Below are 60,948 nucleotides of genomic sequence, written 5' to 3'. Positions count from 1 at the left end.
TGTCCGTTTGTCCATGGCTGGTGATGCTAATTCACTTACTTGGCTGAGTTGGTGTCTGCCAGGTCTCTCTATAGCAAATCTACTATTTTTTCTCATCACAATTAATAAATATATTATGAGGAGATATTTTGAGGCTATGTAGCTATCTGATTCCTCTCCCATTGGTTTTATCATCGATTGATAATTCTTGCCTAATTCAATTATTATAAATTTGTTAAATGGTGATTTTCTAACTTCATATTTTTTCTACATTCATTATTTGTCCTTACAAGGACTCTTCCTTCTTTGCTGTATATTTTTTGAGTGATGCTTGGTAAATAACCACGTCCCTGAGCCCCCTAAATGCACTCCTTCTCTGAGATCCTCACAGATCCTTATCTGTCCATCCAAAAAATAGACTAATTAAGAGCAGCTGAACTTCTGGTTCAGTGGTCTTCAGTCTTGGGTGCATACTGGAAACACCTGCAGAGGTTCATCATTTACTAATGCCTGGACGCTGCCCCCATCACCCAGGTGACTCCTATATATGGTCAAGGTTGCGAGCCACTGTGGCAGTGGAGTTGTGGAGTTGGAGAGCTTTCTTGCTCAGTCTCAGCTAAGTATAGCAGGAATTTAAATGTGATGAGAATTCGACAAACAGGAATAAGAAACTAAGTTATCAATTACATGAAGGAGAGAGACACAGGCAGAGGAAGGAGGAAGAGATAGGAGGAAGAAAAACAGAAGAGATGGAAAGAGAAGAGAGAGAGAGGGAGAGAGAAATGGGGCAAAGTAAAAATGGATAAAGCTAGTTAAAGAGCACATGGGAACTCTTGTGGCTTTTCTATACATTTGAAATTTTATCAGAATGTTCTTATTCCATGGTTAAAGAGAGAGAATTCTTGTAAACGTTAGCTTGTGGTTTCTACTTTCAGAAAAAAGTAACGAGGGAATAAACCCTTCATTTACCCTCTAAATTTTGTATTGAGCTTATGGTAGAGGAGGTGAAGTGGGAAAGGAGTTACAGTCTTAGCATCATTCAGAGCTGACCTGAACTTAGAGACCACTGAGGGATGAGGGATAACAGAGACCCAGCTGCCGGGATGTTGTAGGAGGAAGTTGGGTTCAGCCGTCTCCACCTCAACTCTGAGCCCTTCCTCTTGCTTTGTATCATTAAGCCGCCAGAAAACTGCAGTCACAAAGCACATCAATTGGAAAAAACCTTGAGGTCATCTAATTTAGGCTCCTACCCTATGTAGGAATGTTTTAAGACATCCCCTCAGCCGTGTTAAGACCCCTGTCTACTATGTATGCATAACATAAAGTGCATCCTTTTTAAACACAGAAGCAAATCGTTCCCTGTAGATTGATATAAATATAGTTCCTCTCTGGAAGCAGTCAGGGGAGGAAATGGTCCATGGCCCTGGGGAAGGTTCAGGGGCAGATGGTGTAAACTCAAGGAGAAAGTGGCCACCCGGAGGATCGTAGAAGCTTGACTTCGACTCCACAAGGTCATAGGGGTGCTTGTCCATTTCCTGTTCATTTCAGCAGCTCCTGTTCTGACCTAACGTCAAGCTCACAGATGGTGGTCAGTGAATATGTGCGTGATGACTAAATCCTGGGATAGGGAGATGGAGACGAAAATAAAATGAAAGAAGGAAAGCTAAAATAAGAACCAGATATTGAAGGGGGTACAGAGAAAGCTGTAGCGCCAGGAGCCATGCTGGGCCATGAGCTGGGTGAGGGAGCCCTGGGAGATTTTCTCGCTGCAGAACCCTGGGGTAGTTGCCCAGCTGACTTGAACTTGTCAGGGCAGACCTGAAAATAAGGCTGCAGCACAGACAGTGGTTTGTGCATCTGAAACCCAGCCAGAGAGGTTCTTCTTTTTTTTTCTCTCTCTCTAAAAGATTGGTGTTGAATGAATTTGCTTAGAGTGGGGCTCTGGGGTAACACAGATTGGAATAGAAATGTCAGACTTATCTGTTAATGGGGCAAGCCATCGAGAAAAGTTCTGTTTTGATTGTTTTAGGTTTCTGTCTAGATTCATTTTAATCTGTGTATTTCTTCCTGCTGTAGAAAGTAGTTTGTGTACCTCAAACCACTGCCAAATGGCCTCAAGCGTGTTTTAAGATTTTTACCTCAAGGAAAGCCTCCATCTCCCTTGACAACAGAGAAGCCCAACAGTGAATACAATCTCTCCAGCTTCAGGTGAGTTGTGTTTTCTTTATAGTCATGAATTTTGAAAAATCTCTTTGACATAAAGATAGCAAGTCCCTCTGCTCACACACCATGACCCCAGAAGTGACCCCAGGCATTGAAAAGATCCAGCAGCAAGACTGCAGGGGTTGAGTGTGAATGCTGAGGATTTTGCAGAATCTCAAAATGGAGCATCCAGAATTCTCCAGGAAAAATGACAACAAAGGCTCATCACTCGTGCACTTCTCCAGCCCCAGAGGAGGGGGTGTTGCTCTGCCAGGAAGCAGGACTAGGATGCTAGACCAATGCTCTGCTCCTCAAGCAGAGACAGACAGTTTAGAGAGGCCAGCTCTCTGATCTCCAGGGAACTGAGATCCCTCCAAACACCTTGGACTATCCAGAGTAGGAGTCCCTTCTGGAGGACAGGAACAATGAGCAAGGTGATCATGGACTTGCACGCCCTTGACCTGTTCTCAGAGCCCGTCCTGCCTGCCTGGCCAGTTAGGTGATCTGAGTGTTAAGAATGTGATACTTGTTGAGTCAATAAAGACCATCTGAGGAGAGCAGGGCCCACATTAGATGTTGCATTTTGGGCAACCAGGTCCTCAGATGCCCTGAGCATCCAAGGTACCTCCCAGATGCCTCTCCTGGACCAAAGGCTCAAAGGAAAGAGATGACAACAGGAAGCAAGTTGAATTCCATTTAATTTGGTGTCTTGAGCTTTGTCTCTTAGAACAGAGTTCCTCCCTTTACTACAAATCACACATGTGGATTCCTGCCTCTGCCTCACAGGGATGTTTGGGAAAAAAATGTTAGAAGAAAAGAGAAACAGGAGCCCCTCCAGGGTCAGCATGGGATGAGGAGGGTTCACCAGGCTCCCCCTCTGCATTCAAGCCCCCTCCTCCCCACGTGGCATCCCCATTGAATGAGCTGGGGCACTGGACTTCTCAGAGAGCCATCACCTTACCCAGCCTTGATTCTAGATGTTGTTAGAAAATGTGTGGTCCCACCTGCGCGTCTGCAGCTTTAAAAGATGGACTGTAGGGCTCGTGATGGAAGAGGCTTTATGGAATCTGTGGCATGCCCAGGTCTACAGTGTCAGGGCTAGGGTCATGGGGAGGGGCACAGATGGGGGACTCTGGGGGCCAAAGCAGGGGGGTGTTTCTATGCTTGATGATGAGGGGAGGCCTGAGCAGAGAAGGGCCTGAGGATGGGACATGAGGAGACAATGTCAGACTCTAGACTGCAGGGTGGCAAGGAGCCAAGAGACAGCCCCCTGCCCAAGCAAGAGAGCAGCCAGGGGGAGGCGCCTTGGGGTAGCAGTGCTGGAGCCTGAGAGGGCCACTGGTGCGGTCCTGAAGCCTGCAGGGGCTTTGTCCTGGGGCTCCACTTTGCCTCCAGAGGACTCTGAGCAAGGGCCCCGGGGAGTAGGGGTGATTTCCGGAACCCAGCCTGTTGTGTTTTCCACTATCTCCTGCAGAAGAAGGAAGAAAATGGGTTAAGGTTCGCGGAAGCATCCCCACTTCCTTTCTTCTCCAGAGAACTTATTTGGTTTTCCCCAGTCCTTGCAGCCGCCCCGGAGACGCCAATGCACACCCAGAGCATCATCAGCCCTCTTCTCCCTCAGTTTCTCCTTCTCTGGCCCAGCGTTCCTGCCATAGTCATTCATATCTCTCATTCTTCTCTTTTCCTGGCTTGGTCCAGCACCATCCCACACCCGTCCATCCCCAACCCTGAGACGGTGGGGTCTCCTGGGACACTTACATCAATGGTCTTTATTATCACTGTCTGCTGGGCCTCCTTGCAGGCCTTCTCAGCCTTCTTAATGTTCTCTGGGGTCCATTCAACATTGTTCATGGCCATCATGCCTTCCATGGAACTACCGTGGGCAGGAGGAACAGACACTGGCTTCAGGCTGACTTAAAGCTTTGACCAAATGTAAATAAAATAGCTTCACTTTTGTTAGCATCAGTTCAACGTGGGCATAAACCGTGAGGAATGTCTCACAATTCAATGAGACAATCATGAGCATGGCAGGAGGAGAAATGTCATCAGAACTCAGAGGTGAGATTTTTTAAAAGTGAAAGAGAAACTTCTGACTCTTTAAAGAAGTGTTTCTTAAACTGAGGGCCATGAATTTCAAGAATGATGGAGTGACTTCAGGGAACCAATAAATATCCTGAAATTGGTTGTGAAATGTGGATATGTCTCCACAGATGTGCGTTTTTCTTGGAAAGGAATTTCAGCGCTTCCATCAGAGTGTCAGGTAGGACCCGTACTCCCAAGTGATGAAGGGTTCACTGCTTGAGAGTGAACACAGGCTTGGACTGAATCAGGTAGTGCACAAGAAAAAGACAAATAGTTTGTACACAAGTTATCTAACTTCTAGAGGTCACACTGAAGGGTCTTATCTTCTGGGGTGACTCACTCTGATGCCTCTTCCCCCATCTCATGGGCCACGAAGATGATGTCAGGGTACCCCATGCAGCTGGAGATGTTGTTTCTCGGATAGTAGAAGAGGAAGATGAGGCACATCTCATTAATGGTGCTGGGACCCCCCTGGAGAAGAAGAGAGAGAGAGTGTGATAATTTTAAGGGGTCATTGACAGAGAACATGGGGATCTTTGTACCCATCTGACAATCATGGGGACGTGAGAGCATGAAAAGCCCCATGTGAATGGGAAATACCTTTGGAGAAAGAAAGGGGCTTCAGTGGAATAATCTGAGTCAGTTAATAGCGAAGGCCAGGGATGGGGCTCTATTCTGAGGCTAGTGCCATGGACCACGGTGGGGAGAGAGGCACTTACAAACGTCAAGAAGTCGCGGTCCAGCGTCTGGTAGTGACACTCTACCAGCAATTCATCTCCCTGCACAGAGTGAAACAAATGCTGGAGGTAAGACGCGGAGGGACAGGTACAGCCCTAGAACTCTCCTGGCTGATGGTAATGAAAGCCTATCCTGCCTCCCCCCACCCACGCCAGCCAGGCCTCCCCCCAGACTCCCACCGGCTTGATCTCTACTCGATAAGGTAGATCTCGAGTCTCCTGCAGATTGAAGTCATAGGAATCATCTTTACAGATTGTTCGAAGTTGGGTTCCATTTCTGGAGGGAGACAAGGGGAGGGGACAGGAATAAGGAGAGGATGGAGCGCGGAGGGGTTCTCAGCAAAGAAGCAGTGTGTGGGTCATTCTGTGGGCACAGATTGCCCAGGAAACAGAAAAGTTCCTCCTTCCACCTTACTTCCTGTCATCTCTGCTCTAGGGAGAGTTCTAACTCCTCCCTCCTCCCACTCCCAACCAAGCATAACCTTATGCTGCAGGAGAAATAATTATTCCTCAAATTTATTCGCAGATACAGAAGGGAGAGCTTCCAGTCCGTGTCTTCCTTACCTGTATTGCACGGCCTGCAGAGCGCGGCCCGCCAGGTGGGTGTGGAGCAGGTAACCGTACACCTGTATGTCAGGCACCGGGGCCCCATTCATCTGTGGCGAGGCAGGGAGGAGATGCGCCTGGTCTGTTAGCAACTCTCATCTTGCCCTGCTCCTCAATTTTCCACCTTCATTATTTGACACCTTCCTCTTATGACTGAGCACAACCCTATATTTTCTACCCCTTAGGTTCCCCTTCCAGCCCCCAAATCCCTGACTCCTGCCTTCCCTTGCACGATCCAGGCCAGCGACTTTCCTGAGCACTAGGCTCATCCTCCAAGGCTGGGGCTCAGGCTGGCGCGCTGGCGGACCAGACCAGATCTGTGATGGGGAGCAAGGGGCTTCAGGAGGGGCGCGCCTCCCAGCTTCACCTCTTCAAACTTCTCCGTCTTACACAGCCCGTAGGACATGAAGGACTCGGCGTGCGGGGGGATGAAGTGGATGGGGAAGGTGAAGAAGCCCAGCTGCAGGACGCCCATGTCGTGTTTGCGCAGCTGCGACGTGTAGTACATTCGAATCCCCGAGGAGTCGTACACACCTGGTGTGGGAAGGACCGGTCACAGGAGGCAGGAGGCCGGGTCACAGCGCGGGAAGAAAGAGGCCCGGGAAAGCAGGGGTGGGGCTGTGAGCAAAAGGAGTCATCGGGCATCCTGCCACACCTTCCTGATGCCTGGAGGACTCAGCCAGCCTCACCAGCTGTCCTTCCATAAATGTTCTGGATGCTCACCAGGCAGGTTGTGAAAATTGCTGTAGTGAATCTCCAGTCGGATCCACTGGGGGTCCAAAGGCGTCCCAATGGAGATGCCCACATCGTCTGGGAACTGGTAACTCTGTTGGAGGGAGGGGGATTTGGCAGCAAGAGGGCTGGGAACCAGGTGCAGGGACCCAGGGCCAGCCCTTGTCTTCTTGTCCTCCTCCCGGACCTCCCCTGACTGCCCACCTTCCATCAGCCCAGCAATCCCCACAACACTCTCCTCCCTGAGTCAGCGATTTCCCTCATCATGGGACTCACTGTGCCCCCGACAGCCCAGCCCACGATGACCTGTGAGCAGAGGGAGAAGGCGGGGTCAGCGCCGTAGCAGTCGCTGATGCCCGTGGGGAGAGTGCTGGCGTTGCCGCAGGCATACACCAGGATGTGATGCACCATGGTCTCGCTGCGGTCCACCAGCTTGGGCTCAAACTGGGTGGGGGAAGCAGGACGGAGCACGGTCAAGATCTTCTGTGCCAAGTCCTTATCCCCTATTCTTTTTCCCAAATAAAACTATGCCCAGTGTCCACTTCTCTCTCTTTCTCCTTCTCTTCCACTTCCTCTGCTTTTTCTTCCCCAACCCATCACTTCCCCCACCCTCGCACTCAGTCTGACTCCTCTCTCACCCTCCCCCTTTTTAAACCCCTTCCTGAGGGCACAGCGTATTAGATTGAGCTGGGAACATCCCAAGACTTCCGACTTTCCCTTAGTAACCTCATCGGTTCATTACATCCGAGCATGTAACCATGCGTTGTTGGGGTCACTCTCTAAAGAAAACAATTGGCATGTTTGATACACATTGTAAGACCATACTTTTATTTATTTGATCAAAATTGAAATCACTCAAACGTGAAATCGGGTGACCAATCTGAGTTTCCTCTAGCTGGATTTCGCCGACCTGACAGCCTTTAGCCACGTCCCCACACCCTACACTTCTTCCTGGGCTAAAAGAACACAATTCTGGGCCCAGGGTAAGACTTACACCTTGTTCTTTGCAAACACTTATTTGCCAATGACCTTCATTAAAATCCCTGCTGCCCTGTGGGAGTCTAATTAAACAGTCCTGGGGGCTGTAGTTCTGGGCTCGGGAAATCATGAGCGTATCATCTCCCCCAAAGCCGGCCTGGCCCCCACGTTCTCCACTTCCCTCCTGCTTCCCCCAGCAGTTTTCCGAACGCTGTCTCTTCAGAGTTAGCCACGCCCACTGCCTGGCTCAGCCACGCCCACTGCCTGGCTCAGCCACCTGGCCAGTGTCCCACTCACTGGTTGGCTGTACCTTGTAGATGTGATGCTTCTTGCTGACGATGGGGAGAGGGAGGAAGGTGCAGGCGTACGTGGTGTCATCCTCTGGAATGAGGAACTGGAGGGGGACACACACAGGCTGAGCGGGTGGGAGTGAGGCTCCCGGAGAAGCAGGGGGAGAGACAGGACCGGGAAGGGCGTTCACGTGAGGGCCAGTCTGGCCATCCCCAGGGGCGTGAGGGAAGTCGGAATAACCTCAATTTCAGGAACGTACTGAATACTGGGTGCAAGAAGGTCTGGATTCAGCGGAAGGTGAGAGGGGGCTGGAGGCAGCTGGGGGGGGAGGAGGGGCTTACATCAGTGAGCTCCAAGTCATGGATGATGGTGTCCTCGGGGACATGGAGATCGTCAGGCTGGATCATTTGCAGCAGGAAGATGGACTTCACAAAAGTACGCTCCCGATGCAGCTTCAGAGTGTCATCCGGGCCGTAGGCGGCCAGCACCCTCACGGTGTCGCTCTGGGGGTGTCAGGGCATGGCGGTGCTGCAGTCCACAAGCAGCACCTTGCACACACCCATACCCCACGACCGACACAAGCCCACGTCTACACAGTGGAAGGAAGGGGACTTCAGACTGGGAGTCAGAACTAGTCGGGTTCCAGGTCGGCCTCAGAGGCTAACTTGCTGGAAATGTTGCGCGAGTCACACACCCCCTTGCATCCCCTCTCTGAGCCTGTGTCCACATCTGGTATGTGATGCTCTGAAGTTCAATGAGATTGGGCAGGTCCTTCAAGAGGGGAGCCCTGGGGAGGGTGGCCCGGGGTTGAGTCAGTGGGAGGCCACCCTTTAGAGGGCTAGTGCCTCGCAGAGGTGGCAGGATGTGGGGGCAGTGCTTGGAAAGGCTGAGAGAGATGAGGGTCCTAGGAACAGAGACTGAGATGCATGGATATTCCAGGGTGGGGGAACTTCACCTCCCAGAATGAAGAGCAGCTTGTGATGGGACGCTTTTCTCCCCTCCCTCTTTTACCGTGATGTCTTGGTCATAAGGGTCACAAGAGCGGAAGGGCCTGGAGAAGCGCATGGTGGTGTAGACAGCATCTTCCGTGAGCCGCTGCAGCTCAGCATCCTGGCTCCCGTCCTTCTCCAGGGTGTCTTCATCCACCAGGTGCTGGTCCTGGGGAACAGTGAAGGTCGAAGGGTAAAACCAAGAGCCTCAGATTGGTCACGACTCTGGAGGAGTCCGGGTCCCTTTAGCTCCCACAAAGAACTAAGTTAGCAGAACCGATATCTTTGTTATGTAGTTTGCTCCTAGAAGAGAGCATGACATCCTGGGGTGGGGGGACTCCTGGGGAAGAGGGATGGCTGGTGTCTGATGGAGTGAAGCCACCTGACCTGGCTTTACTTCTCCCATTTCAAATCTCATCTCTATGAATCCTAATATTCCTCTATCCCTGAGCCTTAATGCTCATTTATTCTCTGAACTCTCTATGCTGTTCATCTTCTCATGTGACTCTTAACATTGACACTTCACCATAGAAATGCAGTTCAGAATGGATGAGGCTGGAAGATGGGTGAACTGCTTCCTCATCTGTAAAATGTGATCATAATCATCTAGCTTATGGTGATGCTGCGAGGTTTAACATGCAAAGAATGTGGACCAATGCCCGCTTCATCAAAAGTGTATAACAATTTTAAGCTATTAGACTGTTTTATGCTGCAATCCACCCATCTGAGCCTAAAGGTAATTGAGGATGAGGACTGTATCCCAAACAGCTTTGACTCTCCCCCGGTGACCTGCACTGAGGATGTGGTTTAAGACTCTCTCTCTCAGACCTTAGGGACCTGCAGTCTGGAAGATTTAGATTCAAACTCTCCAATGGACCATTTCTGTAGGGAGAGGTCAGTCACAGCTGCTGTTCTGAGCCTGTCCCTGGAAATGTTTGGAAAATGTGGATCTTTCCTGGATTCAGAACCATCCTCCACCCAGCAGGAGACCCTCAGACTCACCGAGAAATAGACATTGCCGTCGGGCAGGACTCCGCCAACAACCAGATCGCTTCCCACTCTGGTGTAGCGATTTGTTACACCCAGGCCCACCCAGCCAGCTGTCCGGACCTGGAGCTCAAAAGTAATGATCTCAGCCTTATAGTCAAAGTCCCAGCGCAGGAAAATGACATTAGAAGGATCTAGGAACCTGGAATAACGCAGCCGAGAGGTGGGGCCAAGGTGGTTGCCTTGGGAGGGGGCTGCCAGGGCCGTAAGCAGGAGAAGCTGGAAGAGAAGGGCACGGGCCATGGCTGCTGGGGTCTGAGGCACCTCTCCTTAGATGGACACTCAAGACGTACGGACTTATATGTACGCCTACCTATGCCAGGCACCGGGCCATGGGGAGGGACCGCCGGGGGCTCTTCTGATCTGATTATCTCTGGGCTCAGAGTGGTGCCGCTTACGTAACCGGGGAGGTGGAAGGCGCCCAGGGCGGATTGCTCTTGCCCTGGAGTAGGGACCTGGCATGAAACTGTCAGGAATAAATCATTCAGACTTCCATCTCAACCGCGTGCCGGCGTCCTGCCCATGGGGACCCTGCAAAATCAAGGAGGATGTTTCTCTGTGCCTCCCTTTCTATTTCTCTCTCTCTTCCCCTCCATTCTCTCCCTTTCTGCACGCCCCACCCCCCGCCCCCCTCCAAACCATCCCTGTAGCCTTAGATATCCTTTCCAGCACTCTGCCCTCTGGCATATGTCCCCTACCCCAGTTTTTATGGGCATTTTCTATTTCATCTCTATACAGAAGTGAGGCACAGATGGAGCGGGGTGGGTGCACGTGACCCAGCCTTTCAGCCTCCCTGCGGCACAGGAAGGAGAGGAGGTGTTGGGAGGGGAGGAAGGGAAGGCTATGATTTCCATCTCCTGGAGGAGTCTTGACTCCTAATCCTGGAAGGACGCGTGAAGGTAAAGGAGCCATAATCATCTTTCCCATTGGACGAGTCTGGGGCAGCTTTGAGTTTCTGCACATTCTTGGGGAGGAGTGAGGACGAGGAGGAGGAGGGAGGAGAAGGAGAGGGAGAAAAATGGGGAATAAATGTGAATTTGCCTTTAGGATGCTTTGTGCCTTTCCCTTCCTCCCATGAATTGCCTTGCAGAGAAGTCACATTCAGGGACTCTCCACTGGAGACCTGGCCAACCTCACCACTGGCAAGCACTTCGGTACGAGGGCAACAAAGAAGAATGGAAGACATTAGAATATCGGAACACCAGAGTGAAAAGGAACTTTAGATCCATTTGATCTTCCAAAAGTTCCAGTCCACTTCATTTCCAGATGAGGAAACGGAAGCACCAAGGAGAAATACACATAGTGGCTGATCGCCCATCGGTCGGTCGGTGGCAGAGCTAACACGGGAACACAGGGGCCCTGCCCCCAGGACAGTGCTCTTTCTGTTATTTGTTTAGGTCACAGACACCCACAAGGCATGCAGCCCCCTGCCATACACATCCACCATGGCTGGCCCTGGTGGAGGGAGCTGGTGTCATTTGCTGGCTGCTCCTTAGGGAGGGGACCAAAATCTCTAGCATCTGACACAGCTGGTCCAGAGCTGGAAATCGCCTGGTCTGACCCTCAGTGTCCTTCCCGCATTAGACAGACAATGGAGAGGACTGGAAAAATTAACAAGGACATGTGCCTGGAGACATAGAAACTGCACCACACATCTCCACACAGGAATTCAGCTTAAATGAGGATGGACAGAAGCTGGAGCATCTGTTTTTGCCTCCGTTCAGGGCATGCAGATTCTTCTCATTACCTACTGAGCTCATCCAAGCTGGTAAGGACCCAGCGGAGGTTGCCTGCAGCTGCTGGGAGCACCTGAGTAGTCACTGGGGCATGGCGGGGAGGAAACAACTTTCCCAAGGGGGCGATCATAATGCCCAACTCTGAGCAGGGCAGAGAAGGTGGGGAGCTGGGCAGCCGTCTGGAAGGAAGAGGCTTACCTAGGCTGGGACGGGAGCCGGGCCAAGACCAGAAGAGGAGCCCGGGGAGGCACCAACCTTGAGGAACGGGAACCCAGGGAGGAGATAACAGGAGTGTCAGAGCCACTCTGATCCCAATCGCACTTGGGGATTAAGGCGAAGGGAGACGGGACAGCCAGCCCTGTAAACCGAGAAGGGCCCAGCATCTCCTCCTGCAAGCTGCCCTCTGGTCGGAGGGCTGGCCTCGGGGAGAGGCGGGGGCCCAGGAACGAGGTGGGAGCCAGTGATCGCAACTCAGGGCATCTCTGCTCCGGGGCTGACTTTCCAGGGGGCTTTCCCCTACGTCTTCTCCTTCTTCCCTCCAGTCCCAGTTTTCTCCCCTCTCCCAGCCCCCGTGCCTTTCACCATCCAAGCCCCAGAGTGACTCTGTCTCCACAGCAAACTTCAGGATTAAGTGCACGAGGCGAGGACACCTCATCTCAGTGTGGGCATTGCTCTGGTATTCAGGAGGGGTGATTTGGGCAACGCTCCCCAGAGTTCATCTGCCTCTGCGTGACGAGGCTGGGACACTGGGTTAGGCGGCAAAAGTGAATCAGCCGGTGAGATCAGAGCCGCAGTTACCAGAGGAGAAGGGGGTCACAGTCAACTGCACGGTGACGGATGGTGACGGGACTTGCGGTGGGCACTCTAGCGTGTACCGATGTCACCTTACAATGCTGTACATCTGAAACTTACCTGTAGTTAAAAAACCAGATAGTGACCCCTATGACAGGGTATTGGCACTTAAGTTACTTAGTACACAGTATGATCAACATCTTGTGCGCATCTAGATTAGGCACATTTGAAAGAGTATGATACAGACAACGTTAACAAAGTTACTTTAGACACGGAATTGTACAGAATGAAAACCTGTCTGTGTTTTAAAAGTCAAGAACCACATGATTTCAAAGTGAGCGAGCTAAGTGAGTGATAGACTGCACTAGGCGGTCACCAAATGCCATCAGTGACTGTCATCCTTTGCCAGACTCGTGTGAACCCTACTGTCATATGTATTGAAACTTCAGCAGATTGAAAAAAAAACAAAAAAACAAAAAAACAGTGACTCTGAGAGGCAAAAATCCCCGGGACGTCGGGCCACTGCCATGCCCTGACATGCAGACTCCCTGGGGAGCTGGGTCTGCGGCCTCGCCGGGCTCTGATTTCCTTTCTTCATTTATCGAGTGTCTGTGACACCAACTTGAATATAGTGCAGCCCCGGGTCCTGAAATAGTACAGTTTGCTTGCTAAGCCCCTCAGTGTCTCCATAGTGTTGTCTTTAAAATGCTGAAGTTTCCGAGACGGTAGGTGTGGGCCTTTTCAATCTAATTTCTCAGACTATTGGTTTCCAAAACACAAGGCCTCTTATCAGTGTTAAAAAGTTATGAGAACTTGTGGTTTTAATCTCAGCTGATTACTAAATAATAGGAGATAAAAGACCGATAAAAACTACTGTTAATTCTGCCATGCTTTAATTGAATGGGAAATTTCCCATTGCAACACTTACTAAGTACTCAGTCTGTGCCAAGCTCTGTCCTGAGATGTTTTCATGTATTAGTCCACTTGCTTTGATGAAATAGCTTTCATTATATCTCCATTTTACAGATGAAGAAACTGAGGCCCAAGGTCACACTGCCGTGTAGTGGCAACACTGTGAATTGCTGGGAAAATACAACTAAAACCAAAAATCCCTTCCCAACTCAGAAAATCTCTCCAGCAAGGTAGAAGAGTAGGGAAGCAGTTTTATTCTCGCATAAGCACTACATCAGAATGAGATGCACATCACAGGAGTTTTGTTAAGAGATCGCAGAGACAAAAAGAAATCTATGTTTTTCATACAGACCAGTGTATTGAATCCATTACACACATGTTCTCAAGTTAAGCAATGACTCGTCCTCAAACGACAGGACTCCCCAGGCCTGTTCGTTAATCCACAGTTCATGCTGAAGTCACCTGATGTTTGGGGTGTCCATCTGTGTCTGCTCAGTGGCTTTACCAAAGGGAAAGCAAACTGGCCATGTCTTTATGACAGCATCATTTTGCAACTTGGTTTGAAGCGTCTGCTCTCGGCTAAGGCTCTCCTTCCCTGATGTTTATATTCCAAACAGAAGGTTGCAGGTCCTTGAGAAAGACATCCCCGGGTGTTAATGCTGGCAAGAGCTTATTTATCTTTTAATAAGATTTAGGTACATTTCAGAGAGACAGAGAAGGAAGTTAACAAGTTTTCTGAGTAAATGCTCTAAGAAAATGAAGGGGAGGGAGGTCTCTTCTCTTATCGTCAACAGAATTGAGCCTCTTATGTTTAGTTTGTATTTGCTTTTACAGGGGGAAAAACACAGGTCACTGGAGGTGAGTGTCTGAAGCCTACTACCCAGCGTTGCCTTGTAGCAGCCTCTGCGCATATGTGAAGAGACCTTTGCTCAACCTACAAGCATTGCATGGTGGCGCTGAGAAGGTTTGAGGCAGAGATTCAGGGCCACTGTTCAAGGAATCTCCATGAAGCAGCTGAGAGGGTGCAGGGCCAAGGACCTTCACTGAGCCACCCGGTGCCTGTGGGGCGTGGGGATGTGTGTGAGTGCGTGTGGGTGCATAAAAACAGGAAACTCCAGTTTGAGGTTTGAGCCACTTTGAGAAGATGTGAGATGTTGAGTTTCCTGGAAAAGCCACTCCCTTCTGAGTGTGGTGTCAGCCACTAACTGCCACCTTACAGGCCAGGATCTGCCCTCCTGCCTGGCTGGCCCCGTCCCACGGCCCCCTGTCCCGCCGCCCTGCTGGAGAGGGCCTGTGGGGCCAGGGAATGGTCCTGTTTCTCATCCTCTGGGGCTGGGTGCTCATGGCTGCCGTGAGTACAGGTCAGACGTCAGGCAGAGATGGCCACTGGGTGGGTTAAAGCAGGGAAGAGGGACTGGGTCGCTGGGGCACCTGAAGGCACAGAAAGCTTTGCTCTCTGATCCGAGCCTTGCCAAGATCCTCCCCGCACTGCTTCTTGCCCTGAAATTCCTTTTTCTGCAGTCTCCTCTCGGCAGGACTCATGGGATCCCCTTTTCGGGATTTGGCTACAACTAGTTACTTCTGGAGGTGATCACTACCCCCAGGATCTTAGCCTGGCCTGCCTGTGTGTTTCAGACGCCACTGCAAGCTTCGTGGAGCAGAGGCCCCGGTGGGTCCTGGTACCTCGCGGACAGGCTGAAACCCTGCGCTGCATCCTGAGGAATTCCCAGTACCCCTGGATGAGCTGGTACCAACAGGATCTCCAGGGGCAACTACAGATGCTGGCCAGTCTGCGGAGTCCCGGGGATAAGGAGGTCATATCCCTTCCTGGAGCAGATTACCAGGCCACGCGGGTCAATAACACCGAGCTGAGACTACATGTGGCCAATGTCACCCAAGGCAGAACCCTGCTCTGCACCTGCAGTAAAGACACAGTGACACAACCTCTTTAGATGAATGAATAAAAACCACCCCTGGTTCCCAACCACACACCCAGCCTCCTCCTCTGCCCTCAGCCCCTCCTGAGGGAGCCTGCCTCCTCTGCACCCAGACCCTCCTTCTCGCCCTTTACTGAATGCAGACTCTCCCTGCCACGCTGCCCTTCAGAGAACATTCTGCCGAGTTAGCGCAGCGATTGAACCGCAGGCTCTGCAGGGCTCAGGTCTTGCCCTGCCACTCGTGACCTTGGGGAAGACTTAATCTCCCCGAAACGGAGTTTGTGTGTCTGCAAAGTATGGACAGTAACTCTAGCTGACTCAGAAGGCTAGATTATACAACACAATTCAGGTGAGACTTTGAGCATAACTACAGAGGCATGCAGGAAGCACTTAATCAGTGTTAGCTGTTTTCTCCACAGTGTGCACATATAAAAAGTATATTGCTTTTTTAGTGCCAGTAGCAATGCCCAGAGAGGTGCTGGGGAAAAAAAAAAACCTGGAGAAATTCTAGGAACTTAGAAAAGGGGTAGAGTGAATATCTCACTGTGTGGCTCCCACTCATACCCTCTGGAGTAGAAAAGCACACGCTTTTCCAATTAGATCCTCATTCCCACCACGCACCTCCGGCTGAGCTTCTCACACCCCAGGCTCAAGCTGATCTTTTTTCAAAGTAAGATCCTCAGAGAGGGCCTGACCTGCAAGGACCGGGGTCTGGGATCATGGTGGAGGGCTTAGCAAATATTGACCTCAAAGTCGTGGCTCAGAACAGGGTCTAACCTGAGCAAGGCCATACACGGAGTGAGGGCTGAACAAGGAGGCTCAGACCCAGGCGACTGGAGCAGCCGGAGGTGCAGGTGCGTCACGGGGGAGGCCGGATCCTGAGACCCCTGCAGAGATGGGAGATGGGACCGTAGCTGATCCACTCTGCTTCTAGTCGGAGCTTCTCCGTCCCAGACACTGTGGACCAAGTGAGCAGGTAACTGGGGTGCTAGCTGGGAGTGAGCGAATGAGGAGGCATTTCAAAGGTGGCTCAGTCTCTGATGGGGGGTCGTGGTAGTTTGTGGTGCAGAGCGGCTGCCAGCAGCTGCTCAGCGCTTGTGGAGTGAGAAGCTTTGTCCACCAGGGGGCGCCATCTGCCCACAGTTCTCCGTGACCTGCACAGACAGGGCAGGATGGCAACCACAGCAGTTGGTCTTCTCTCAGCCCCTCTCAGGTGCGAAGGCGAACACCTACGCGGCTCCAGAGGGCAAGCACAGGGAGGGGAGGAGGTCGAGAGCCTGGCCCCGAGCCCTCGGGGTGTGTGGGTCCCTGTGCTCTCTCATTTCTCTCGGAAGGGTACTGCTGTTTGAGAGCATCATGGCTGGGTGGTCCTTGGTCAGAGGCCACCAAGAGGCTGTTATGTACAGAGGAGATGGTAGGGCAGCGAGGCCCTGGGCCACAGGCTCTTAAAGGACAGCTGAAGTTCTCTGCTGGCAGCTCTTGAAACAACTCCAGCCAGGCACCTGGTTGGAGTGATGGAAAGGACCATTGCTCTGATGGGCTCCCTTCAGCCTCAGTCCCTGAGTGCTCCCTGGAGACTTCCCGGATGCACTTCTGTTCACTTGGACCATGAACTGCTTTATTGCCATTGCCTGGATCCTTGATTCCATGGTGATTAAGCTCACCCTGCCCCCCAGGCTGGCAGATTGTAGGGGTTCAAACAGTGCTTTTTGCCTGAATGGCTTATGTCATTCCCTGGTTATTCAGATAGGAAAGACCGATCGATGTCAGGTGAGTCTTTTGTCAGGCTGATAAGAGAGATTTATCCATGTCTTTACAAAGTATGTTTAACTTCATTTTCTCTGTCAGTACTTTCGAATGCTCTGTTAGGCGAGTACATACCACTGTTTTTTTTTTATTTTTCTTTTGCTCAAGAGTTTGGATGACTTGCCTGATGTCACATAGCTAATAGTAGTAGAGCCAGGTCTCAAAACAGGAATTCTGATTCTGCATCTAGGGCTCTCAGCACCTCACTATGCTGTCTCTTTGCGTGATGAATATATTACTACTGGGATGAAAGACTTGTCACCAGGCAGGCATCCTTGCCCCCTTCCAGAAAGTCAGTGCGTATAATATTGCTGGTGGTGTCACCAGGAGAGGCTGTTTGGCAGATGTGGTCACAGGGCGCAGGGAAGTCTGCACACCACAGTAGAATGATCACTTCTTGAGTGCCTACTATGTGCTAAATATTATGCTACATGCCTTACATAAGTTACCTTACTTACTCCTAACAATTCATGAAAGTATTATTGGTCCCATTTTAGAGACAGATAAACTAAGGCAAGAGGGTTAATTTACTTGATTACTTGCCAAAGGACACACAGCCAGTAGCAGTTGAGGCTGGGATTAAGTACCAAGTTGGATCCCAACTTCACACTCTTTCAACTACATTAACCCTATGTCGCTCTTTTGGGGATCGAGAAATTAGATGAACTCACAGTGGAGGGGCAGTCAAAGAGTAGGGGCGGGGGCTGGCGAAAACAGGAGGGAGTCAGCTAAGTTGACACCAGACATATTGAAGGGAGGGTGGAGGGGCAGTCAGGCACCCTTCCTTCGACCCAGTGGCCAGTTGAGACATAGCAGCCCAGGGAAACTAAGTACCCGGCAGGCAGTTAGCAGCAGGAAGTTCTGACGGCAGGATGCTGCCTCTTGAGGGTTTCCAGCATCATCTGGGAAGAGTAAGGCAGAGACCTAGGCATACAGGAGCCAAAGAATCAGACAAGGCAGTAAGACAAAGACAGCATTAATGGAAATGTGATAAAAAATGGGGACTTCATTTCAGGAACAGAACAGAAGCCCAGTCAAAAGAACTGGGCTATTAAGGTAGAAAAATGTAATAGCAAGTTTGGTTTGGTGACGAGTCACTTGAGTAAGGAGGATGTTTAAATGCCTCTTAACTAAGGATAGACGTAGCCCCACCTCTTGGGCTGCTGTTGTACATGGGGCTCTAGAGATTACAGATGAGCCAACCAAGTTGATCGAGGTAGCGGTTTGGGGCTACAGAGAACTAGGGACAAGCAAATCCTACATGGGATTTACCAACACTTAAACATTTCTTAAAAAGAAAACAAAGCAGAACAAGATTACGTACTAGGAGAGAGACAGGGGAGACATTTATTTGTCTCTATGGCATATTGGTTCGATCTTGGGCAGAGTAACTACCAGAAGCCCCAGAGTAAGATAATCAAAGTGCCCAGTCCTGTGTGAGCTCTCAAAGGGCCTGGGAGCCCTGACCCTGGGGTTCCTCGCCAGTGTCAGCCCCCGGCCCAGCATCTCCAATCCCCATCTGTAGCTTCCAATGGGCAATGTGATTCTATCCCAATGACTTCAAACCAGGGCCTTTTCCCCACCCTGGTTCCCTATTGAACAGAGCTCATTTCATGGTTTCTCAAATCCTCCTGTCCTTAAAGTAAACACACAAAGGAAGAAATTCTAAGTTAAATTCTAAGAAGTCTTGAAAGTCTCATCAGTGCCGTAGCTGGTGGTCACTTCTGTGCCCAAGAACACGCTCTAGCCTGATCTTCACCTTGTTTCTGTGAGACCCTGGCCTGTGGATACATCCACACTTAGCTTTTGGGGTCATAGCTTTTCAGCCTTGAGAATAATGGTTACAGGGCATATCCCTTTCTTCAAGGGAGCACCAAGCTCTACAAATCCAAATGTGTTGTTGGCAGGGTTTGAGGAGGCTAATAAGTGACACCCCTATTTTCTCCACATAAATTCTGAACAAATTGAGCGAGACGAGCGAGTAAGGCAGAGAGAGAGGGAAATTTCTAGCAATGTTCCTTATAGAACTGATGGAGAATGTAGCTTAGACACATGGCGACGTCAGGATTCCCGCTGCTGCAACGTAGAACTAGAAGGACTTACCCCACCCTTCAGGATACCGAGTGTGGGTGCCGCCAACTTTTCTATGAAAAACACAAGATGCAAGCAAACAAACAGGCCTTGAAGAAGAATCTTGCACGTATCACATTTTCTCCTCCTTCAGTGGCATTTTGGCCCCTGCTAAAGGGCCTCTTACATTTGAATGTAACTCGTTAAAGGAAAATAGACCATGTCAAGTTATTCATTTTACCTGCCTCCCTAAATCTTAAAATGGAAAGGAAAGTTATCTGATGATGTTTGGGGGCCCTTAAGAGGATTCTCTCAAGGGTTCTCCATAAAAATGGGATCCTTAGGAATGAAATGGATAGAACGTTCAAGTTCTTATTTGATTTATATAATCAAAAGACAAACAAACAAACGAACCACGGACAGATTTGGTGATAGCGGGCTGATGTGAGTCAACACGCTGATGTATTACAGCCGCCTCCCTCCGTGACAAGCCTGTTAGTCATGTTAACTGCTGCGATGCCCCCTGGAGGGAAGGGAGCCTGGGGACCCCAGAGAGAGAACTCTGTCCTAACACTGAAAGTCTTCTTTCGAGCTTATAGAAAAGTGACCTGAGTTGGTTAATTAGTAACCTGCTCTCTACAGACAAGAACATAGCTCAAAGTTTTTGAGAGATCCTGGATCTAAGTTAGTATCCATTCGTGACAGTGGGGAAGACGTTGTCAGCGCAATCCTCTGATCAGAGTGGGGCTCATGAAAATTGAGGTATTCATGGATTTTTTTTTTTTTTGCATAAGTCTTCCCTAGAGCAATTCAGTGGGGTCCTGAATTTGTTTCCCTTTTTTTTATGTGTACTGTTTGCAGGGGAGGGGGGCACTTTTTTTTTTTAATCTACAACTGGCAGAATCTCCACAACTGTTAGTCTCTCCCTGGCCTGTGAAGGGAGGGCTTTTGTTGTAGAAAGGGCTGAGAGGGAGTTGATGAGAATTCCCTTGAGTAAATCTAAAACATGAGCACATTGCAGAGATCAGTTCTACCAACACAGACTTGAAATGTGCTGGGTGACAATTTCCCCTGTCAACCCACTCGGTTCTTCAGCGTGGCCCACATCAAAAGCGCGGTGGGGGCTGATGGTGTCTGATTACTGTGTAATCAGACGGTAGTGCCAATTGTATTTGCTCTTCCATATGCAGCCTCCTCATTGGGCAAATAAATATAGTCCTTCTACATTTATGCAATTCTTCATCTAACAAGTGCACTTTTGTACATTGTCTTTGAGAAGCTCAGAATTCATGAGCTTCCCTTTGGCAGAAACAGCAGTCTGTTTTAACCTCCACGCTCAGATGGTCATCATTGCTCTGGCCCCTGTACCCGAATGCAGTCCTTAAGGAGCTTGACAGTCTCAAAGGGTGCTCTACTAGTTGGCTATATTGATGATATCATCTCGAGAGGACTAGATAACAAGAAATGGCAAGTTTCCCAGGTGTCTTGGAAAGACAGATGTGTGGTAATGAGTAGGTGACATAACCAGTAAAAATACAGTCACCTGCTTCTGCGGGAAACTTGTGGGTGTATGTTGGGTTCCTCCACTGAAATGAACTCATTGCTGTATCTTGCACTCCCTACTACTAAGAGTGATGTCTGAAGCCCTCTAAAGTGTATAGATCTCATTAGGATACCATGCTCTGAGTCATTTAATGAATGATGTAGGAAGTTGATCATTTAGGGTGAAATTAAGTCAGGAAAGAGTCTCCAGCTTGGACAAGTGGAAGTGCAACTGGCTCTGTTTCTTGGGTTCGAACTTGGGAGATCCAGTGGTGCGAACAGTATCATCAGCAAACTAAAATGAAGGTTATGGCAAAACCTAATAAAAATTAAAGCAGAGATCCCTAAACTGGGTAGCAAAGTCACGGTAGCTTCTTGGGAAATAGCCCCTAGTTTGCTACAATGGTCTGATGGAGATAAATGCCTGACTCCAGATTACCAGTTGACCATGAACTTGCTCTAGGTGGGGCTAACTCCCTTTGTCATGAACTTGAATGTGCTCATTCCATTCTCAGTTAGAAGCATAAATGGAAGAGAGGTAAATCCGGCCCTGAAGGTTCAAGTAAGTTGCATAAGCAATTGCCCTGGGCAGTTTCCTCAACCCACACTTATGACCTCTAAGAGATTTCTCCCTGAACCATTCACTAGAGGTGAAAAGACTTCACCTTGATTACGCATGACTTTGCTGTATCAGTACCAACTGTGCGTGTACTGCTGTGATGTGAAAACCCCACAGAGGGACACCATGAGGGAAAAAAGAGAATTCTTTTCTCCTCCTTTGAATTCTTCCCAGAAGACACAAGTTCAATCAACATATCTGGTTGCTCTCTCTCCTGAGGTCAAGCTTTATATGCATTTCTTGGGAGTGGCCGCTGGTCTGCCCTGATAGGCACTCGGAAAGAGCAGGGTGTTGGAAATGGGGATAAGCTGTGTGAGGAAGAAATATGTAGTAGGGTTTTTCAGAGTCAGCTCGGAGCAGGAAAATATGCTATCTCATGAGAATTCTCGCTAAAATGCTCACTGCAGAAGACTTAATAATCAGATGCAAAGCTTGTCTATTCTGAAGTCCTTCCTCATTCTTTTGAGTTTTTTAAATGACTCTGTAAACAAAGTGAGCTAGGGGACCAAATGGCTCACAGGCAGGGACTTCTTGCAAAGACCCAATCGGCCAGCGTCATTGACCAGTCTCACCCTTAATGAAATACTGATATGTCACTGTGCCCCAGCTACCCCACCAGCCATGTGGTGGTAGATGAGCTCCTTCCATTCTGGACAGAGTAGCTACTTGTCCTCACTGAACATGACATATTCTAGACTTGGATTTTCTTTCCCTTGCCACCCTCAGTCTTAGCACCACCATCCTTGAATGCCTTATGGATTCCACAAAAATGGAATGTATTTTCCAACCAAGGAAGTTACCTAACAGTGATAGTGGTGACATAGCAGGCTGATGCCCACAGAACTCAGTGACCTTAACATATGCTTCGTCACCTAGAATCAGCTGGCTTTGTAAGATATTGGCATGGCTGACTGAAATTTCAGCACCATTTCAAGATGGGAAACATCTCTAGAGGCTGAGGAGCTCTCTTGCAAAAACCACCTGTTTCTTCTAGAACAAAAAATTCAATTAATAACCTACATGGAAGTGAGGTGCTCACAGTTGCACTTAATAGTCCACACACAATATTGCTTCTCAACCCTGCAAGCTAGGTTTTATTGATGTAGAGATTCTGGAACCCTAGAGAGGATAAGATTTACTGCTGGAACTTCTGCTTCTTGAGAGGAGTTCTCTTCTCCCCTGGCTGGACCGTAAGACTTAAGCAGTCCACTTACAGTGGCCATGGGCAGAGATCTCTAAAACTCATTTTTGGTTTCGTATTTTTGATTCTCAGTCAACTCAAAGGCTACTCCCTACGGAAAACTATCAGTTAAAACTCTCAGGTAGTAACTGGAGCTGCAGAGGTGAGATGAAAAGAGAAGGAAAGAAGAAAAATACAAGAGTGACAACTGGGAGAGAATGGAGTTCCTGGGGCGGCAAGTGTAATAGAAGGGGCACACATGCACGTACTGGGAAATCCATCTTGGACTCCCTGTTTATGTGCTATGTCACAAGCCCCAGCTAACTTTCGTATTAACCTCTCAGAGCTCAAGTCCCTACTGAGAATCCCGCAACGTGAGTGACCAGAATTTGTGTGTCCAGTGCTGAGAGTTGTGTGGGCAAGGGGAAACGAAGTGCCATTCCTCCCAGTCTCTCTCCTTAAACCCTCCCCTCTCACCTGGACTTCGATTTACCTGTTAGCATGAGTAACTCACCAAAAGCACACGCTGTTGAATTCAGTGCAAGAGGTAAGGGTTTGCTGCCCAGAATGGCAATCAAATAGCCTTTTCAATAAGTCAATGATCAGTTTGTTAGAAAGAACACAGTCCCCGGTTTATACATTCCAACTGCCTAAGGGGTATTGAGTTTGCCATCATCGTCACTAGGGGAGGAGGAAGGGCTGTCACATCATATAGTCACAGTGCAGGTGTGTGCCCGTCACCCATTCTGTCTGGCAGAAGTGAGACAGGTGTGCGTGGGGCAACTCAGGAGGCTGTTTAGATTTAATTCTGAGGCTGGACTTGGGGACAGATGGTCATATGGTCTAGAATTCCTGTCATGGGAGCTCAGTTCTTCCGGATGGTATTTTCAATCCAGGACATGTAGTTAAAAATTCTGGTATAGATGCCAACATCGGCTCTCAAGACACATCCATCCGCAAAAGTCAGGATTCCTTGAAGTATGCCATTGCATATTGCTGGGGCCGCTGTGACTTCCTGCCAGGAAAGAGGAAACAGGGTTGTTTTTCTGGCAAAGGACACAATAAAATAGGGAAATTAAAACTAAAAATAGACTTATCATATGATGCAGCAATCCCATTCCTGGGCATATATCCAGAGGAAAATATAACGTGAAAAGACACATGCACCCCAATATTCACAGCAGCACTGTTTACAACAGCCAAGACATGGAAACAAGCCAAATGTCCATCAACAGATGAATGGATAGAGAAGATGTGGTACACACACACACACACACACACACACACACACACACACACACACAGGAATACTATTCAGCCATAAAAAAGAATAAAATAATGCCATTTGCAGCAACATGGTTGGATCTGGAAATTGTCATTCTAAGTGAAATAAGTCAGAAAGGGAAAGAAAAATACCATATATCACTTATATGTGGAATCTAATAAAAAGGACACAAATGAACTTATGTACAAAACAGAAAACAGACTCACAAGCATAGAGAACAAACTTATGGTTACCGCAGAGCAAAGGAGATAGGAAGGGATAAATTAGGAATTCAAAAATTGCACCTCTTGGGGAGTGATGGACATATTAGCTATCTTGATTGTGGTGGTGGTTTCATGGGTGTACACATCTATCACAATTCATCAGATTGTACCTCTGAAATATGTGTAGTTTACTGTACAGGAACCGTACCACAATAAGGGTGTTTAAAAAAAAGACATTGAGAGGCATTACCTTGCAGGGCTGCCTCCTTCCCGGCACAATGCCCACACACATCATACTTTCTCGGATGTTGTACGTTTTATAGGCAGCATGACACTGAGATTGGGAGATTACAGAGATGTTCACATTCTGCAGTGAGTCAGGGTCCTTGTCTACAGGAAAGAAAGGAGTAGAACATTCTTAAGGGTTATGAGTTATGTTTCCTTTCCCTCTTTTTCAACATATTTCTTCTCCTGGCAGAAGAAAAAAGAATTCAGACCCTGAGAGAAATCAGAACTGTGGCCACCAAAACAGTAGGAAATTATCCTGATTAACAGTTTCTCATGATGCTAAGTGTCTATCTCCTTATCAAAGAGATTAAATTCTTGGAAGTTGTATGTAGATATGAGGCACTTCTGCAATGAAATGAAACAAGTTACTTTAAAATTTTCTGGAAATCCAAGCATTTAAAAAGTGTCCTTCGAGTTGGAATTTCTATTTACCCAGTTTAATTTTATTTTACTTTTTCAGCCTTCATGTTTATTATTTGCCCTATGTTTTATATTCAACACTGACTCACTCCTACTTTATTAAATTGAAGTATATCTGACATGTAACTCTATAAATTTAAGGTACACAACGTACTGATTTGACACGTTTAAGTATTATAATATGATTGTCATGGTAGCAATAATTAGCACCTCTATCACGTCACATAATTATCATTTTTTTTACGGTGGGAAAAATTAAGATCTAGACTCTTAGAAAGTTTGATTATAATACAACAATGCTGTGTATATTTACTATACTGCGTCTTTGATCTCCAGAACTTATTTATCTACTAGTTGCCAAGTGTGTACCCTTAAACAATGTTCCTCCTATTTTGAGAGTTTGAAGGAATTTATAGAGCTTATCTAAGCCTAGTTTTTCATTAATCAGACCAAAATATCTAGTATCTTCTAAAAAAAAAAAATCACTCAAAAAGTGATTTTCTTAAATCCATAAAACTAAGATTTATAACTGGGTCTCTTCATTCCTAATTCAAGGTATTTTGTTTATATCAATGGTTTACAAATACTATGAACTATGCAGACCCAAAACAAAATGTTTCCAATCTGCGACAGAATGAGAAAAACAAGAACAGAGTCATATCAATATGTATGTTAGGTGTTCTTGCCAAAGATTCTTCTTTGGGAAAAAGTATTTTGAGATTTCGATTTCTTTTAATGAGAGTGTATTTATTTGAGTGTCTTTAGTTGAAAATAATGTATTAATTCTTTCAAAGAAAATGTTGGAGAGTCTTTGCCTTGTTTTTCAGTTCAGCAATAATTGCATGACTCATCGTTTCTTTGGGGAATCCCTTTTTGGGAAATGCTTACTTAACTGTTTCATGAGCCAGGTGAAAATGAACTGCGCTTTTTTGTAAGTCGCATCTCTTTTTGATTCAAGTTGCACAAGCCAGATGCATCAAACTCACTGCTTAACAGAAGATTTGCCTGTTTCCAAAATTCTAATTGCCTTTCAAAGGACAAAGAATTTCTACTTGTCTAGAGGACTTTATACTGATTGAAATAAGCCAGAGACAGAAAGACAAATGCTGTCTCACTTACATGTAGAATCTAAAAAGGCCAAAGTCATAGAAACAGACAGTAGAATGGTGGCTGTCAAAGGCTAGGGGGATGTAGGGTTGTTATGTAGATCAAAGGGTCCAAACTTTCAGTGGTAAGAGGAGTAAGTTCTGGGGATTTGATGTACAGCATGGTGACTATAGTTCATATTATTGTATTGTGTACTTGAAATTTTCTAAGGGAATAGATCTGAAGTGCTCTCACCACACACACACACGTGAATATGGGAGGACGTGGTGGAGAATTAGCTTGATTGGAACCATCAGGTCACATGTATATGCCTATCAAAGCATGCATAGCTTTTTAGAGCTTAAATATATACAGTATTTATCTGTCAATTGTACCTCAATAAAGCTGTGAAAGAAAGAATGTCTCCTTTTGTGATCTATTCAAGAAAATGTACCCCAGGATCTGAAGGTATTTACCAAAAAGTAGTTTAAAAAGGTCTGAGTAATGGCAGCATTGTTAGGATAAACGTATAGCCACCCCTTGGCTTCTATAAAAAGAATGTAGAGGTGGATGGATGAATATAATCTGACAGGCTTTAAAATTAATCTCCTTTCCATACTATGATGTCTAGTGTGTGATGTATATTAAATATATTCAAACTTACTCATGAGTAAAAATGTATTAATAATTCTTCCTAAAGGATTCTATCATAGTTTTCTTTCTCTTTTTCTAATTGTTTTCTTTTTTAATGAAACTAGATCACTGCTATTTTTCTTATGGTTAATCACCCCCCCCCCACTGTCCCTCCGTCCAGTCCTCAATCCCATCTTGTTTAATAGCTGCAGTAATTAGAATTTACATGAAAACTATGAAATGGGATAGTGGGCAGATGGGCACAAAACCTAGAAAAGAGAGCTGTCTTGCTCAAAGGTTCTTCATGGAATTTGAAACTTGTGACACAGAAGAAAGCTGAAGGAGGACAAGAAATTCAGTAGTTTTGCATTATATAGAGAAGACTTCCGCTGAAAAATAAATAATGATAGCTGTTTTCCAGTTTCCTGAAGAAGTGAGTGCATGTTCATTCTTAGGATGTAACCAGTTAAAAATACTTCAGAAATATTTTCCTTACACTTGTGTTGATCTGTATCATAATTTCACATTAAAAAAAGTTCTGCATGATTTTTAGCACAGTATATGTATTTATCTTTTGTTTAACACATAAGCATCATTTTGTGCTATTTCAAGGCTTTAAGTTTCTTTATTGCCTGGAAAATGGCTTGAAAACCTCTGACAACGTTGGTGCCACATTTTAGAGTTAAGAAAATTGAGGCTCCAAAGGTTAAGTGACCTGCTGTCACACAGCGAATCGAGACCAATACAAAGGTCTTCTTTTCCCTAAAACCACTTCTGTCCTACATGAAAGCAAAGATGCAGAAAGATACAGTGGGGAGGGGGAGGTTGCAGGGCTCTAACAGGGAGGTGCCAGGGAAGGGAAAGGAGATGAAAAGATAAATGAAGAGGTTAGCCCAATGAAGATGAGAGCCTCCTTGGGAGGAACTGCAGAAGCCAGGAGTGCAGAAGGGAGCGATGCGTGTCTGGTTCTGGGAGAAGACACTCACAGAGGTCACACATGTTGTAGGCCCAGGTGGACACCGTGCACACGGTGTTCTCAGCGGCGGGTTCCTTGGGCAGGCTGGCCAGTTTCACGTAGTCATTGAGTTCGATATAGCTTTTCAGCTTGATTAACATGAGGTTATGCTCAATAGAAGTGACTGAGAATTGTGGGTGATGGATCATCTTCTGATAACCAACCACTTGTAGATGTTTTTCTTTTGTATCTGATGGTTTTGTAACCCCCAGTATTAAGAGAAGCTTCCTGGAACAATAGGAATGTTCATGAGAGGACTTTGGGGATGGCTTTTCCACCCTCATGGACCTTTATTAGCTCCTCCCTGAAGCCTTCTCTCTACTACTGAACATCCCCAGAAGGCCTCTCCAATCCCCTGTAATTGGGCGGTGGCCCCAGGCAGGGTTCTGATCTGTGCGCATCCTGAGAACCCAAAGCATAGCGTGGTGTCGGGGACTTCCTACTCACGGTAAGTTGCAGTGTGCAGCTGTGAGCACCCAGAGAGGGTGGATCAGGACGCCAACACAGGGCAAGTAATCAGATTTCAAGAAGACCATGTAAGGAGGGGTGATGGCATCTTTGTAATCTGGATCAAAGTTCAAAGCAACTGGCGAGACAAACATTGACAGGAAATTCTGAGGGTGTTTTTTCTTTAGGTATAATTAGAAAAAACCACAGGAAAATAATTCAGTAGGCTCAAGACCCCCCTAGCCTTCTCTCCAGTACCTTTATCTGTGAGTTGTAAACTGGATTCCTTTGTTCTAAAACAAGAGGAAAATAATAGAAACGTATCTATTGCAAAAGATAAAAAGTGTTTTCCCTTTTAGTTGTCAATAAATAGACTTCAAATTAAAATACAAGTTTCCTTAAATACCTTCCACATTTCAGTGGCCATATGTTAAACTGACTCATGGAGAACACACTATTTTTACCATTTTTAAAATGTTTTGGCCAATCTTATCCCTTTCTCCTGACAATGCGAGGCTGAGTGGTCTAGATGTCATTTAAAGAACAGACCAAATGCTCAGAGTCTGAAAGGGGAGGAGACCATTCATTCCTTCAGCAAGTACATACTGAGCATCTAGTACGTGCCAGGCTCTGTCTTAAGGGCTTGGGCTCCATAGTGAACAAAACAGAGAAATAGCCCCGCTCTCATCCGTTCTAATGAGTGTGTGTATAAATACTATTTATTCAATAGTGAGAAGTACAACACACAGGTAAATGATGTAGTGTGTTTAGATTAGTGCAGGAGATGGGGAAGAAGCAGCGTCAGGTGCGTGTGTGTGGCGGGGGTGTTGTGCAGGATTACATCAGTAGTCAGGATAGACTTCATGGCCAGTGAGAGATGAACAGGGAAAGGAAGATGAGGGTGTTCTATAATCAGGGATCTGGGGAAAGGAATTCCAGGCAGAGAAAGCGGCTGAAGCAAGAGGCCTAAGGCCTGTTTAAGGAGCATCACAGAGGAGCATGTGGTTCGGGAGAAGAGTAGGAAGGGAGGGAGGTCAGAGAGGTGATGCAGGATTTTGTAGGGTTCTGTAGGACGTGGATTTGTCTTCTGAGTGAAACGTGGAAATGCTGCCAGGTTTTTGGTAAAGCAGTGATGATAACTGCCCTCTGGAGAAGTGTTGAGTGTCGGCATGTAAAGCAAAGAGGGATGTTTGGAGAATAATTTGAGAGTCAAGACAAGAGATGGTGTCTTGAGTCACAGTGAGCAGTGGAGGTGGTGAGATGGGATTGGATTTGGGATGTGTTTAAAAGACAGAGCCAACATTTTCCAAACAGATTGAATGTGGGCTGCGAGAGACAGAGGATTTATGAATACCTCCAGTGTTTTTCCTGAGTGACTGGAACCATGCCTGGGCAAGACTGAAACCCTGAGCGCTCTGCTGTGTGCATTAATTGGACCCCTGCTCTCCCCTCTGGACTCCACTTTTCCCTCTGTCATGCCAGCATCATTCCTGTTCTCGACAGGCCCAGAGCCAGGCATAATCTTCCTTAGGAGAGGGTCTGGTGTCGGGTTTCAGAATCCATGCCTCCCCTAGAAGTATACAGACCATCAACCTGAGGTGAGACTGGCAGGCATTGTCACAGGAGGAAGCCTGGTGGGGATGGTGGCAGTGCAAAAGGAGAGCCTCAATCCTGTCCTTGTAGTCTGGAAACTTGCCTCCTGATTTTATCCATCTTTCAAAATTCTGCCAGGATTTCTCTTGGGCAAGTATGGAGGAAAATGGGCAAGATACTCACCAGGCAGGTTCAAGAGAGCCCACAAGAAGATAAACTTCATCATGGTGCCAAAAGCTTTTCAAAAGATGAGGTTCCACTCAGGGTCTCTGGAAAGGATGGCGAGGAAGGAGGGAAAAGGACTAAGTAAGATAAAGTACGAAGGGGTTCTAGGATTGGGAACAATTTGTCATCTGAGTTCTTTCAGTGGCAGAATTCAGTTCCCGAAGAGGTGTCCATCAGTCAGAGTAGGGGGTGGTGCCAGGTGTCAGAGGCACAAAAACAGAGATGCAGTGACTTGGTCCTTGACATCGCAGAGAATGGACCTGAAATCTGGCATTTCACTCTCCCCCTTCAGGAAGAAATGCCTGATGTGAGAGATGTCAGTGCTCACAGTGTTTCCTCCACCCCTGCTTTGTAAAACTCAGAAACCAGGCCCCTCTCTGAACTACATGCAGGATGCTGATCCCTCCCATCTTTGTGATGCTAACCCCCATTTATGTGACAAATGACATTCATCTCCAGTGACCATAACCCTCTGGTGCTGAGCTTGACCCCTCTGCCTAATGCTAGACTCCTCCTTGAGCTATATTGGCCTTTTCCTTCATGTCACTACTCATCCATCTAGTCACTCAGCCAGCCAGCCAGCCAGTGATTGCCATTATGTGTCAGACTTGCGCTAGGACCTGTGTTCACCGTAGAGGATACCCACACGTGAAGACACTGTCCCTGACTTCAAAAAGCTTATAGACCAGTGGGAATGGTAGATACATAAACAGGCAATTACTAAACAAAGTATTCAGACCTAAAGATCTAGGCGTACCACTGTCTAGGGGAAAACATTTACAAAATACCTATCTGTTCAATGATTTGTATCCAAAAGATATAAGGGACTCCTAAAACTCAACAAGAAGAAAACAAACAACCCAATTAAAAAGTGGACCAGAGATCTGAACAGACAGCTTACCAAATGCTCGTGTCTGCTCAAGCTGCCATGACAAAACACCACAGAACAGAAGGCTTAAACACCAGGCATTTTCTCATAGTTCTGGCAGCTTGATGTTCACGATCAAGGTACCAGCATATTCAGTTTCTGGTGAGAACTCTGTTCCTGGCTTGAGCACAGCCTCTCACTGAGTTTTCATGTGGCCTTTCCTCTGTATGTATGTGGAAAGAAAGAGCCAACTCTTCTTTTAATGAGTTCACTAATCCTGTGGTGAGTGGTCCCAACCTTATGACCTCGGTTCACGTAAATTACTTTCATTATCTACCTTATCTCCAAATACAGCCACACTGGGGTTTCAACATATGAATTTTGGCAGGACACAATTCAATCCATAACAACAAAGAAGATATACAGATGGCAAATATCATATGAAGAGATTCCTAACATGTCATGGGGAATTACAGATTAACACAATGTTGAGCTACAGCCACACACCTAGTAGAATGGTGAAAACACCAAATGTTGGCAAAGATAGGGACCAACAAGAATAAGGCACAATGGTATAGCCACTTTGCCAGACAGTTTGGCAGTTTCTTGCAAATGACTTAGCAGCAGCGCTCCTAGGTACTACCCAAATGTGTTGAAAACTTACGTCTGCAAAAAATTTACACATGAATGTTTACAGCAGCTTTATTCGTAGTTGTTAAACCTCAAAAGCAACCAAGATGTCCTTAAATAAGTGAATGATAAACAAAATGTGGTATGGAAAACAGTATAGCAATTCCTCAAAAAATTAAAAATAGAGCTGCCATGTGATCCAGCAATTTCACTTCTGGATATTTACCCGAAATAAATGAAAACACCAGTTCAAAAAGATATGTGCACTCCAGTTGTTCACTGCAGCATTATTTACAATAGCAAGTCATGGAAGCAGCCTAAGTGTCCATCAGTAGACAAATGCATAGAGAAGTTGTGTGTGTGTGCGTGCGCGCGCACACACACACAAACACACACACACAATGGAGTATTACTCAGCCATAAAAAATGATATCTTGCCATCTATGACAACATAGATGGATCTAGATAGCATAATGCTAAGTGAAATAGGTCATATAGAAAGACAGATACCATGATCTCACTTATGTGTGGCACCTAAAAAACAAAACAAATAAAATGAAAACAGACTCATAGATACAGAGAACAAATGAATGTCTTCCAGAGGGGAGGGCAGGGGAGATGGGGTAAACAGGTGCAATGGATTAATTAAGAGGGACAAACCTCCAGTTATATAATGTTATGGGCATGTGATTAACAGCATAAGGAATATGGTCAGTAATATTGTAATGGCTTTGTATGGGGACAGATGATTACTAAAACATATTGTGGTGATCATTTCATAATGCAAATGTCAAATCACTATGCAGTACACCTGAAATTAATGTAAGTGTATGTCAATTCTATTTCATTTTTTTAAGTGTGGTACATCCATAAAATGGAATACTATTCAGGGACTTAAAAAATGAGCTGAGCTATCAAGCGATGAAAGGTGGGGGAATCTTAAACGCATATTACTGAGTGATAGAAGCCAGTCTAAAGTATTATATAGTATATGACTTCAATTTATGACATTTAAAAAAAAGGCAAGCTACACAGACAGTAAAATGATTGGTGGTTGCCAACGTTTGAGGTGAAGGAAGGAGCAGGTGGAGTACAGGGCATCTTTAGGGAAGTGAAATTTTTCTGTGTGAAACTCTGTGGATACGTGACTTCATGCATTTGTCAAAACCCATAGGACTGTGTAACATAAACAGTAAACTCTACTATAAACTATCGACTTCAGTTAATAATAATTTATCAATATTAGTTCATCAGGTGTAATGAATATACCACACCTATGCAAGATGTTTTAAATGAAGAAGTAGATGACTCATTGGTATAATTCAAGCGGTATATGCAGGTGTACTTTGTAAAATTCTTTCAGCTTTGTTGTATGTTCTAAAATTTTCAAAATAAAATATTGGAGAAACATTTCTAAAAATTGAGATATGTGACTTAAAGCATACCTTAAGAAGTGAAGACACTGTGTATAAATAAGAAGTACTCAGAAATTACAGTTTATCTGGGTCTTAGAGAAGGGGAAGGAGCTTGTCTGGCATAAAAAGAAGAGGGAAACATAATTCAGAAACCAGGAAAAGCATCTGTAAAGGCACGGATATGTGAAACAGCACGGTATGTTTCTGGAACTACTACCCAGTATAATAGGGTGAGTGCTAAGAGACAGGTGGAGATGATCAGAAATTAAATAATGAAAAGCTTTATCTTTAAGTCTTGAATATATAAGACTTGCATTGTCTTTTTTTCTGTAGGAGATAAAGAGCCAATAAATTCATTATTGCACAAAGTTCTATTCACTGTTGTGGAGGACAGACCTGAAGCCCATGCCACACCCTGCAGAATTCCCAGTTGCCTCCCCTTGAGTGTGGGTGGGACTTATGACTTGATTCTAACACAATAGGACCAAAGTTAGGGGATGTCATCCCCGTGCTAATGTTACTCTGTAGCGTTAACATTGTGTAAGTATCCATCCTGCTAGCCGCATAAGAGATTCTTCCTGCTGTTGACAAAGTAGGTGACCATGCTGAGGAAGCCCAGGTGGCAAAGAACTCTGAGCAGGCGGCCCCTCTGCACCAAGTACAGCCTCAGGGACCCGAAGGCAGCTTTCAGCTTTCAGCCAGCAACAAGCAAGGACCCTGTGTCATACGCCACAAGGGGATGAATTCTACCAACAACCTGATTAAGTTTAGAAGCAAATTCTTCCCTCAAAGACTTGCTAGACCCAGCTAAGCCGTGCCTGAACACTTGACTCATAGAAACCATGAGATGATAAAGGCTGTTTTAAGCTGTACAATTTGTGATACCATTTTTATACAGCAATAGAAAACTAATACAAATGTATCCTGTATGGTGGCACTTTATTAGATATTGATAATGTAGTGATAAGGGAGATGAGAATCTTGCCCACATAAAGATTAACAGGGGAGACGGATGTTGTAAGACTTACCATCAAGAATGTCACAATGTGGGAAGTAAAGGGAGGTGGAAAACATGGAGCAGGGACCCGAATGAAAGGGTCAGAAGAAGACCTCCCTAAGGAAGTGATGTTTAAGGCTTGAAGGATGAGTAGAAGTTAATCAAATGAAGAGACGGGGAAGAAATCTCCAGGAAGATGAACAAGGACTCAAAAGAGAATAGAGCACATGTGAAAGGACACAAAGAGAAACACAGAAGAATCTTACAGAACAGACCTTACAGTAACTGCCTGTAAAGGAGGTGAGAAACAACCAGAGAGTAGATAAAGGGAGAGTGTCCTTGGGTGTTACATTTTAGATGTGAGAGGCTTTATCTCACTTAGATGGTGACAGCATGAAGCCAAGAGATAGGGGAAATTGAAAAATACAGAAAAGTGGAGATAATCCGTAAAGCAAGTCCATGAGGTCAGAGGCGGGGAGATCCATATCACAGGTGAAGACAGGGCTTCGCTTCCAGGAAGGATGGGAAAAAAAAGGAGTAAGAAAAAAACTTGGCATGTTTTCAGGTTGGGTGGTGGGAAGTGTAATAGATGGGGTATCTTCTGATGGTTTCAATCTTTCTACTCCCAAACCTGAGGTCATCTGCTGAAGGTGAGCACTGAAAGTTGGAGGAAGAGAGGAGAACGTTTGAAATGGCTATTGTGGAGAATGAGATAGGCAATTGACTTGAAAAATATAGAATTGTCAATACATGTTGAAGACCTGATTTGAGTTATAAGAAGTTAACTGAATCACTCGTGTGAAACTAACACAATATTGTAAATCAACTAGATGTCAATAAAAATAGTTACAAGAAGTGATCAGATGAGCCTTTTATTAAAACTCTGGGACAAGTATGTGATTCAATAAAGGGAACAGGGAGCGCTGCTCAGTGAATCAGAGATAGGAAGCCGGGAGTAACTGGGAACAAGCCCACTGGAGGGGACAGGCAAACGAAGGGGCTTGAGGTTTGGCTGGATCAAAGATTACAAGAAAAAGAAACATCACTGAATTCAATGGCCTTAGTGTCCCAATCTGAGGATATGGTGTTTCTGTATGTGCCAGGATAAGTGGTGGTCTTAGTCATAACCCAGCTGGTTCTTCTGTTGTTGTTTTGCTTTGCTTTGGTAAGAGAGGAAGAGCACCCATGCTCAGCGTTTTCAGTATCCAAGAACCAACCCACCTCTGCATTCTCTTCACACAGATTCACCACCTCCCCCATGGGATGGAATTCCAGACCTCTTCTCTCTGTGCGGAGTCTTTTTCTCCTCTGACGTGATTCTCTCTGCTCATCTCCTGGCCCTCTCTGTTCCTCTTTCCCTTTCTAATAGACGACCCCGTGTCGCACTGCCCTTCCTCTACATGTAATTCCATTGCCTCTCATATGTCATTCTAGACCCCTACTTTTGGGTCACTCAACATCCTCTCAGTTCTGTATTTTTAGGTGTCTTGGCCAATGGGTTTGGGATGCTCTACATCGCCCCACTATATGCCAGTGCGAGAGAAGCACTGAGCATCCGTCAAAGCTCTTCCCAATAATGCAGAGCGCCACTAAAGTCTGTGGCTGCTACCTATAAGCACAGAGCCCCCTAGTTGTTATTCTCTAGACAGCATCTGAGAGCCGGACCTTTGTCTCCAGTTGTCTGCTAGAAATGACCACCTCTAGGTCCTTCAAGCATCTCAGATACAACTTGCCCCATCTCTCCTGATTCATGACCACGCTCCTAGTCCATTACGCATGAAATCATTGGTTCTCTTTATATTACCGTTCAGAACCACCATTCACCTCATAGTGCAAGTCAGAAACTCAGGCGTTATCCTTGACTCTTCCCCTTCTGTCTGTACTCAGTCAGTATGTCTAAATTGTCTGTTCTCTGCTTTCCCAGTTCAGAAATCTGATGATGTTTTATTTGCCATGGAGGCTTTAATGACACGCCTTCTGATGCCTACAGGATACAAATCTACATTCCTTTACCAAACAGGTCGGGACCTTCACTAAAGCTTACTCACCCACTGTAAATCATACTCTTATCAAATCCTCTCTTCTCCTCTGCAAACTATTTATTTTCTACCTTCCAGTATTACTTATTTACATATATTTTTCAGAACATGCCACATTTTTCATGCTTTTCTGACTTTTGCCTGACTATACCTCAGTTTTACAACGTTCTCCCCTGAATTGTTTGCCTCTGCGGTGGTACCTCTCATGACTCTGAAACCGGAATGGTTTTTTTCTATACTGTCATGGAATTTATTGATCATCTCCACTGCAGCAACTGTCACAATGTATTATAATTGGCTACTTGATGGCAAAACCTGTGTCATATTCACTCATGTTTTCAGTAGCGTATGCAGTGCCTACCAAGTAGCCAATGTTTCAATAGTTTTTGAATGAACAAATGGTGGGGATGTTGCTAAATTTCTCATCATGTTTACAGTTTATATGACAAAGAGATTAGGGGTCATGGCATATGTTTTTAAGTGTCTTTTTTAATGGATTCTGTTTGAGAACAGGAAAGATCAAGAGAGTTGTGCATCCAGTGTAGAAATGGTGAGCATATTGCACTGAGGGGGTGAAGGAACAGAGGAGCCTCAGTAGGTATCAATAATTTTCATGATCCATCTTGCGTAGGGATCAACTTCTGTGAAGAATCCTTCACTTCCCAGGGTGACACTTCCTCTTGCCCAAGACAAGATTCCATGCACTCTCCCACCACAGATGGCCGGGGCAGCGGAAACCTCCTGCCAGGGAAAGGAAATGGAAGGTCAATTTTACTTTGTCCTCATGGAACAAGAATTAATCCTAAAGCAGCACATTGTGGCAGTAGAAGTGTTTAATGGACTAGAATCATTTTTCTTGAGAGGTGACAACTCTCTCTTCACATCCATGTAGGTCTCACCTCTCTTAGTTTGAATCTGACCCAACCTGAGTGCAAGTAGGAGGAGAAAGGACAAATGGTTCTCCTCCAGCATTTCTCCCACTCTAAAAAGGGGGGAAGGGGAATTGATGATAAAGCCAGAGACTGAGGAGGAAGGGGAGGAGGCTCCAAGCCATCTGGATGAGTACCATTTGGTTTCCCCTGGGCACCTCTCCTCCTCATGGTCCCCTTGCTATCCACCTGTCTGGGGAAAGGAAAGATACCTTATTTTCAGATAGGGTTTTTAGAGGTTGTCCTACACACATGATGTTTGCTATCACTCTTTTGGCCTGGATGGTCTGGCAGTCATTGGAAGGAAGAATATATTGGTTTATCCAAGTCAGGATGTCAGGGTCAGTAACTGCGGGAAAGAGAAATGAAATCCAGGGTTACTCTTCTTCTCATAGATACCTGTGATCAGCCTCTATTTTGTAAATTTGTTAATCTCTGAGACTATTTACAGCGGGTGTCAGACCTTCCATCCTCCTTAGAGTTCCTTATTCAGTATCAGTGTGACAGAGCAGTGGATTTAGAGCATGAAGTGCACCTTACATCAGATGACATAAGATCTACAGTTCTCTCTGTACTGTGAATGACTTAGAAAGCTTTAGAAACCCACAAGAAAATTATGGTAGTGAGAAGAGATAGACACAAAGCCACTGTCCCCCAGAAACCTTCATTTTTGGCACCACTTTGTTGCCTTTACATTTAATCATAAAGGAAAAAAAACTACAATGTGTCTAAAACTGCTTTTTAATGAGATAATTTATAAATTCCCCTGTGAAGTCATAATGCTCATCTCACCCACAGCAATTGTTACTATGCTGTTAACCTCAGGATGCAAAAGTCTAACCAAGGCATTATATAATTTTAATCTCTGGCAGAGAGTAGCAAGGAGGAAGGAAACAAAAAATTGATCAGCACTTACTCAAGCTAAGTTACTTACAGAGCAGGACTTTTCTGGTCTATATCTAATCTACTATCTTAAAGCAGATTAGACCAGAAAGTATCAGGTCAGAAAAGAAAAGAGAAGAGCTATGTTCAGTTTTAAGTTTTTATGGAAATTGAATTTAAAGACACAGAGCAAGCTAGGTGGAAATAACCTAGTTACCTGGAATAATAAATTCTTAATGAATATAGGAAGCCTTGCACCAGAGAGCTTATGGAATTGGTTTGTCACTGTGATTCTGACATGGAGAGCCTATGTGATAAAAATTTGACTGTAGTTTTATTTTGTTTTCCAATGATATATAATAAATTAATTTTGTAAAATGTGATAGTTACTTCTCATAGGATTTACAAAGGATAAAATCGTAAAACTTCAATTCGTTCAGAAAATATATTCACTTAGATTTCCTGGAATGTTGCTCTTAAGTTGAAAATACCAAGAATGTGAAAGTTCCCAGTTTTTATTTTAGTTTTCACAAAACAGGCTGATCTAAAAGCCCCTACTTTTTGTTTTTACAGAATGTATAGATTGTTCTATAACCACCAGAGCAGTGTCTACACCTGATTAATAACCTGACGCAGACAATCAATGCAACTTTTTTAAGTCAGCCAATCACACTCCCCTCCCATGATATATGCTGGGGGCCAACCAACCAACAACAATCTCCACTAGGTGACCACACCTCTACACATGATGTCAACTCTCCATAAAAAGTGTCCCACAAACCCCCTATAAGCCCAGTCAGTGCTCTGCTCTGCTCCTGAGACCGTGTCTGCTCAGCATTGCTCTTTTTTCCATGATAAGCAAGAGGCTTAGCTGTGTGATTTCATGTCAGCTATGGAGTGGTGTTTCCAGCATCCTTTGACAATACTGAAAGAGAGTGTAATGCCAGTATAAGGCCCTGGCAGGAATCCCTCTAGGGTCAAGACATTAACTCATGGCAGGGATTTCCTTCAAGTCTATCCCTCCACATTTCCCCCAGCTCCAAAACCTTCTCAGCATGAAGAACACGGAGTCAAACCCTTACATTTTTTGTATTTACTCCAGGTCCAGGTGGGGATGAAGCAGGAGTCATTAAACGCCAAGGGTTCCATCGCTATGGCGATGGTCCCCACGTAGCTGTTGATGGCCACAGGCTTAGACAGTTTTATCATCATCAGGTCGTTGGCCAGAGACTGTGCGTTGAATTCAGGGTGGGGCACGGTCATCAAGTAATTTCGTGTCTGCTCTTTCTCAGTTTTGATGTTGGGTTCATAAACTCCCAGTCGGATCTGAACACTTGGGAAGAAGAGAGGGCAGGGAGATGGAAAAGAACAGGGTCACAGAATGTCAGAACTCCAAGAAATGCCAGAGGTGACCTTCTCTGAGCATCTTAATTTTATCCCTTAGACCTGAGCCCTGAAGTGACCTGCTTTGGTCTGTAAAACAGTAATAACAATGGTTTACAGGATTGTTGCATTAGAGTCAATGTGTATGCATAAACCTGCTGTAGCATAACCTAGTTGTTTTCATGATGATGACGATAATTTGGATAATCGGAATGAACAGGTAACAGACGGCACCACAGTCCATTATTCCAGAGCTCTTTGCCTGTACCACACTGTCTCAAGCAACTCTTGGACAGGCATATTGGATCCTTTGTTTCTGGATATTCTCAGGCCCTTCCCAGCTCCTCTCAGGCCCACATCATGGTATTAACCACGGGCTGCCTACATTGATCGCAGATTCACACGACACTGAGTAGTTATCAGGACTCCCACTTACCAGTTTCCATTACATTTCCCAGACAAATTAGAACCCACCCATTCCCATTGCCAAGAGTCCAGTCCACGCAACAGATACAAGAGCCACTGCCCACCAAATCCAGTTCATGCATTAGGTCCGGCTGAGAGAAGAACACCTGTTTCTCGCAGGGGATGGACCTTTCTGTATTTCCTCTGTGTTTCTCATAACACACAGAACAAGGCTTCAGTCTGTGTTTGGGTAAACCGCCCTGAGCAACCAGATGGCTGAGAGTTCTGAGTCTGAAATGGCCCTTATACCCCTGAAACTCTCTGTCCCAGTCATACAACACAGGCTCACACACAACACAGACACTGAGGTTTGCAAGGGACAGCATCATTGTGTGCAGGGCCCCCTGCCTCGCTCCTATTGCCTGCTATCACAGGGCTTCTGCCTAACGCTACAGCCTCAGCCTGTGAACACCCATCCCTACTCATTACACTCACTCAACCCTGGTCTCTTGGTTTGCCAATCACTCAGTCATCTTTATCACTTCGGGGACTCCAGGCATTCCATTCCCCCTGCCTGGAATTTTCCCCAGGATGTATTTACTTGGTTGTCTCCTCCTCTTCCTGTTGGTCGCATGTCTTCAAACAGGCCTGACACCATCACCCTAACTAAAGTAGACACCTTGTTTCGTTCTTGTATATTACAGCGTGCCACCCTCTCTGTTTCATTTTGGACCATTTATTTGTTTTGGCTTACTTCCTCTACCAGAATCTAAGCTCCCTGTGGGAAAATTAATTTCCATCTTGTTCCCTTGCTCTTTTTTCAGTGCTTTTCAATAAATATGTTAAATGAATGAATATTATTTCCTCTCCATGAGAAAGGGTCTCTTGATAGCTTCCTAGTCATCTCTTAAACCACCCAAAATGTGCATTATTTTTCCCATTGTGGGGAAGATCCTCTTTCTTTCTGGGTCTTCTGATTCCCTACGATCCCTTTAGAATATGCTGGGACACCTCACCAGACCTCCTTTTGTTTAAACAGATTCACCCTGGCTCCCAAGAGCGAAGGGGTACTTACGGTAAGGGGCAGTGAGCAGCGGTCAGCACCCACTCAGGGTGGATGAGACACCCCACGCAGGGTTCTGGGATGGACGGCAGATAGACCATGTAAGGAATGGTATAATCTTCTGGGAAGTTCAGCTTATTAGTTTCAAAACCTTTGGCCAGAATGACTCCTAAAATCAACACTAGAAAGAGAGAAAGAGCAAGAGTTGTAATTTTTCCTACCTGAGGTTTTCAAAGATAATATCAAAGTCTTCAAATTATTAAAAAAATTTTTTTAATTCAAAGAGGAATCATGTATGTCACCCAAGCTATACAGATTAAGAAAATTGACACGTCTTTGCTTGAGATGGAAGTATATTAAAGTTCTGTGAAAACTAACTCACAGGCTTATCTGAGGCTGATCATAAACCCTGATTGGCTGTGCCGGATATTATAAAAAATTTTAAAAAGAATCATTGCTTTAAAAACATTATTTTAAATTAACTTTTGCCTGGAATGAAAGTAAAAAGTTAAATATCACCTGACTTTGGTGCTGAAAGGAATGGAAGAGCTCAGGGTAGGGCCATGAGCACTCCAGAGCCCCTGACCCAGCCCACCTTCCTCCCCTATACTCCCTTCTCCAAAGTCCATCTGCCCAGAGAAAGGGAAGGTACACTTTTCCCAGGTCTGTCCAGGAGTAGTGGCAACCCAGGAAATCACACATGCAAGAGTCTTGGGAAAGTGTAGGGCACTTACAGTGACACATCCCAGCATGCTCATGGGCCTCGGAGAAGCTTAGAGAGAGTGATGATGGGGTGAGTTGTGCATCAGGAGTGGTTCCTTTTGTTTCCATCAACAGTTAATTGAAGGAAATGCCCGCCACCCCATCTCTCTTCAGTTGTGGTTTGCTACTTCCCTTTCTGACCCTTCCAAAGACCACCCCGTCTCTCCCTAGGCACCGGACTCACCAGCCGTGCTCACCAGCATGAAGATGAGATAGCCCTTCATGTCAGGTCGGGATCTCGCCCGGAGCAGACAAGTCAGATAAAGCCTTCAGCTGTCTCAATATTTGGTCCTAGTGTTCTTGGCAAGAACAGCTTGGGGAGAAATACTAATTGTGGGGTGCAGGGTGTAGGGGAAAAGCAAGACTCTTCTAGCAGTCTTCAAATGATTCCTTATCAAAACCCAGTTGTATAAGGCATAGCTGGGAGCTGCCTCTGATGAGAGTAAGAGGAAAGGACAGACCACGTCCAGCCCCTGGTGCCTCTTGTCTGATCCTGAAAGTCTCAGGAGTCCTAATGTACCTGCTGACTGTTTCCTCCCCTCTCTGTGACACCATCTTTTTTTTGTCCCCTCCTTCATTTGTGACTGTGAACCTCTCTCCCTGACCTCACTTGCCATCTCCTATTTCCCCAAGAGTCGGTCCCTCTGCCTCTCTCAGGGAGTCATCAAACATTGGAGTATAAAATAAATTTAACAAATCATCTTTCCCTCCTCATTTTTGTGACAAGGAAGCTGTGGTCCTCATAGCAGTTAGCGGCAAAGTCAGGACTTGGAACTGAGTCTCCAGATTTCCTCTGATGTGTTGAACTCTACCTGAACCCTGGGCTCCCAGAAAACAGCAGTGGGTGAAAAATCCCTAGGAATCCTGTATCCTGGGAAGTGGCTTAGCACAGAGAATTACCCTTCCCCACATAAATGAGAACAGACCTCCCACTCTTTCTCATGGCGCCCTTGAGGTTTTAGGTGACTCCTTAGTTAACCTGTCACAAGACCTTTCCCCTTTTGCCTAAACCCACTGACATGGCCAAAAACACGTACCTTCCAGCTCCCCATTCTCTTTTCTCGTCAATGATTAGCCGAACTTAGAACTGTCTTCCCCCTGAAACTAGCTACATCGAGAGATAAACACTTCCTGTTCTGCTGACTGAGAATCCCTCTGATTGCAGAACAGCTTCCACTGCCAACCCCCCACCTGCAGCTTGTCTGTTTCTCCTGTAAAGGCCCTAAGGCAAAGCCAGCCTGCTGAGACCCTCTGATCTTTGGATCTGGGATGCTCTTCTTATTACAATAGCCTGAGTAAAATCAATCTCCCTTTCCATTCAGTGTTTGTCTCTGATTCTCAGCACTCTTTCCAGTGCGCCCCACTCCTTTTTATGAGTTGGCCTCATGTGATAACGTTCTGAGATGAGCAATAGTGGGTTCAGCCTGGAATACTGGTCGATGGTTTTCTTTTCTTGTAGTGTCCTCTGGCTTTGGTATCAGGGTAACGGGGCCTTTTAGAATGAGTTTGGAAGTGCTCTCTCTTCAGTTTTTAGAGGAGTTTGAAAGGGGTTGGTGTTCATTCTTCAAATGTTTGGTAGAATTCACCAGTGAAGCTATCTGGTCCTGGGGTTTCCTCTGTTGAGAGGTTTTTGATTACTGACTTAGTCTCTTTACTCATTATTGGTCTGTTCTGATTTTCTATTCATAAAGCGTTTAGAGCAGTGAGTTCTAATGGTAAATAGTGAATGCTATGTAACTGCTTGTTAATTAAAATTACTATAACCTTAGGATCCTCAAATTTTCCAGGCTTCTGGGGACACCTTTTTATCTTTATGTCCAAATATTGCTGTAAGTCCTTAAATCTTTGTAACATTTCCATGTTTATTAATAGCAGTGAAGGGCATGGACCCAGGAGTCAAGATCTTAGGGTTCAATTCCTGGCTTCAGGACTTTCTAGTTGCCTTATCCTGAGAAAAAAAAATTTAATCTCTTTAAGCCTCAGTATTCTAATCTGTAAAATGAAAGAAATATTAGTGCCTACCTCATAGGATAGCTGTGAGGATTAAATATTATTTAAGCATAATTAAATATTATTTGTGCATAAGCATAGTGTGTGACACCTAGAAGATACTTAATAAATACTAGTTATAATTATTATTACATTTTTTGCACCTTTGCATAAATGAGAAATGAGTCCTGAGGACTTAGGAGAAGCAAACCTTAAGTATGTTTCTGGTCCACAGAACTGTGTATCTTGGCTCCAGCAGAGTCCTGGACCATAGTGCTGCCCGGAGTCAGGGATTCAGAATTACTGAGCCCCCTGTGGGTTTCACATCTCCCCAGTCCAATACAGCTTCCTCTACTGAGAAGAATTACCACCCCCTCCAGTTCTCACCATGTCTGACTTGTGACATCCAGTGACAAACGTGAGACTTAGAAAAGATGTGGGATTCTCCTTGAAGATGAGGATGGATGAAGAGATTTTGGTAAGGTGATAAGGACTAATACTAAATTTTGTAAACTAAACTGTCTGGAAATTTCATTAAAAATAAACGTTATTTTTAATGTAAAGTCTATCACATGTTTATTGAGAAAAATCCAGAAAAAGAACATCAGAAATAGGAAACAGTTACAATGAAAACTCACTAATTTAACTCATTTGGAGTTGTCCGCTATTAGTATGTCACACACGGCAACACTATATTTTTTGCTCTGCCCATTCTCTATAATTTCCCCTCACACATGCAAAAAGTTAATAATTCTTTAAGACTTTAGAGCAGTTTCAAGTTCACAGCAAAACTGAGAGAAAGGTGCAAGGATTTCCCATATACCTCATCCCCCTACACGTGCATAGGTTCCCCCATTACCAGCGTCCTCCATCAGATGTTACATTTGTTACAGCTGATGAACCTACACTGGCACATTATTGTCATCTAAAGTCCATAGGTAACCCTAGGGCTCACTCTTGGTGCTATACACTCTATGGGTTTAGACAAATGTATGATAACATCGTAACAGCATCATACTGAGTGTGGTACTGGTATCATTTAATAGTGTCATCACTGTCCCCCCGAATCCTCTGAGCTCTGCCTGTTCATTCTTCCCACCACTCCGAACCCCTGGAAACCACTGATCTTTTTGTTGCCTTTATAGTTTTGCCTTTTCCAAGAATGTCATCCAGTTGGAATCATACAATACGTAGCCTTTTCAGATTAGCTTTTTCCAGTTACTAATGTGCGTTTAAGTTCCCTCCACGTCTTTTCATCACTTGATAGTGTCTTTTTAGCGCCGAATAACTTTCCATTGTTTGTACATACCACTGTTTATTTATCTTTCCGTCTATAGGAGAACGTCTTGGTGGCTTCCACGTTTTGTTAATTATAAATAAAGCTGCTATAAACATCCATGTGCAGGTTTTTGTGTAGAGATACATTTTCAACTCCTTTTGTAAATGCCAAAGAGTGTGATTGCTGTACTATACAGTAAGAATATATTTAGGAAGTTTCTTTTTTTTTTCTTTTTTTCAAAAATTGAAGTATAGTCAGTTCACAATGTTGTATCAGTGTCTGGTATACAGTGTAATAGTTAAGTTATATATATGCATGTGTATATTCATTTTCATATTCTTTTTCATTATAGGTTACTACAAGATATTGAATATAGTTCCCTGTGCTGTACAGTATAAACTTGTTGTTTATCTATTTTATATATAGTAATTAGTATCTGCAAATCTTGAACTCCCAATTTATCCACTTAGACTGAGCTAGTCAGAATAAATGAATATTTTTAAGACTAGTGACTTTTGTAACTGTATCCTTTCAACAAGACAGACACTCTGAATTGACTTTTAAAAATAAGACCAAGTTAATATTAAGACAGTAAATATCTTTATTTTTAAAGATCTTTTAAAATTTGATTTTAATACTAAAGTTACTTGCCATAAGAGATAAATGATTAGAATATTTTTTCATTTAAATGATGAATTAAATACGATTTCTAGGGAAAAAAGAGGCTTCTATTTGTCTTATTAAAGCAAATTTTCTTAGATAAATTCATCTGGAGCATTCCTTGAAATTCTTTGCTTGTTAATGGGAAAACTGACAAATAGATTATGGACTATAGCAGTTTGAAGTAAAGTTACTTCTGTCCAGCTTGTGCATCCCACAGGAAAAAAAAATATTTACATAAGTAGTAAAGCTTCCAAGTGCAAACATTGCTTCGCTTTACATAGCTATCAAAGTTCATAACCATGAAGTTGACAGTTGACACCATCTTCTCAGAGTTTTCAGGTGTAAGAGATAAATAAATTAATCTGTTACTATAATAAGGCATACCAAGCAAAAAACAAAAAACAAACAAAAAAAAAAACCTCTTTGTTTCTATGCATTTGCTCCTAATCTTAGATTGTTACCTCTTTGCCTTATTTTTGCTACAAAATATCATGTCTCCCTGGATTTTATTGAATCATAAATTAGGTGTTTATTTGTAGTAAGTATATCTTGGTGAGAGAGACCTCCTCTGATTCTGCAAAGTGGGTTTTTACTTTACACTCTATCTTGCTGTCATAGGTCTTTTTGCTTTTCAGTCATCCATCCCTCAGTCTGGTTTGCTTCTCCTGTGGCATTTGCATTCATTAGCATTATATCCAATAGCCTCTATTTATTTGTTCTCTGTTTACCCAGTCAGAAGGGATATACCAGGAAGGCAGGGTTTTAACTGATTTCCTCCTTTCTGTACCTTTAGTGCATAAAACACTGGTAGGCATGTAATAGGCCCTCAGTAAGTATTTGTTGAGTAAGTGATTGGATAAATGAATGGAATAGTTACATTGTCTCCACTGTATGACATACCAGGTTTATTTAATAACCTTCTATTAATGAGTATTTGAGTTACTTCTGGATTTTCAGTGTTAGGTAGATATCAATAAGCATCCTTGATTACTCTAGTGGAGATCACAGCTACCTCCTTATCATTTACTCCTCCTCCTGATAGGCAACCTTATAATTACTCAGTCAACCAAGCATGTACAAGTAGGCCAAGCTTATTACAAAATAAAAAGTCTACCTCACACTCTGACGGTATGCCGCGTAACTTAATTGTAAGTTAATCAGCATAATCCCCTTCGATTACTGGCTCAGGGATAAGCAAGGCACCAAATTCAGTTAAGGAGATACAATATGGTGTTTAACAGGAAAGAAAAAGCTTCTCTCTCCCTAGATACAGGCAAGGGAGAGTGCCGCTCTGAGAGCCATTTTGATCGCAAGGGTAAAGCCTTGCGATCAAGATCACAGTAATGCATTACTGTGATTGAATGGAATCTTTAACTAAACATTTCTTGAATTGCTGAATCAAACTATCCTTGAAGTCCTCACTATATCTAAGCTTCCACTAGCGCACTTTTGAATATATTTGAAACGTACGAGTTGGACATTCTGTTCCTTGCAGCTGAACGACTCCTAAAGGATACACGTGCATTAATACATTTTTTTGCCTTTGTTTTTATATGCACATTTTAATAAAGTAGAATTGCACAAGTTAAGTTACTGCGCCAAAGAGCACAGAGAATTTACGTTTTAATATAAATTCACAAATTGTGAAGATTTATATTTTAAACAAAATAAGAGATAGAAAATGCCAAAATATGCTGAAAAGGGACTGTTGGATGGCATCAAGAAAAATGATGTATTTGTCCTTTTCATACTTTATTTTGGTGCTTTCCTGATCTCTCATCTTTTATATATCCCACTTGTCAGGTCTCTGAATCTTCCCTCTACCTCGAGGTGAGTAGGGGTATATTTGTAGTGGTAAGGCGTGGGTTAGAAAGACATTTCAGAGGGAACAGAGAAATCTTTAAACTTGTTTGTTTCTGTAGAGAAGCCTGAGGTGTTTAGTTAAGGTAGATCCAAGGTAATATTTTTAAAAAGAGGGATTATATGCGAAATTATTTTAGGACATGTGGAAACATAACAGCAATTCAATAACAACTAAGGAAATACACAGTATAGGTTAGCTATGACCAAAGGATTTGTGCTCCGTCCTTGTGGCATTGATAACGCAATGCTAAGGGCTCAGGATGGCTCCCTACAAAAGTGCCACCCAGAGTAACAGAGGGATAGGAAATTGGTAATAGGAGAACATATCTTCCCATATCTTCCTTTTCTAAGATACCTGTTATGGACTGCACATTTGTGTCCCCCACCCCCGAAATTCATACATTCAAATTCTAAACCTCAAGGAAATGGTTTTAGGAGGTAGGTCCCTTGGAAGCTTTAGATGAGGTCATAAAGGGGGAGGGGCCCATGAGGGAGTTAGAGGTTTTATAAGAGGAAGATCCCAGAGCTAGTTCCCTGAGCCATGTGAGGACACAGCAAGAAGGCAGCTGTCTACAACCAGGAAGTGAGCCCCCACGACCTCCTGCATCACCTTGACCTTGGACTTTCCAGCTTCAAAAACTGTGAGAAATTAATGTTTGAGGTTTAAGCCATCCTGTCTGAGGTTTTTTCTGTTACAGAGCCCCAGCTGACCAAACAATACCCAACCTTCATCTTATCACCTTATCTTTCTTTCTTGATTAATACCAAATACACACAGGAATCATGTATTGGAACTTGTACCTCAAATCAATCCCTGGGTGATCCGAGGAACAACAGAGATGGAGGGGAGCAATGCTGAAGAACTAAAACAGCGGGTCTCTGGTGAATATTGGCGAAGGACTGAAGAGAACAGAAAGCACCCCTGTAGCCAAGACTTTTATGACGTCAGGATAATAGATCTATTTTCGGCAAACTTATCTGCATTTGCAATTTTTTTAGCTTATAGTTCAAATTAGTAATACTTTGGGCTGGGGTTTAGGGAGTGTGGTGTTCGGAAAAGGGCACAGATTACTTGCAGAAATCATGCCAGCTATAGAAATAAAAATCCAGGTGGAAAATAAGAAATATCTTGGAGAACACAACACATAGGTAGATGAAACTTTGGAAAATACAGGGAATCTGTGATTTAAAACATTATCTAGACTTTCTATCGTCTGGCCTCACAGATTCCAGGTAGATTAGAGACAAAGGGGGAACAGGGGGTCACAGCAGTACAGAGCACTGAGGTCTCACCTCTGCTTCACTAGGAACCAGGTGAATGACTCTGGACAGTTGATTTTAAGGTTCTGTCACTTTAGTGTCACTCTCTGTGTAAAACTGTGACGGTAACAGTGACCCCTAACCATATTCATATTTATATCCTCAACACCCACACAGAGTCTGGCATATAGCATGTGACTAGCCATTTATTTTGCTCAGTTTGAATGAATGACTAAATAACCTTTCAAATTCCATCTTTATAGAACAGTTCAGTTCTATGTTCACCCTCTTCTCAGCAGCCACATTAAAAAGAAAGTACATTAAAAACCAAGTAAGGATACTTGGGACATATTTGTACAGGAAAAAGCATTTTTATTTAGATACCACTTTGAGGATGGGAGGAAGGTGGAGCTGACTAGCAGGAAGGGTCATGAAGAGATGAAGCTGTTTAGTAGGAAGAGATGGTCTGCCGAATCCAGCTCACGTAGTTGCAGACCTTGGTGTAGACACCAGGCTTGCCTTTCACAGCGCAGCCGTAGCCCCAGGACACAATACCCTGGAGCTTTCCATTGCAGACCACAGGGCCGCCAGAGTCACCCTGAGCAAGAGGGAAGAGCCAGTTAGAACCCTCAACTATGCCCAGATGGGACAAAGGCTCCAGGATGTCCCTCCTCTATCCTGGGACCACCTTCCCAGGCTGCTGATCCTCCACGAAGCCCTGCGCCTTCCCCGGAAATCCAACCCTCAGCCTCTATACTGTATCCCTAGCCTTTCTCCTCCCTCCTTCTAGCTCCCCTCGGTCCTCACTCACAGGCCTGTAGGGCCAAGAAGAGGTGAGGACTGGGTAGGACAATGCTGCCCAGTTAGCCCTGCTCCTTCCAGAGGTTCCTTCTACCATATCCCTCTGCAGAGGGCGTCCGGATGTACTGTTTGCACATGATTGTCTGTGTATCTTTCTAGCCTGAACCCTAGGCATAAATATGTCCAGAAGAAAATCGATCATTTCTGCCAGATCGATCGCTCAGAGAGAGCTGTTGAGTCTTCTGTTTTGCAAAAGGGAAGGATGGCGGAGATACTGTGAGGCTGAGCTGGAAGGAGAAGGCGTGCAAAGGAACGAACCTGGCAGGAGTCCTTCCCACCCTCCAGGAAGCCCACGCAGATCATGTTGCTGGTGATCTGGCCTGGGTAGGCGCTGCTGCAGGCGCTGTTTGACAGGATGGGAGCGTTCAGACACTGCAGCAGGTCAGGGGTGCTGGCTGTTGGGGGCCAGAGTGAAGAGGGAAGAGGATTACTGCTAGGATCCTGGAAACTTCTTTCTTAGTCTCGTTGCCCTCTCTTCCCAATACCGCCACTCCCTCTCTCAGATTGCCAGGAGCTTCTATTTTGGAAGAACAACTTTTATCTGGAGGTCCTTCCAAACGTGTTCATCAACAACCTGTTCTCTCTCTGACACTAGCATCAGTGACCACAGACCGCAGATCTGCAGACTTTGCTTCTCAAGCAGGTCTATAGTTCGGGAAGTCCCAAATCCCTTAGCCTCTGTTCCTTTTACCTCCTCAGATTTTGTTCGGTTATCTGCAAATCATGAACCACACTTCAGCTGCATACCCGGCAGCTTTATCATGCTTGCTTTTTGCTGTGTTGGCAAGCAGAGGAATCTTATGCATCTCAGTTAGTATTCTCTAAGGCTCCACAGGACCACACTATCCTCTGTGAACATGGCCTTGAGCGACCAATGGGATGAACTGCCCCTAAACATGTTCTTCACCTTAGTGCTTCTGTTCCGGGGGAGACTTACAGCCACTGCTTTTGGTGTTGCCCCAGCCAGAGATGAGACACTTGGTCCCAGCAGATGCACAAGACGTTGGTAGAGAGATACTGGCTACTCGAGAGTTGAGAGTGGCAGCAGTCTTCAGTTTAATCAGCATGATGTCGTTGTCCAGGGTATTTGAGTTGTAACTGGGGTGTCTGATGATCTTGGACGCACTAATGAATTGCTCATTGCCCTCCACGACGTTAATGTTGTATTCTCCCAGACGCACCTGTATGGAGCTGGACAAAGGAATGAAAGTTCTCTAGGTACCCAAGTTGAGCTCCTTCCCCTCCCTGTGCACCCCGGTCATGGGCACAAGCACCGACACCTGCCCCTTGACGCACTCTCACACACAGGCCATCGTGCACTTAAGGGAGTCCTACCCGACACGGTGCAGGCTAGAGGAGTCCTTAGGAAGGTGTCGCTACAAGCATAGATTCAACCCAACATCTTGTGAGCGTGTCAGGTATAGGAATAGCGACCAAATGATGCCAACAGAACAGCGGGAGACGAGATGGGAACCGGTAGTGGTGATCAGACAGCACCTGCCATTTCTCCTCTGGTGGGGCTTACCAGTCATTGCAGGGAGGTGTGGCAGGACTCAGAGATGCAACAGAATTACCAGGGGAGCAGAATGCGCTGTGCCTGTTTTAAGTTGTACCAGAAGTTTTCTGTGTTCTGTGACTTCCATGTGCCATTTTTCCTGCTTGATCTCCGATTAGTGGTCTTGAGATAGTTCTAGGTATAATTCATCACTCACTATTTCCCCTCCCAGGATTATATTGCCGTGATTTGGAAGGAAGTCAGGGCACTCTGAGGGTGTCTGAGGGGGAAAGTCCCTCAGTGCTTAAAACGTCTCGGGGAATAATGAGGTTTTAGACTCTGAACGCTCACCCCTCGAGCATATCCTGTAAGTTACCCTGATTGCACTTTGGCAGGACTTGGGGCTGGCTCGAGCCCAGAGGACGGGGCTGTGAGTGCTGGTTACTTACGACTTGTAGCAGTGAGCAGCGGACACCACCCACTGGCTGTTGATGAGGGAGCCCCCGCAGAAGTGGTAGCCGGAGTTCAGGGACACCTGGTAGGGGACGGAATTCTCCGCACAGGTGTAGCCCCCGACGATCTTGTCATCGTCGTCAATGGGGACAGCAACTGACAGAGAAAAGTTGGAAGCTATCTGTACAACAGCTCCGTTGTGGGATCCCTACCCACCACCAAGTTTTTGCAGATCAACCAGGAAAGGATAAGTGATGTTTCCATGTCACGCATAATCTGTAACACATAGTCTACTTGCTATGCCTGTCTAATTTTTAGTTTCATGCTTTAAATTTGATGAATAGACTGATTTTCACATATGCTACACACACACACACACAAATCAGAGACTCCTTACATGATAAATGCCTTAAAGCCCACTACCTGAGGATATGAAGAATACGTTTTACCCAAAACCCTGCTGAGCAGACATTTAAGTATGTGGTCAATGAAGCTCTGCAGGAACCATCAGTATGTTTGTTTGTAGATTTCAGTGTGGGATAAATACCACATGAGGTAACAGGAAGGGAGCTTTAGAAGCTACCTGAGAATGTTGTAGCCTGGGATAAAATGGAGAGTTTTGTACTTTTGTTCTCCTAACCTCTTCCTGGTTCTTGCCTAAAATGCTCATTAAATAATCGAATAGAACTTTGTAAGTTTTCCCTCTCCAATCTTTCCCCTTATCCCAATATCTCTCCAACATTTTGAATTTATTCAGCACTGTGAAGTCTGGAGTATTGATTTATTGTAATTTCTATGAACATCAAATGCCTAGGATTATACTATATGTGCCCTACTGTTCATGTATTTTTAAAGTAATTTAGGGAAAGTCATTTCCTGGTATATAAATAGGTGTATTGAATTTATAACTACTCAGTTTGGGAAGATTCAGTAGTAAGTTTGAGTTGCATACAACTGAGTAGCTTGAAAACAGAAAGAGTCATTTGTCTATTTCTTTTCACCATTGCAAGAGGTGTTATCTCACACTAGCGAGATTTCCTTACTGATGATGTGGTATAACCGAGTCCATAGCTTTTATTCATGAAAAATAGAGTATCTTCGCCTGTTAAGGTCCCTGTTAAGATGCCCTTTAGTATAGAGGAGACTCAGGTTCTCATTCTCACAGCTTCTTCTAGAAGCAAAAGAATAGTCATTAGTCTTACTAATTATTAACTCCATATCCTTAGAAAGGCCAAAGCAACATTTCCTTAACTTTGCCTATCCCTTCCTCTTCTCTTCCTTCAGAGATTGTACCTGAATTTCAGGGAAATTCTATCTCTTAATACTTCCTATACTGATTGCCCCTTTCTCACCATAATCTCTAATAAGTGAGATTTCATTATCTACAGACGTATTTGCTATACACTGTCGTTTCAACGTCTTAAGCTCCTGAGTGCAGAGATTATATTCAGCATTCATTGTTGTCTTCAGAGTAGAAAGTCCAACTTAAATACATGACAGAGACCTATCGCCCTCTCAGTAACAAGACTCACCAGCGGCTCCCAGGAGAGCAAGAAAGATGAAGGTCTTCATGTTTGCTCACTGGATCTGGGCTGGGGGTTAGGTTGAAGGGTTTCCCTCCACCGCTATTTATACATCCAGGTTTGTCATTGACACCCATGGCCACAGGTGCCAGGAATGCGATTTCACTGGAAACTCACAAATCCAAATTTAGAATTCAGTTCTGTGCCAAACTGTAGATAATTTAGCATCCAATTTAAACATCCACCTTTGTCCATTTTTCCAGAAGGTTATGGGAATGGAAGAAATGAACCCACCTGGCAGGCCCTGTTCCCCGTAACAGCAAAGTAAGTTGGAGGAAGGTCACAAACAGAGCTACAGGTGTCTTGCTTCTCAGACAAAAATTGTAGGTTCTTGGTTGTCTCAAGTGTGAACTTTTATCCTGAAAACTATCTTGTAGCTACACCCAGATCTTTAAGTAACATTGGCTCCTTCACTATCGTAAATCTGTCTTATTGTAGGTCTGGCCTTATATACCTATGTTAACCTTTCACTATTAATAGGAACTCTTTTTCCTCTGAGAAAAAGAAAATCTTTCTGATTTGAAACCACAATAGATCAAAGAAGGAAAGAGAAAGAATGAGGATAACTTATGTTTGTTTGGAACTTACTATTTAATAGGCATAGTCTCAATACTTTGCCTATGTTACTTTAATAAATCCCAAAGCAAACCTACAAGATACCTATCATTGTTCCCACTTTACAGATGGGAAATCTGAGGCACACAAAGGTATAAGGGACTTTACCAATCACACAGTAAGTACATGGTAGGGTCTGAATTCCAACCCAGGATGTCTGGCTTCAGTGTCTGTGCTCTTAACCGCTGTATATAACACCTCCCTAGTCAGCGCATCAAAATCTGGAGACCAAGGCAATACAGAATTCTTGCCCAGTGAAAAGACAGCAAGGATTTATCGAGTGCTTACTGTATCTCAGACAGTTCATCAGGATTTCCACATATTAACTCATTAATTCCTTACAAATAACTTTATAAGTGTGCTCAAATGTGTGCCATTTTATGATGGAGAGGTTGAGGCTTAGAGAAGGTGATTTGCTCAAAGTTTCATAGCTCTAGATGTTCAATACAGGGTTCAAACACAAGCAAACTCACTTCAGGGTCCATGCCCTCCACTGTGATTCCATAAATATAATAGAGGAATGATGAAATAAAATTTGTATTTTCAGGCAGGACAAGAAAAATTAAACACAAATTTCTCCCTGTGTCACTTTGGGCCTCCTTCCTCCCTCTTAATATGCTGTGTGCATGTGCATTTCACATTAACCAGACCTCCTCAAAGATGGGAGTACCTATTTGGCAGTAAAGATCATTTTTTTCCCTTTTTTCCTGAAATTAGCTGTGTAACTTCTTCAAAGTTCTTTCCCAGCTCTGTAGGGGATCATGGTGACTTGCTGCTCGCTTTTGTACATGTTTACCTGGACAATGTATGCTTGGTGAACTTTACGTGAAATAACACTGTATTATTTTGATGTATGATCCTGTGTCTCAAAATGTATTTGACTGTGCCCTTGACTTCTAATAGGTGAAACAGTTCTCAAACCTTAGTTCTGAGGGTCTGTTTCATGTGTTGTAATCCTCAGGTTGGCTCAAATAAAATTTCCCTTTTCCCCTTAATTTGATTGCTAATTGAATTTTCATCGACAGGAGAAAATTCAGAACTGTACCAAATTAAGGGATGATTACAAATAGCATATGGAATTCTGAAAAATCCAAGAAATGGATTTCTGGAACAAGAAGTGTCATAATTAATGGGGTATGGCTGAAGTATCCAGAATAAGTGAATCTCAATGAGAACTAACCTCTTGCTAAATACATGCAGACTCTACAACTACACACATCTGAATGGTCGACCAGGATGCCATTTCTGCGTTAGCAAATCATCACTCTTAAAGTAGTTTCTGTTTCTTTTTCATTTGAAATTGTGCTGATATGAAGATGATTTAGTAGAAACAGAGTTTCTCAGCTCTGCCACTAACACAGGCCGGATCATTGTTGTGAGGCACTGGTCTGCACACTGTAGGATATTGATCAGGATCCCTGGCCTCCAGTTACGAGTAGCTCTAGTCCTCCTCCCGGTTATGACAACCAAAGATGTCTCCAGACATTGCAAATATCTTCTCGGGTGTACAAATCATCCCCAGGGGAGAATGACTGAAATAAGGATAAAAGATGACAAAGTAGCTTCTAAGGCTACAGCCATGGGAAAGCGCCTTGAGCTTTCGAACAATGCTATATATACTGTCCCTAACTGAATTCAGTAACTGCTGAGTGAATGGTAAATAAGGCAGGAAGCTGCCATTCGTTGATCCCTAAAAATCAGGAAATACTAAAGAGTGAGGGGAGGACCAGGCGCAGAAGGAGGAAGGAGAAATCTTCCCATCCTGTTCAATTATCTTCCATTGCTGACGCCTCCACAGTGAGGTGTTGGGCTTTGTACAATTCCACATCACCTAAAGCTTCCCCAAACCCCTTCAGAGACTTTTGCCCCATATGAAAAGCGCATCTTAGAGCAGAGCTTTTCACAGTCATTGGCTCATGTGCTGCCATGTCCTAGAGAGCTCTCTCTGCTGTGCCCTGGGCTTTATCACCTGGACCCCTTCTTTTAGGAAGGGAAAGAGTGATGGTTGCCCGTTAAGGGGAGTTATCTAGGATCAATTGCAAATTCTCAACTAAACACCTTGAAATCAAAGGATGTGGACATGTCTGACTGTAGTGTGCAGATTCTTCAGTCAACCAAAGCAGTAGTGTGCATGTGGGGAAAATGAGAAGTGAAGGTTTCCAGACTTCATTTTCCTACAACTCTCACACATGTTGCATGTAAAAATGATTTGGCACGGTGCTTGGACTGTAGTTATGTTCTGATGTTTTAGATTACATTGCTTTTCCTGAGTCCCTTTTTCAACAAAGATGTTGATATTCTGTGTCTTTGTGAATTTTTTAATCTAATGCACATTAAAGTGAACCCGTGCTATTTAATAAAATAGCTATTTAAATAAAATAGTCACCGTGAACTACCGAAAATCATGCTGAAGGCTTCTAGTGATGCACATACCAACATGGTACTAGGCAGGTGGTTGGACAATATAAGGGTGGGGAAAACCAAGGCTAATGGGAGTGGCTGTGAGTGGAAGGGGTACAGAGCAGAGCAGTTCTGGTATGAAGTGAAAGACCTTAGTATCCTAAGTGAGAGTGGCTCGGAGAGTGCCCTCTGTTGAAGAGGCCAGCGGACTACTGGGTCAGTGTGAGGTGTCTCTGTATCTATGTATGTGTGTTTGTCATTTATGTAAAATGGGTGAACAAATCTGAAGATGACCTCTTTGCATGATTGTGTGGGAGCTTGGACCTTATACTTCTGAGATATTGCCATCTTTCTGAGAAGTTTGACCCTGGAGAATTGGGTTGCGTTCCAGACTAAATATATATTATTGTCTGCATTTTCTATGGTTCGGTACTTATATTTCTTTTCCTAACTTCAAACACATGGTGGCCCAGAGGCATGTGTTTGTGTTAATTAATCTGTGTTTGTCACCAATATGTTCCATACACGTGGCTTAGTGGCCTTGGAGGATTATTTAAACTTGTACCTAAATTGGAGGCTGATTGGCTCCAGCAAACATATTGACATTTGTATTGGCAAGAGTAAGAGTCACTGACCTTTAAAGGTGATTTTATACCCTTTTCCTCAGTGAGTCTGTTTTTCCTCTCCTTGGCTTCTTCTGGCCCTTTCCTGGTTAATACTTTACCAGTTACTGTGGCCACGCTAGCCCTTTATCACTCCAGTGTGTAGGGGCATTTTTAAATAAGAATTCATCTCCTTGAAAAAAGATAAATGAAGGAACTTACTGAAAAATTGAAGTAAGCAATCAGGGTGCTAAAAGTACAAAAGGATTATAATTCACTATATATGCTTGTATAATACCTTTGATGCTAACCATGAAAGTCTATGCTAAGCTGAATTTCCATCTTTGCCATAGGGAAATCTGTGTTAGTGAACAGAATGTTCTTTCTTGCTAAAATGAACCTTGGAACCAGGACTGGCTTTCCTTGAGAACCCTGCTCAAGGGTGGCGTTATTTTAGGGTGCATTTCTAATCTAGCTGCACGTAGTTCTCTCCATATTGTTTTGCAGGGTCAGCAACCTTTTCCTGTAAAGGGACAGATAGTAAATGTTTTGGGCTTTGAAGGCAATACAGTCTCTGTCACGACTGCTCTGCTTTTGACCATGAGCTGCCCTGAACAGTATGTGAATGAATGAGTGCAACTGTGTTGCAATAAAACTTCATTTACTAACACAGGCTACTGGCCAGATAGTCCATGGGCCATAGACTGTTGACCCTTCTCTAGAAATTAGGGGTGAAACCATGTAAATGTTCTGTAGCCAGGTTTGAAATTAAATGGTCATTCAGTTTCAGTAATCAGGTATGGCTTGAAAAGAAATTAGTAATCGTAAGAGAAGAGAATATCTCACTGTTGCCTTTACTTCAAACAATGTTTTAGGGACAAAAGGAAGAAGGTAAGGGTTGGGGATTTAGGGCCAGGTTACTGCAGTGACAGAGAGCAGTTCAGGGAAAAGAAGAGACTGACAGAGACAGACAATTGTACTGAAGTAGGAGCAGTGATAACGTATGTGGGAAAGAACATTTAGATCTGGGACCAGAGTTCTAGCATTCACTTTTCCTTCTTTTTTTTTTTTTTTTTTTTTTTTTTTTTGTCTCTGGACTGTAATATCCTCATGAATAAAAAGAATACTATATTTACAGAATATAATGTGGAAATAAGAGAATTTAACATGATCTTTTGTCCATATATCAGAGTTTTGTTAGAGTGCCAACATAATTAATTATATCTCTGTCAGAATTCACTTCATGTTGCTCTGTCTTACCATTTGTAGCCATATCCTACCTTCATCCTAGAAGATTAGATGGTAAAGCAGACTTAATAAAAGGACAATTAAGTTTTGTCATAGAAGTTTTCAGGTATGTAAACTTGTACCCACAGCTGTCAGAACAGCATGTGAAAATGTCACCATGAAATAATTTTGGAACTTGCCATTTCTGAATATGATGGGCTGGCTGGTGAGGTATTTATGGAGAGAAAATATCCTACTGGGTTGGAAGGAAATGGAATTAGGAAGAGAAACAGAGATGGATGGAGGTAAAAGTGATGCTGAAGGTCAAAATAGAGCATCATAAACAGAATATGACAAGAAACAGGGAAAAATTATGCTTCACACCTCATATCAGTTTTTTGACAAAGACAGTTTTCTGTCAAATACATTTATATCCTCATCAGGAAAGCCTGTTTTTCGGTGATTTGTCTCCAGGCTCAATCCATCCCAGCTACCCTCCATGTACACACCTTTTTTTTACAGGATACATTTCCTAAATCAAAATAACTTGATATTCAAAGAGTTCAATACTTTGTTCAGAAATATTTTTCTATTGCAGTTTTGGAAGCTACAGTTTGGGGATTAGGAAAAGAAAACATGTAGCCATCTTGAATTCCACTCTAGGAAGAACCTATGGATCCTGGGACATGAGTTGGTGAGCAATTATTCACAAGTGCTGTAACCCTCAGAGCTCACAGTCACTGTCACTTTCCTATTTCATCCTTGCGAGTGACAGTCATCAAGTGATTTAGCAGTGTTAGTAGAGAAGATAGGCTCACTTAGCACTAGTCATGTCAACTAACTCCATTGTCTTCTGGGTGAGCTCACTAGGTTATATCAAAATGTGAGTCAACACCACAGATGAATGAATCAAGGCACCCGAGAGATAACATCCAATGTAAAAAAATCTTCCAGCTTGTCCAAGGAGCTCCCCAATTATTTTAGCCTATTAAGTGCTACTATCAGACTCAGCTTTGACTCACATTTTGATATAATGCCATTCCTAGACAGTTGAAATTCAAGGATATCAAGGCCAGTGACAGAACATCAAGCCATGATGGCCAGTCATCCTCCTGAATTCTTGTCTCTTCTCTGCTCAAGCAACTGGGCTGTAACCATTTCCTCATCTGGGCTATAACCCAGTCCTCATTTGACATGCCATCTCCAGTAAATGGGTTTCTCCTGTCCCCACTTTTTTGTGTGTGTCAATACGCACTTTGTATTCCAATTCCTCAGAAAAAGTGTTCGGTCTTACTAGTCTGAATCCAAACTGTCACCCTCGAGCCCAACTTATTGCCTTCTTCCCATCCCTCTGTGGTTGACAGCCATCTTCCAGGACCTCCCCTGGTTCTCTGACCCAATCTTCCCACTCACTCCAGCTGCCTATCTTATCTGCTTCCTCCTGCCCATTTCTGGGACCTGTGGAGATTAACTTCTCCAGCTGCCACTGATTTCAGCCGATATAGCCAAATAGACTCTGTCTATGGATGATACGCTGTGTGGTGAGAGGAATGGAGCTCCTGCCCCGTGGGGCTGGCTAAGGAGACCGTGGGCTGGAGAAGAGACCCCCAGGCAGACATGGGAGTTACTGTCAAATACCCGACACACTGACATGTAAGAAAATACAAAATTGTGCCATCAGGGTCCATATGACAAGAGTGGAACCAAGAAGTGCACATTGTAACAGAGCATATCATGACTCAACGGAAGAAAGAACTTCCTAATGACAGGTGGCAACTATCTAAGTGAAGCAAGAGGCCCTCTCTGTGTGGTACCTGGAGGAGAGATCTGTAAATCCTTCCACTAAGGGAGAGTTGATGCTCTTTGATAAACTTTGTTTTAGCTTGGTCTTTATCACTTGAAAACTATACTTTTCCATATAAATTAGTATATTTTGGCGTTTGAGACACCATTGTCTCTGCAGTTTCCAGTTGTACAGGATGAAAGGAAACCCCAGTTTGTGCCTGTGCTGTCCTGGTCAGGCATTGCTCATCACAGAGCAGCAGCAAGCTGAGCCGAGGCAGAGATCCCAGAGGAAAGAAAGTTTCTGGGCCAAGCATCCCTAACCCTGGGCTCCCTAACCATTATACAGAGGTGGTGATTTTTGGTTTTTTTGAAATAGGCTACACAGTCATGTCGGGAATTTAAGCAGAAGTAGAGTACAGTAAAAATTCAGTAATACAGAAGAAGAGGAATACCTCACACTCTACTCTCTGAAAATAACCTAAATTTGCAGCAGACATTCTCACTGGCATTTCTCTTTCCTGCCCACATATACACACTCACACACACACACATATAGAATGCATTTTTCATAGGTAAGCTTTTCTCCCAAACACCTGATACAATGAATTTATCTACTCGAAAATGTTTTTAAAAGCTGAATAAATTTCACAGACATACCTTTAGGGACCTCCCAACAGGAAAATGCTAATATGACCAGTTGTTAAAGGTAGACAAATCAGTACTAGAGCTAATAATTGATTAGTAAAACTATAATAACAATAAATAAGTCAAATCAAGACAGTCATTGCTGGCGAGAGGGTATAGCTCAGTGGTAGAGTGCATGCCTAGCATGCACGAGGTCCTGAGTTCAATCCTCAGTACATCCATTGAAAAAAAAAAAGACAGTTGATGACATTGGACAGTCAATATAAGAATAAGAGGTGCAATCAAGCTCTAAATTTTCAGAAGTTACATATTGGGAAACTGAAGACTGCATCATTTCATAGAGGTTAGTAAGAGTTGGATACAGGATAAAAACAGTTTTTTCAATTCTGGATACAGTGCTTTCCTTGAAATTCCACTGCCTCCTGTCCAAGTAGTTGAAGTCATTTTGTAAGTCATTTTGTGGGATGCACTATCTAAAACTGCATACTAGAACATTCACATTTTATAATATCAACTGTGTGTGCAGTCCTCATTGAGAGAAAAAGATATGATGAAACTATTATGTGACAAGAGAAAGACTAAGAAAAATTTCTACTTCCCTACCTTCCTATTAGAGGAAAAAAAAAAGGATTCTTGGAGTGAAATAATTTTAGGAGCTTTTTTCATGAAGGAAGGAAGAAAGGGAGCGAGGAAGGAAGAAAAGGAAGGGGAATCAAGGATGCTCTACATTTGAGGGACGTGCTAAAACTTGGAAATGGTCTGGGGGGCAAAAATAAGATTTTTTGATGTAAAGAAATAGATGCAGGTTGTTTGTCCTGGATGAATGGCTCCCTCCGAGCACCTTGGTTCTGTCCAGAAGCTAATAGCACAAGGAAGGATGTGACGCAGGTAGAAACCCTGGCTTGTCCACGTGCGAGGCTGTCTGTTTCCAGCCAATTTTCAAACTCTAGGAAAATTCTACAACGTTAACTTTCATATTATAACAAGAAGGTCCAAAGCCGACACATCTCTGGCTCTTATCAAAATCTGAATCCAGGAATCCAGTGGAGAGGAAGCTGAGAGGGGCAAGGGCCAGTGGCATTGACCTGGAGCCCTGTTGTTACATACAGTCTTGATTTGCTAGAGACACTTCGAATTTATGCATGCTGCCCTGTTGGAATTATCCATTGTGCCACTTTTCATTCTCAGAAATGACCCAATTTGATCGATGAACTACATGGTTACACTAGTTACATAACGTGGTCTCAGGTAATCATCAGAGTTGGAAAGAAAAGGAAGGATGGGAGTTTCCTACTTCCTGTTGCGCGTCCTTTGCCGCCTCTCAGACATTCTTTACATTCCCATGTTGTTTCCGTGGAGTCGGGAGACCCGTATCTGCTGCTTAGTTTCTGACCTACACAGGAAACCACATTTCCTGAAAATT

The 60,948-nt window shown here is 44.5% G+C and overlaps 4 protein-coding genes across 4 annotated transcripts; all 4 read right to left on the bottom strand.

The window, feature by feature from the left end:
* Positions 1 to 3,406: 3,406 nt before the first annotated feature.
* On the bottom strand, positions 3,407 to 9,886 carry LOC105063186 (putative DBH-like monooxygenase protein 2). Its single transcript, XM_010947658.2, has 13 exons — positions 9,599 to 9,886; positions 8,619 to 8,765; positions 7,949 to 8,110; positions 7,627 to 7,710; positions 6,615 to 6,782; positions 6,330 to 6,432; positions 5,974 to 6,140; positions 5,565 to 5,656; positions 5,181 to 5,277; positions 4,983 to 5,042; positions 4,604 to 4,734; positions 3,940 to 4,054; positions 3,407 to 3,649 (listed from the first exon to the last, which is right to left on the bottom strand). Exons 1-13 carry the CDS (start codon positions 9,884 to 9,886, stop codon positions 3,407 to 3,409), a joined length of 1,857 nt encoding a protein of 618 aa, XP_010945960.2.
* Positions 9,887 to 22,786: 12,900 nt separating this feature from the next.
* PRSS58 (serine protease 58) lies at positions 22,787 to 29,430 on the bottom strand. The gene is made up of 5 exons (XM_010947435.2): positions 29,391 to 29,430; positions 27,615 to 27,753; positions 27,139 to 27,395; positions 23,976 to 24,115; positions 22,787 to 23,252 (listed from the first exon to the last, which is right to left on the bottom strand). The coding sequence occupies exons 1-5, from the start codon at positions 29,428 to 29,430 to the stop codon at positions 23,103 to 23,105; spliced, it is 726 nt and encodes a 241-aa protein (XP_010945737.1). The 3' UTR covers positions 22,787 to 23,102.
* Positions 29,431 to 35,871: 6,441 nt separating this feature from the next.
* On the bottom strand, positions 35,872 to 40,217 carry LOC105063004 (putative inactive serine protease 58). Its single transcript, XM_010947434.3, has 4 exons — positions 40,056 to 40,217; positions 38,275 to 38,525; positions 36,523 to 36,659; positions 35,872 to 36,122 (listed from the first exon to the last, which is right to left on the bottom strand). The coding sequence occupies exons 1-4, from the start codon at positions 40,142 to 40,144 to the stop codon at positions 35,973 to 35,975; spliced, it is 627 nt and encodes a 208-aa protein (XP_010945736.2). The 5' UTR covers positions 40,145 to 40,217; the 3' UTR covers positions 35,872 to 35,972.
* A 7,993-nt stretch (positions 40,218 to 48,210) lies between these two features.
* On the bottom strand, positions 48,211 to 52,333 carry LOC105063002 (serine protease 1). The gene is made up of 5 exons (XM_010947433.3): positions 52,201 to 52,333; positions 50,665 to 50,824; positions 49,658 to 49,911; positions 48,979 to 49,115; positions 48,211 to 48,457 (listed from the first exon to the last, which is right to left on the bottom strand). Exons 1-5 carry the CDS (start codon positions 52,238 to 52,240, stop codon positions 48,308 to 48,310), a joined length of 741 nt encoding a protein of 246 aa, XP_010945735.1. The 5' UTR covers positions 52,241 to 52,333; the 3' UTR covers positions 48,211 to 48,307.
* Positions 52,334 to 60,948: the final 8,615 nt, after the last annotated feature.

This window comes from Camelus bactrianus, chromosome 7 (assembly GCF_048773025.1).
Source record: "Camelus bactrianus isolate YW-2024 breed Bactrian camel chromosome 7, ASM4877302v1, whole genome shotgun sequence".
Taxonomy (NCBI): Eukaryota; Metazoa; Chordata; class Mammalia; order Artiodactyla; family Camelidae; genus Camelus; species Camelus bactrianus.
The sequence above is the reverse complement of the archived record's forward strand: the minus strand, read 5'-3'. Positions and strand labels throughout refer to the sequence as shown.

Excerpts from the sequence above, each read along its gene's own strand:
- LOC105063186 (XM_010947658.2), bottom strand. The coding sequence starts at position 9,886 with ATGGCCCGTGCCCTTCTCTTCCAGCTTCTCCTGCTTACGGCCCTGGCA. Across the intron at positions 5,043-5,180 it reads ATCGAGTAGAGATCAAGCCG|GGAGATGAATTGCTGGTAGA; the intron begins GTGGGAGTCTGG and ends CACTCTGTGCAG. Across the intron at positions 3,650-3,939 it reads TGATAATAAAGACCATTGAT|GAGATAGTGGAAAACACAAC; the intron begins GTAAGTGTCCCA and ends CTTCTTCTGCAG.
- LOC105063002 (XM_010947433.3), bottom strand. The coding sequence starts at position 52,240 with ATGAAGACCTTCATCTTTCTTGCTCTCCTGGGAGCCGCTG. Across the intron at positions 50,825-52,200 it reads TGCTCTCCTGGGAGCCGCTG|TTGCTGTCCCCATTGACGAC; the intron begins GTGAGTCTTGTT and ends TTTCTCTGTCAG. Across the intron at positions 49,116-49,657 it reads CAACACCAAAAGCAGTGGCT|CCAGCACCCCTGACCTGCTG; the intron begins GTAAGTCTCCCC and ends GGCCCCCAACAG.
- LOC105063004 (XM_010947434.3), bottom strand. The coding sequence starts at position 40,144 with ATGGTCTATCTGCCGTCCATCCCAGAACCCTGCGTGGGGTGTCTCATC. Across the intron at positions 38,526-40,055 it reads GCTGCTCACTGCCCCTTACC|TGTTCAGATCCGACTGGGAG; the intron begins GTAAGTACCCCT and ends CTTCTTCCCAAG. Across the intron at positions 36,660-38,274 it reads CTGGAGTAAATACAAAAAAT|TTACTGACCCTGACATCCTG; the intron begins GTAAGGGTTTGA and ends TCTTTCCCGCAG.
- PRSS58 (XM_010947435.2), bottom strand. The coding sequence starts at position 29,430 with ATGAAGTTTATCTTCTTGTGGGCTCTCTTGAACCTGCCTG. Across the intron at positions 27,396-27,614 it reads GCTGCACACTGCAACTTACC|GAAGCTTCTCTTAATACTGG; the intron begins GTGAGTAGGAAG and ends CTATTGTTCCAG. Across the intron at positions 23,253-23,975 it reads GAAGGAGGCAGCCCTGCAAG|GAAGTCACAGCGGCCCCAGC; the intron begins GTAATGCCTCTC and ends CTTTCCTGGCAG.